This window comes from Cynocephalus volans, chromosome X (genome assembly GCF_027409185.1).
Source record: "Cynocephalus volans isolate mCynVol1 chromosome X, mCynVol1.pri, whole genome shotgun sequence".
Taxonomy (NCBI): Eukaryota; Metazoa; Chordata; class Mammalia; order Dermoptera; family Cynocephalidae; genus Cynocephalus; species Cynocephalus volans.
In genome coordinates, this window is record NC_084478.1 from 50,793,495 (window position 1) to 50,865,583 (window position 72,089).

Below are 72,089 nucleotides of genomic sequence, written 5' to 3' on the forward strand. Positions count from 1 at the left end.
TGAAACCCCCTGCCACAGTGAATAAACATCAAAAAAAAGATACCAGAAATACAAAAAATCAAGAAAAGTTAATACACCACCAAAAGTTAATAAATCTCAAACTCTAGATCCTATAGAACAAGAAGCCCTTGAAATGACTGACAAGGAATTTCGAGTGAGAATTCTAAGGAAACTGAATGAGATACAAGAAAACTCAGCTAGACATCATGATGAACTGAGGAAAAGTATACAGGATCTGAAAGACGAAATGTACAAGGAAATCAATGCCCTGAAAAAAAATGTAGCAGAACTTGCTGAACTGAAGAAGTTATTCAGCGAAATAAAAAACACAACGGAGAGTTTAACCAGCAGGCTTGTCGAAGTTGAAGAGAGAACCTCTGAACTTGAAGATGGGCTGTTTGAAATAACACAAGCAGACAAAAAGAAAGAAAAAAAATCAAAGGCATTGAAGAAAATCTGAGAGAGATATCAGACAACCTTAAGCTCTCAAATATCTGAGTCATGGGTATTCCAGAAGGGGTGGAAAATGGAGATTCCATTGAAAGCAAATTCAACAAAATAGTGGCAGAAAACTTCCCAGGTATAGGACAAATCACAGATCTTCAGATCCAGGAAGCTCAACCATCTCCAAACGTATTCAACCCAAAAAGGCCTTCTCCAAGACATGTTATAGTCAAATTGGCAAAACTCAGAGACAAAGAGAGAATCTTTAAAGCTGCAAGAGAGAAGCGTCAAATCACCTATAAGGGAGCCCCAATCAGACTAACATCAGACTTTTCATCACAAACCCTAAAAGCTACAAACAATGGGATGATATTTTCAAAATACTAAAAGACAAAGATTGCCATCCAAGAATACTCTACCCTGCAAGGCGATCCTTCTGAAATGAAGGGCAAATAGTATATTTCTCAGACAAACAAAAACTGCGGGAGTTCACTACCACACGACCACCCTTACAAGAAATCCTCAAGGGAGTACTGGGTTTGGTTCCTGGAAAATAACTACCACTGCCATTAAAACCCAAGAAAAATCAAAACCCACTCGTATAATAAAAATGGCATTCACGAAGAGAAAACAAGCAAACAAAAACGCTATCTACAACCTAAGGAACCAACAAACACAGAAACCAAACAGTAAATCAGAAAGCAAGGAACAAAAGCCACCTAAGACAACCAAACAACCAATAAATTGCTAGGAATAAATCAACACCTTTCAATAACAACTCTTAATGTAAAAGGCTTAAATTCCCCAATCAAAAGACACAGACTGGCTGACTGGATCAAAAAGGAGGACCCAATTATATGCTGCCTACAAGAGACCCACCTCACCCATAAAGATTCACACAGACTAAGAGTGAAAGGATGGAAAAAGATTTACCATGCAAACAGAAAAGAAAAACGAGCTGGAGTAGTTATTCTTATATCTGACAAAATAAACTTTAAACTAAAAACCATAAAAAGAGACAATGAGGGACACTACTTAATGATAAAAAGACTGATCCATCAAGCAGACATAACAATCATAAATATGTATGCACCCAATGTTGGAGCAGCCAGATTTATAAAACAAACTCTATTAGACCTAAAGAAGGAAATAGACACTAATACCATAATTGCAGGGGACCTGAACACCCCACTGTCAATATTAGACAGATCATCTAGGCAAAGAATCAGCAGAGAAACACAAGATCTAAACAATACTCTAGACTAATTGGAATTGGCAGATATCTACAGAACATTCCATCCAACAACCTCAGAATATTCATTCTTCTCATCAGCACATGGATCATTCTCCATGATAGATCACATATTAGGTCACAAATCAAGTCTCAATAAATTCAAAAAACTGGAATTATCCCATGTATTTTCTCAGACTACAACGGATTAAAACTAGAAATTAATAACAAACGAAACTATGGAAACTATACAAACATATGGAAATTAAACAGCATTCTACTTAATGACATATGGGTCCAAGAAGAAATCAAGCAGGAAATCAAAAAGTTTATTGAAACTAATGAAAACAATGATACATCATACCAAAACCTGTGGGATACTGCAAAAGCAGTATTGAGGGGAAAATTTATTGCATTAAATGCTCACTTCAGAAGAATGGAAAGATGGCAAGTGAACAACCTAACACTTCACCTTAAAGAACTAGAAAAACAAGAACAATCCAAACCTAAAGTTAGCAGACGGAAAGAAATCATTAAGATCAGAGCAGAACTGAATGAAATTGAAAACCAAAAAACAATTCAAAAGATCAACGAATCAAAAAGTTGGTTTTTTGAAAAGATAAATAAAATTGACAAACCATTAGCATGGCTAACAAAAAAAAGAAGAGAGAAGACTCAAATAACAAAAATTAGAAATGAAAAAGGAGATATTACAACTGATTCATCTGAAATACAAGGAATCATTCGAGACTACTATAAACAACTATACGCCAACAAATTTGAAAATCTGGAGGAAATGGATAAATTTCTGGACACACACAAGCTCCCAAAACTGAACCGTGAAGACGTAGAAAATTTGAACAGACCAATAACAATAAAGGAGATTGAAGCTGTTATCAGAAGGCTCCCAACAAAGAAAAGCCCAGGACCAGATGGATTCACAGCAGAATTTTACCAAACATTCAAACAGGAATTGACACCCATTCTTTACAAACTATTCCAAAAGATTGAAACGGACGCAAATCTCCCAAACTCATTCTATGAAGCAAACATCATCCTGATACCAAAACCAGGTAAAGATATAACCAAAAAAGAAAACTACAGGCCGATATCCTTGATGAATATAGATGCAAAAATCCTCACTAAAATACTAGCAAACAGAATACAGCAACACATACGAAAAATTATTCATCACGATCAAGTGGGATTCATCCCAGGGATGCAAGGTTGGTTCAACATACGCAAATCAATAAATGTGATACACCATATTAATAAACTCAAACACAAGGACCATATGATCATACCTATAGATGCTGAAAAAGCATTTGATAAAGTTCAGCACTCATTCATGACAAAGACCCTCTATAAGTTAGGTATAGAGGGAAAGTATCTCAACATAATTAAAGCCATATATGACAAACCCACTGCCAATATCATCCTGAATGGGGAAAAGCTGAAAGCTTTTCCTTTAAGAACAGGCACTAGACAAGGATGCCCACTCTCACCACTCCTATTCAACATAGTGTTGGAAGTACTAGCCAGAGCAATCAGAGAAGAGAAGGAAATAAAGGGCATTCAGATTGGAAAAGATGAAGTCAAACTGTCCCTGTTTGCAGATGACATGATCCTATATATCGAACAGCCTAAAACCTCTACAAAAAAACTGTTGGAATTGATAAATGATTTCAGCACAGTAGCAGGATACAAAATCAACACACAAAAATCAGTAGCATTTCTTTTCTCCAATAGTGAACATGCAGAACGAGAAATGAAGAAAGCCTGCCCATTTACAATAGCCACCAAAAAAAATAAAATACTTAGGAATTGAGTTAACCAAGGAGGTGAAAAATCTCTATAATGAGAACTACAAACCACTGCTGAGAGAAATTAGAGAGGATACAAGAAGATGGAAAGATATTCCATGCTCTTGGATTGGAAGAATCAACATAGTGAAAATGTCCATACTACCCAAAGTGATATGCAAATTCAATGCAATTCCCATCAAAATTCCAAAGACATTTTTCTCAGAAATGGAAAAAACTATTCAGACATTTATATGGAACAATAAAAGACCACGAATAGCCAAAGCAATGCTCAGCAAAAAAAATAAAGCTGGAGGCATAACACTACCTGACTTTAAGCTATACTACAAAGCTATAATAACCAAAACAGTATGGTACTGGCATAAAAACAGACACACTGACCAATGGAATAGAATAGAGAATCCAGAAATCAACCCACACACTTACTGCCATCTGATCTTTGACAAAGGCACCAAGCCTATTCACTGGGGAAGGGACTGCCTCTTCAGCAAGTGGTGTTGGGATAACTGGATATCGATATGCAGGAGAATGAAACTAGATCCATACCTCTCACCGTATACTAAAATCAACTCAAAATGGATTAAGGATTTAAATATACACCCTGAGACAATAAAACTTCTTAAAGAAAACATAGGGGAAACACTTCAGGAAATAGGACTGGGCACAGACTTCATGAATACGACCCCAAAAGCACGGGCAACCAAAGCAAAAATAAACAAATGGGATTATATCAAACTAAAAAGCTTCTGCACAGCAAAAGAAACAATTAAAAGAGTTAAAAGACAACCAACAGAGTGAGAGAAAATATTTGCAAAATATACATCTGACAAAGGATTAATATCCAGAATATATAAGGAACTCAAACAACTTTACAAGAAGAAAACAAGCAACCCAATTAAAAAATGGGCAAAAGAGCTAAGTAGGCATTTCTCTAAGGAAGATATCCAAATGGCCAACAGACATATGAAAAAATGCTCAACATCACTCAGCATCCGGGAAATGCAAATCAAAACCACATTGAGATACCATCTAACCCCAGTTAGGATGGCTAAAATCCAAAAGACTATGAACGATAAATGCTGGCGAGGCTGCGGAGAAAAAGGAACTCTCATACATTGTTGGTGGGACTGCAAAATGGTGCAGCCTCTATGGAAAATGGTATGGAGGTTCCTTAAACAATTGCAAATAGATCTACCATACAACCCAGCCATCCCACTGTTGGGAATATACCCAGAGGAATGGAAATCATCAAGTCGAAGGTATACCTGTTCCCCAATGTTCATCGCAGCACTCTTTACAATAGCCAAGAGTTGGAACCAGCCCAAATGCCCATCATCAGATGAGTGGATACGGAAAATGTGGTACATCTACACAATGGAATACTACTCAGCTATAAAAACGAATGAAATACTGCCATTTGCAACAACATGGATGGACCTTGAGAGAATTATATTAAGTGAAACAAGTCAGGCACAGAAAGAGAAATACCACATGTTCTCACTTATTGGAGGGAGCTAAACATTAATATATAAATTCACACACACACATACACACACACACACACAAATCGGGGGGGGGAGGGAAGAAGATATAACAACCACAATTATTTGAAGTTGATACAACAAGCAAACAGAAAGGACATTGTTGGGGGGAGGGGGGGAGGGAGAAGGGAGGGAGGTTTTGGTGATGGGGAGCATTAATCAGCTACAATGTATATCGACAAAATAAAATTAAAAAAATAAAAAAATAAAAAAAAAATAAATAAAATAAAATGCATAGAAAATTAAAAAAAAAAAAAAAAAACAAAAGATCAATGAATCCAAAAGTTGGTTTTCTGAAAAGATAAATGAAATTGACAAACCATAAGCATGGCTAACAAAAAAAAGAAGAGAGAAGACTCAAATAACAAAAAATAGAAATGAAAAAGGCGATATTACAAATGATTCATCTGAAATACAAGGAATCATTTGAGACTACTATAAACAACTATACGCCAACAAGTTTGAAAATCTGGAGTAAATGGATAAATTATGGGAGACACACAAGCTCCCAATATCACCCTGAATGGGGAAAAGATGAAAGCTTTTCCCTTAAGAACAGGAACTAGACAAGGATGCCCACTCTCACCACTCCTATTCAACATAGTGTTGGAAGTACTAGCCAGAGCAAAGAGAAGAGAAGGAAATAAAGGGCTTCCAGATTGGAAAAGATGAAGTCAAACTGTCCCTGTTTGCAGATGACATGATCCTATATATCGAACAGCCTAAAACCTCTACAAAAAAACTCTTGGAATTGATACATGATTTCAGCACAGTAGCAGGATACAAAATCAACACACAAAATTCAGTAGCATTTCTTTTCTCCAATAGGGAACATGCAGAACAAGAAATCAAGTAAGCCTGCCCCTTTACAATAGCCACCAAAAAAATAGAATACTTAGGAATTGAGTTAACCAAGGAGGTGAAAAATCTCTATAATGAGAACTACAAACCACTGCTGAGAGAAATTAGAGCGGATACAAGAAGATGGAAAGATATCCCATGCTCTTGGATTGGAAGAATCAACATAGTGAAAATGTCCGTACTACCAAAAGTGATATACAAATTCAATGCAATCCCCATCAAAATTCCAAAGATATTTTTCTCAGAAATGGAGAAAACTATCCATATATTTATATGGAATAATAAAAGTCCACGCATAGCCAAAGCAATGGTGAGGAAAAAAAATAAACCTGGAGGTATAACACTACCTGACTTTAAGCTATACTACAAAGCTATAATAACCAAAACAGTATGGTACTGGCATATAAACAGACACACTGACCAATGGAATAGAATAGAGAATCCAGAAATCAACCCACACACTTACTGCCATCTGATCTTTGACAAAGGCACCAAGCCTATTCACTGGGGAAGGGACTGCCTCTTCAGTAAATGGTGCTGGGATATCTGGATATCCATATGCAGGAGAATGATACTAGATCCATACCTCTCACCATATACTAAAATTAACTCAAAATGGATTAAGGATTTATATATACACCCTGAAACAATAAATCTTCTTAAAGAACACGTAGGAGAAACACTTCAGGAAATAGGACTGGACACAGACTTCATGAATATGATCCCAAAAGCACGGGCAACCAAAGGAAAAATAATCAAATGGGATTATATCAAACTAAAAAGCTTCTGCACAGCAAAAGAAACAATTAATAGAGTTAAAAGACAACCAACAGAGTGGGAGTAAATATTTGCCAAATATACTTCTGACAAAGGATTAATATCCAGAATATATAAGGAACTCAAACAACTTTACCAGAAAAACCAAGCAACCCAATTAAAAAATGGGCAAAAGAGCTATTAGGCATTTCTCTAAGGAAAATATACAAATGAGGAACAGAAATATGAAAAAATGCTCAACATCACTCAGCATCCGGGAAATGCAAATCAAAACCACACTGAGATACCATCTCACCACAGTTAGGATGGCTAAAATCCAAAAGACTCTGAACGATAAATGCTGGCGAGGTTGCGGAGAAAAAGGATTTCTCATACATTGTTGGTGGGACTGCAAAATGGTGCAGCCTCTATGGAAAATGGTATGGAGGTGTCTCAAACAATTGCAGATAGATCTACCATCCGACCCAGCTATCCCACTGTTGGGAATATACCCAGAGGAATGGAAATCATCAAGTCGAAGGTATACCTGTTCCCCAATGTTCATCGCAGCACTCTTTACAATAGCCAAGAGTTGGAACCAGCCCAAATGTCCATCATCAGATGAGTGGATACGGAAAATGTGGTACATCTACACAATGGAATACTTCTCAGCTATAAAAACGAATGAAATACTGCCATTTGCAACAATATGGATGGACCTTGAGAGAATTATATTAAGTGAAACAAGTCAGGCACAGAAAGAGAAATACCACATGTTCTCACTTATTGGTGGGAGCTAAAAATTAATATATAAATTCACACACACACACACACACACACACACACACACACAAATTAAAAAACCGTGGGGGGGGGAAGAAGATATATCAACCACAATTACTTGAAGTTGATACGATAAGCAAACAGAAAGGACATTGTTGGGGGGGTGGGGGGAGGGAGGAAGGAGGGTGGTTTTGGTGATGGGGAGCAATAATCAGCCACAATGTATATCGACAAAATAAAATTAAAAAAAAAAAAGCCTAAAAAAAAAAAAAAAGTGAAACTTTGGGGAAACACTCTAGGAAGTAGTACTGGGTAAAGACTTTATGAATAAGACCTCCAAAGCACAAGCAACAAAAGAAAAAATTAACAAATGGGATGATATCAAAGTAAAAATCTTCTGCACAGCAAAGAAAGCAATCAACAGAGCAGAAAGACACCCCACATAATGGAAGAAGATATTTGCAAACTACACATTTGATCAGGGATTCATATCCAGGATATGAAAAGAACTCAAACAACTGCACAGTAAAAAAATAAAAATGAAAAAAATAAAAAAATAGTAATAATAATAATGTAATTAAAAATGGGAAAAGGAATTGAATAGACAGTTTTCAAAGGAAGACATACAAATGGCCAATAGGTACATGAAGAAAAGGTTCAGCATCACTAAACATCAAAGAAATGCAAATCAAAACCACACTGAGATATCATCTCACCCCTGTTAGACTGACCATTATTAAAAAGACGGAATAACAAATGCCTTCAAGGATGTAGAGAAAGGTGAACTCTTCTACTCTGTTAGTGGGACTGTAAATTAGCACAGCCTTTATTGAAAACAGTATGGAGGTTTCTCAAACAACTACATATAGAACTACCATTTGATCCAACAATCCCACTACTGAGTATATATCCAAAGGAATGGAAATCACCATGTCAAAAGGATACCTGCACTCTCATGTTCACTTCAGCTCTATTTACAATAGCCAAATTATGGAACCGACCTAAGTGTCCATCAGAAGATGACTGGGTAAGGAAAACGTGTATATACACACAATGGAATACTACTGAGCCATAAAAAAGAATGAAATCTGTCATTTGCAAAACATGGATGAGTCTGGGGAAAATTACATTAAGTGAAATAAGTCTAACAAGGGAAGAAAAATACCACATATTCTCACTCGTACGTGGTTGCTAGGAAAGAAGGAAGAAAAAGGAAGGTAGGAAGGAAGGAAGGAAGGAAGGTAGGAAGGAAGGAAGGAAGGAAGGAAGGAAGGAAGGAAGGAAGGAAGGAAGGAAGGAAGGAAGGAAGGAAGGAAGGAAGGGAGGACCACAATAATACATTGAGATTTCAGAAGAAGAGAGCAAACCTAAGGATACTAAAGATAGTGGGAGCAAGGGAGGTGGTTTGGGGAGTAATAAATTGGGTAAAGGGCATAAAGAAAATCACAATTTGTAAAAAATGAATATGTCAATAATAAATAAATAATAACAATTTAAAATAACAAATCGTCTTTTTTTTATCTGAATTAAAAAAAAGAAAATTTTCCAAAAAAAAAAAAAGAAACACAGGTAACATCACACCTAAAGGTAAAGTGATAAATGCTTTCTTCCTAAGATCAGGAAAAAGGAATAGATTTTCATTCTCAACACTCTTATTCAACATAGTACAAAAATTTCTGGCCACCACATTTACGCATGGTAAAGAAATAAAAGGCATACAGATTGGAAAGAAAGAAATAAAACTTCCCCTAAACAAAAATACATTTTAGAGCTAATAAGTGAGTTCAGTAAGGTTGCAGGATAAAGGATGAACATGCGAAAATCAATTCAATTCCTATACACTAACAATGGACATGTGAAAACCAATATTAAAACACAAAACCTCTTACAATCACTCCAAAGAAAATTAAATATTTAGGAATAAGCTTAATAAGCATGTATAGTATTTGTGTGCTAAACATTGCAGAATGTTGATCAAATAATTTAAAGAATATCTAAATAAATGATGACCCATGCCATGTTCATGGATACAAAGACTCAATAGAATAAACATGTACATTCTCTTCAAATTGATCTATAAGTAACTGCAATGAATTCCTATCAAAATCCCAGGAAGATTTGCCATTTATGTTCATTTGTTCTAAGTTTTTCTATATGATAGGTATAGAAGAGCTCATTCAAAAAATTATATGAAAAATTACAGATACTAGAATAACTAAACAATCTTGAAAACATAAGATAAAATGAGAGGAATTACTCTACTAAGTATTAAGTCTTCATATATAAACCATAGAGATAGACACATAAATAATAAAAACAAAACAGAAGGGTGAACCCAGAAATAAATAAATCCATGCCAATATGCTCAACTGATTTTTGACAAACATTAAAAACTATTCAATAAAATATATATTTTTCTAGAAATGATGCTGTCATCATGCATCATCCAGAGACAAAAAATTAACACAAATTTAAACTTACACATTACATAAAAATTAGTTGAAAAGTAATGGATTTAATTGTAAAACTTAAAACTATAAAGCTTTCATGAAAAAAAGAAAACACAGGAATAAATATTCAGAGTCAGGTCTAATGTACAGTTGTTAAACTTGATATCCAAAGCACAACCCATAAAAGGAAAAAATAATAAGTTAAGCCTCAACAAAAAGAAAAATCAAAAGCTTTTTCTCTGCAAAGAGATCCCATGAAGAGCCTGAAAGACAAGCTTAAATTTAATTGAATCTGTTATTGGAAAATAACTCTTTTTGTGTACAATAACAGTGCTTGTCCTTAAAAAAGAAAAAGAAAAAATACCCAGAAAATATTTCTAAAACACATATTTAACATAATGGCATAATTAATGGTAGTGCCTAGAATTTTAAATAACTTTCAAAACCCAACAGAAACAACCAAGAAAAAATCCAATTAGAATATCAGGATAATACATGGACAGACATTTAACCAAACAGGATATGCAGGTTGCAAAGAAGCACATAAAACATGTTTGACATAGTTAACCTTTAAGGAACTGAAAATTAACACCAGATTGAGCCATCGCTACACAACTACAAGAATGCTTAAAATCTACAAAAAAAAAAAAAAATATATATATATATATAGTGACAACACCAAATGTTGACAAGGATGAGGACACACTGGGACATTTAAACATTACTAGTGGAGTGTAAAACAGTACACCTACTCTGAGCAGCAACTTGGCAGTTTCTTATAAACTAAATATACAACTGCCATATGAGCTAGCAACTGCACTCTTGGGAATTCATAACAGAGAAATGAAAATTTATGTTCACACAAAAATCTGTACACAAAGTTCATAACAGCTTTATTTGTAATAACTGAAAATGAAAACAACGCTACACCTAGTAAATGGTTAAACAAACTGTGATACTTTCATACTATGATCACTTCTCTCCAATAAAAAGGAATGATATATTGATATAGGCAAAAAGCTGGATGACTCTCCAGAGAATTAGGTGAAGTAAAAGCATCGATTTCAAAAGATTACATACCGTGCAATTCTATTTATATTACACTCTGGAAATGACAAAATTGTAAATTGGGAGAACCTATTAGTGGTTGCCAGAGGTTAGTGAAGTGCGTAGTTTCTATTTGGGGGGTGAGAGTGATGGAACAGTTCTGTCTGTTCTGTACTTCACTGTAATGTTGGATATATAAACCAATCAGTAATAATACTGCATAGAACTAAACACACACACACACACACACACACACACACACACACACACACACACACACACACACACACACACACACACACAAAAGAGGACAAGTAACTCTGAAGAAATCAGGAAGTGGGGAAAGACAGGACAATGTTTTGAGAGACTAACCTTTTATAACCTTGGTCCTTACTACTCAGAGGGTGAACCTGGATAAACTGAGAACTTGTGAGAAAAACAGAATTATTGGCCTCACCCCAGAACTACTGAATCAAAATCTGCCAGATCTCCAGGTGGTCCCTACGCATACTAAAGTTTGAGAAGCACAGGCCCATACTTTGTAGCAACAGCAAGAACCAGAGCTCTAAGTCAATGCGTTCGCTGTGAGGATGTGTGCTATGTCTGTTCTGCATTACTATGTCCCTTGCCTAGCGCAGTGCCTGGCACATAGCTGCTGTTCAATACGCAGCTGTTGAATGAATAGATGGATTATCTTTTCCCCCGTTCCCATGCTTCTTCTCACATTTTCCTGGGTCTGGAGAAGGGCCTCTGTTCTTAGTGGCAGGATGTGGTGTCCTTGAAAGAAAGAGTTTCACATTTGTATTCATTACACCTTTTTAACTCAATATTTCTAATGCTGATTACATGCCAGATACTATGCATGCTGTGGGGGACACAGATTTAATGTATGCTCATTAAGAAAATTGTCATCTAATAGGAAAGGAAGATATGAAAAGAATATTAATATTTGCTCTTTGCGCTAGTAGAGTTTATCATCTTCATCTCCTTTAGCAAGAACTTCCAGCTACCTCTTCCTTCCAGAACTCTACTCTGTACTTGCAAATGAAGGCACCGGTATGGAAGAAGACATACTGGAGAGAAAACAACAAGGGTCTACTACAGACTTGGACATTTGGCCTTAGGCGAGTTATTTTACCTTGTGACCTTCACTATTTTCATCTGCAAAACAGGAATGAAATTATCTCCACGGTACTATTGAAATTACATATTTGGAAATACTGTGTCAGCTGAAAAGGGAAAGACCTCTAAAAACTTAAGTGATTTTTGTTATAAGAATATTTTGAGATGAAATTCACAGTACTCACAAGTTGAAATAGCATTGCTGTTTCTATGAAACTGATATAATATGATGGAATCCTCTTTTCAGTCTATTTTATGCTATTTTTTTCCTCATAGATAGAATGGACATGCATGTTACTTTAGTGATTATAATTTTTAAATATTTCTAAACACATATTTGCTGTAATAGAGTTTACCATCATCATCTTCTCTGGAAAGAGCTTTCAGGTACCTTTTCCCTCCAGAACTCTATTCAGTGTTTTCAAATTAAGACACCAGGATATGTGATATATAAATAATATCTCAAACAATTTACCTCCACAAAGGGATCTCTTAAATGTTTGGGATGCATACGTCTTTGGGTATGAACAGCCTTTAATAGTCTGGTGCAGACCACATGCAGTTTAAGTGACTTCATTGTCAGTCATGCCTGTTGCTGGTTGTGTCAATAATGAGTTAAATTTTTTCTTTTATTTCATCTCGAACTCGATGTTCTCTTGGGATATTTTGGACAAAGTCTGATACTCTTGTGTGTGGGTAATTTTCACCTAGGTGTGAGCTTTCAACTCACAGGGAATTTGCCTACAGAAATCAATTGCAGAAGCAGCAGAAGAAAAAATGAAGTTTAAAATATTTATTCACAAGGTGTTTCCAAAGGTCTGTGGATTTAATGTAATTTGAGGCTGCTTGTCTCTAACAACTTCAGCAAGTGAGTAAAAGTCTTCAAATAGTGTTCAATTCAGTACTTACTGACTTTGGTGATTATGACTAGAGATTGCTGGATCAAAAGTCATAATTATATTAAAAAAGACAAGAATGTATATTGATCATAGTTCAGACTTAGGAAAACATCTTTGCTTACCTTAAAGTGCAGCAGGGGAGGCTGGGATAAAATTATAGACCTACCTCTGGAGTAAATGAAAAGTTCCAGAGAAAATGAACATGATCTTTGTATGTGGGAAAAGCCACGAACATTCACTGGCCGGAAAGTATTACGAGAAACTTACAGCAAGATCTTCCTGTGTTCTTTTAGGGTGCAAAATAGGAGTCAATTGTTCAAGTTGCTGAGGAATCAAATTCTCAATCAGTGTACAGGTAGCATTTAGTAAAACTTTCATGCTCAACAAATTTATTGAGCACCTTCTAAGTACCCAGACTCCCTGAATGACTGGGATCTATTAGTGAGCCAAACACAATCCCTGTCACATGTGGCTTTTATGTGGTCATTCAAACCTAGACAGTAAGTAATAAAGATAATAACTAAACTACATAGTGTGCTGGGGAGTACTAAGTACAATTGAATTAAATAACAGTAAAAAGAGCACAGCGACGACACACGTAAGTGTCAGGAGAGGAAAGTCAGTTGCAACTTCAGAGGGGATGCTCAATGTAGGCCTGGTAGTAAAGGTAACCTTTGCAGAAAGATATGCAGGAGATAAAAATTGAGAGTTATGTAGATGGCTGGGATGAAGAATGCTCCAAACTGAAGAAACCCTTGAACAAAGGTTTCAAGGCAGGAGAGTGCCTGTGCATTCCAAAAACAACACAGAATCCAGGGCAGCTGAAGTGAAGTGAGAAAGAGGAAGGAGGAGAAGATGGTAGAGCTGTAACAGAGGGGCCAGACAGTGTAAGGACTTCTCAGAGTGGACTAGGGACACACTGGAAAAGTTGAGCCAAGTGATATGACCTCAGATAGGTTTTAAAAGAGTGTACCTGGCTATTTTGTTGGAAATCAACCACAGGAGCCCAAACAAGACCAAAAACAGAAAGACAAATTAAGAGGCCATTTTTATAACCCAGACAACAAATAATAACAATGACTCCGACCAGTATAGCAGCAAAGATGGAGAAAAGTGAGCATATAGTGCTTGTATTATGAAGGTAGAGTTAAAAGAAATTCCTGGTGGTTTAGATGAGGTGTTTGAAAGAAAGAGAGAAGTCAAGAGTAACTCTAAGTTTTTTGGCCTGAAAAACTGGAATAATACCTTCCCTCTCTGGAGGTTATGAATGGAGCAGACTTATTGTCTCCTATTCCATAGGTTGCCCTTTCACTCTGTTGATTGCTTCCTTTTCCGTGCAGAAGCTTTTTAGTTTGATATAATCCCATTTGTCTATTTTTGCTTTTGTTGCATGTACTTTTCAGGTCATATCCAATAAATCATTGCCCAGACACGTGTCCATAAACGTTTTTACTATGTTTTCTCATAGTTGTTTCAGGTCTTACTTAGTTGCACACCTTAAATATATACATGGTTTCAGCCTTTAATCCATTTTGTGTTGACTTTTGTGTATGGTGAGAGAGAAGAGTAGAATGTTATTCTTCTTCATGTGAATATCCAGTTTTCTCAACACCATTTATAGAAATGACTATTCTTTCCCCATTGTGTGTTCTTGGCACCCTTGTCAAAGTTCATTTTACTGTAAACGTGTGAATATTTCTGGGCTTTTTATTCTGTTTCATTAACTGGATCTTGAAGAGATGTCTGCATTCCTAAGTTCACTGAAGTATTATTCAAAAAAGCCAAGATATGGAAACAACCTAAATGCCCATCAATGGATGAATGGACAAAGAAAATTTATACAATAGGATGATATTCAGCCTTCGGATAGAAGGAAATCTTGCCGTTTGTGTCAACATGGATGAACCTGGAGAACATTATACTAAGTGAAATAAACCAGACACAGAAAGATGAATAATGCATGATCTCACTTTTATGTGGAATCTAAAACTGTCAGACTCACAGAAGCAGAGAGTAGTTTTTTCTCCACTCAGTAGAGTCTTCAGGGGTGTCCTACATAAGGATCTGAATAGATGGTGCATAAACTCAGGACAGTTTTTTTTTTTCAAGCTCTGTTGAGGTATATCTGAAAAAATTATAATTGTGTATAAGGTGTACAATAGGCTGTATACACACACACATACACACATACATAGTGATATGAAGACCACAATCAAATTAATTAAAATATCCATTAAGTCACATAGTTAACCATTTTTGTGTGTGTATATGGTGAGAACATTTAAGACCAACTCTCTTACAAATTTCAAGTATATGATACAGTATTATTAACTATAATCACCATGCTGTACGTTAGGTCTCCAGAACATATTCATGCAGCATAACTGAAACATTGTGAACTTTTACCATCATCTTCCCATTTCCTTCACCACCCATGTGCCAAGCACCTATTCTACCCTCTGCTTCCATGACATTTTTAGATTGCATAAATGAGACCATGCAGTATTTATCTTTTTATGCCTAGTCTATTTCACTTAGCATAATGTCCTTCAACTTCATCCATGCTGTCAAATGTCACAGGATTTTCTTCTTTTTTGAGGCTGGATAATATTCCATTGTTTATAACTCACATTTTCTTTATCTATTAATCGGTCAATGGACACTTAAGTTGATTCCATATCTTGGCTATTGTGAATAATGCTGCAATAAACATGGGAGTGCAGACATCTTGAGATAGTTTTTGTTTCTTTTGGATATATTCCCAGAAGTAGGATTGCTGGACTATACGGTGTTGGCTCTATTTATAATTTCTTAAGGAAGTTACATACTATTTTCCACAATGTCTATACTGATTTACATCCTCGCCAACTGTGTATACAGGTTCCCTTTCCTTTACATCCTTGTCAACACCGGCTATCTTTTGTATTTTTGATAATTGCCATTCTAACAGGTCTGAGGTAATATCTCATTGTGGTTTTGACTTGCATCTCTCTGATGATCAGTGATATTGACCATTTTTTCATATGTCTGTTGGCATATTTGTATGTCTTTTTTTTTCCAAAAATATCTGTTGAGATCTTTTGCCCACTTTTTACCTGTTATTTGCTTTCTTTCTGTTGCGTTATATGAATCCTTTATATGCTTTGGAAATTGACACCTTCTCAGATGTGTGGTTTGCAAATAGTGTCTCCCATTTCGTAGACTGATTTTATTGTGTTGATTGCTTCTGATGATGTGCAGAAGCTTTTTAGTTTAATGTAATCTCTTTTGTTTATTTGTTATTTTGTTGCCTGTGCTTTTCAGGTCATATTCAGTAAATCATTGCCCAGACCAATATCAAGAAACTTTTTCCTATATTTTCTTCTACTCATTTTATGGTTTCAGGTCTTATATTTAAGTCTATTGTTCATTTTTAGTTGATTTCTGTTGTGGTGTGAGACAAGAATGCAATTTCATTCTTCTGCATATGGATATCCAGTTTTTTCAAGAGCATTTATTGAAGAGACCTTTCTTTCTCCCTTGTCAAAACTCAATTTACTGTAAATGTACGGATTTATTTCTGGTTTTTCTATTCTGTTACATTGGTTTATGTCTGTTTTTATTCCAATACCATACTACTATTATTACTTTAGCTATGTCGTATATTTTGAAATTTGATAGTGTGATGCCTCCAACTTTGCTCTTCTTGCTCAATATTGCTTTAGTAAGTTGGTGTCTTTTATGGTTGTTTCTGAATTTTTTTTTATTTTTGTGAAAAATGCCATTGAAATTCTGATAGGGATTGCATTGAATCTGTAGATCTTTTGTGTAATATAAATATTTTTAAATATTAATTCTTCCAATTCATGAACAAAGGGTATCTTTCCATTTGTTTGTGTCACCTTCAATATATTTCATCTGTGTTTCATAGTTTTCATTATACAGATTATTAACCTCCTTGGTTAAATTTACTTCTAAATATTTTTCTTTTGTGCTGTTGTAAATGAAATTGACACATGAATATCCTATTCTGTGAAATGCTCACTCATATCTTTTACTCATTTCTAATTGGATTGTTGTGTTTTTTTGTATGTGTGTTGTATTCTGGGAGTTCTAAATATTCTAGGTATTAGTACTTTGTCAGATATATAGTTAGCAAATATTTTTCCCACTCTGTACCTTGACATTCCATCCTCTTGACAGTGTCTCTCAAAGAACAAATGCTTTTAATTTCAATGAGATCAATTTTTTTTTCTTTATGGATTGTGATTTTGGTATCAAATCTAAGAACTCTTTTCTCAGCTCTTGAGCAAGAGTTTTTTCTCTTAAATCTTTTCCAGTTTTACATTTTACATTTAAGTCTGATTTGTGTTGAGTGAATAAAGTGTGAAGATTAGCTTAAGAAAAGTTTTTGTTTGTTTGTTTGGCTTTTGTCTATGGATGTCCAATTTCTTCAGAAACACTTATTGAAATAGTCTCAATGTATTTATATGAAAATAGTGAGACATTAGTTTAACAGTTAGCATTTATGCTGATTAATTGGAGAATATTCATCACATTGTAAATACTCAGTAAATGCTAGCTTAATCTAGCTCTTTTGCAACACTTTTTATAGTGTTGAAAGACTGGTTATTCATATTGCTATCTTTTCAATAGCTTGTGAGCATCCAGAATTCCTATGGATGCCAACTGCTTCTTTCAGAATTTACTCTTAGAACTATCCTAATGCCAAGTGTTCAGGAGAATGTCAATAAATGGTTTTTGAATATAGCATGTTAGATGTATATCATGGATTTTTATTACAGCCAGAATGCCAAATTCACATACGTAGGACCCATAATGAAAACAATAGTTGGGCCGAGCTGTGGCGCACTCTGGAGAGTGCGGCACTGGGAGTGCAGCGACGCTCTCGCCGCGGGTTCGGATCCTATATAGGACTGGCCGGTACACTCACTGGCTGAGTGCCGGTCACGAAAAAGACAAAAAAAAAAACAAAAAAAACAAAAAAAAAACAATACTTGCCGCATTTTTTCATCCCTACTTCCCAGTCATGTTCACATTAATACCACTACTAGTACCAAGTACTAGTTACGTCAAGTACTAGTTACGTCAAGTAACCAAATGTGGAACCCCAAATCCTCTTTGATTATGTTTGTTTACATAGAAAACTCCTTCAGATCACTCTCTTTAGATAGGTTTTCATTTTATCATCAGGAAGTATTATTACATAATATGAGATGGAGTGTCAGGTCTTGATGTGTAAAATGTTAATATGCCCATCATCAGGGAAGAATACTTGTTTTTCTCTCCACAATTCCCTTGTCAAAGCACTAATAGGCATATGTGATTGGTGGAGGAAGAAGAATATAACATTTGTTTGAAGTGAACTACAGCACTTAGTTCATAGAACAATAGTGTTGGGACTGTAGCATGATCTGTGGCATTGCTTCTTAATAAGCTTTTTCATTTGTGGTGAGAGTTTAGAGGCACATGAGAAACACTCCCATGTTTCCTGTAAAAAGTAAATACAGTGTAGGCCTCCAAGTCTTGGAACTAGACATCTAAAGAGACTTTCTATGACAACTTCTGCCATGTTTTAAGGGATCACCTGTGCCCCATGGAGAGTCAGGAAGCACCTGGGCCTAATCAGAAGCTCCCCTTCATACTTTGGACATTGTGACCTCTCAGAGAAGTTGAAACCAGTTAGATTTCCTCTCAAGATAATTAAGAAAGTCCCCAAGTGTGATTCTCCAAGCCATTAATGTTACTCTCTTCCATTTCTATAATTTTGCTTCCCCTATGAAATCAGCCCTATCAGACTAGGACTCTGGAGACCCAGTACCCTCCAACACAGTTTGACTTTCATTGTGATCCACTCCTCACATAGCCATCTGAGATATTCTCAGTGGCAGGAAAGAACGGCTCCCCTCCTGTGCACACTGTACTCTGGGCAAGCGGGCCATCTGAGGCCCTGAGACTAAAGGACAGACCCAGTCAGATATTTACAGAAAATTATCTAATTCCAGGATCCAAGACTTTGAGTCATCAAGACTTCTGCTTTCTAATGTCACAGTTGCCAAGTTCCTTAATATTCAGCCCCTGGAGACTGTGATATCCCCAGTGAACCCTTCAAACCATACTCTCATTTTAATAAATTCTTTGTGTTAAAGACTGTTTTTCCATAACATAATCAAAAGAATCTTTACAGTCATGGGAGTTAAAATGGGAAGCACCCATGAATTAGTCTGTTTGCTGCCTCAAAAAGATAAAAATGGAACTCTACTATTTATAATATTTCAAGTAACTTTTGGAATAAAATAATGTTTGCTTTGAAATAGTCCACTACTCATTAAAAATATTCCCCAGCTATGGAAAAGTCTGACTCTTCTCATTCCCACAGTACATCTCAACTTTTCTTTCTAAAAGTTTGGGAATCAAATTGTTTTTAAAAGAGTTAAGTTCCTATAGAAAGAAAGACATATAAATAAGATAGTAAATAGATTTATTCTTGCTTTTATGAAGCCATGTATTCACCTTCATCCTTTCAAACTATGGAGATAACTTCAGCAAGTGCTGTGGACCAGGGCTTTCCAAACTGCAATGTCCACAGACATCCCCTGGGTATCTTATTAACATGCAGATTCTGATTCAGTGGGTCTTGGGTGGAGATTCTGCATTTCTAACAAGCTCCCATGTGATGCTAGACCATGGATCACACTTTGAGTAGCAAATGCAAGATACCCTGAATGGGCAAATTTATTCTGGCTGAAGTACTGGCAAGAATAAGCTATCTCAACCCTTATTTCTTTGCATTTTGTGCTTAGCTTAGAATGAGCAAAAGTGACCCACTTTAGAATGAAAATCTGAAGTTCAACTATAGCTTTAGGTGTTCTGAAGCAGAACCAAGTATAATCAGTTTTGGTGAGCTTTGCAGAGAGATTGGACCATCTCTATCTACAGTCTAAAATTACCATATTTAGCTTTTTGCAGGTAGCTTTCTTTGAACTAGTCCACACCAATGCACTTTCTGCCTCCTCCCTTTCCTGCTCCCAGACTCGCAAATAACTCAAATATCTGCATCCAGCAGCCAGGCTATACATTCTTTTGAAAATCCTACATGCTCAAAAAGAGAAGCAAACTGTGAAATGTATTTGAGGCCTGTCATCTGCCTTCTTCTCATCTCAGTTTAATTTCTTTAGACACTTGCACAGGGAAGCCCGGGCTTTTTTGATTGCTGTATTCCAAAAGTTATTATAACTGTAGAACTTGGCAACTGCCTCTGCAAATGGTACTTCACTCTAACCAGGGTCTTTCTACAGCATCTTGTGGTTTGCAATGCTGTGTGCTGGTGAGCATGACAGTGTTACGATTCATTGTAGCAAAGAAAATGATGAACAAGGGGAGAAGTTTTACATCAGGAAAGCTGCTAAGACATTTTCCTCAGAACTACAGTAAGAGAGGCCATTTCATAAAAACTTAGTTTATTGGCCTTATAAAGCTTTTCATCAGAGGCCACACTGGTAGCTAATAGTACTCAGTTCCTTCAGTATAGTGTGTCTCCTAAAGGGACCAGCAGCGTATGTGATTTCAGGAAGACATGAGGAGGAGAAAGGGGGGGGGGGCATCATCAACAAAGGCTCCTACTAGAAAGGTCCTAGTTAATTAAGCAATGGTATCTGACTGTCCTTCTCTGTGTACCCAGCAAGGGATGCCAGGAGGAATGGCACTTTGAGGTGACATAATCCACAGGATGTACAGTGTCCACAGCACTCAACTGCTGTTAGGAAACAGCATTCACAAATAAAATTAAAGGAAAATGCCAGAGCATTTCCTGAGCATTATTAGTGTGAGCCTGACAATTATCGACAACCAGTCAGAACACTGTTTGTGTTCTTTGCTCTCTCAGAATTTCCTAATTATGAATAGTAATCCCAATAATCATGCACCTGAAACAAGTAAATTATCCTGCAGAACATCATAATCACTTGTATCACAGAACCGTCTAGGAAGCCCCATACAGCTTTGCTTTTAGCTTCCCCATTTGCAGCTCTCTCCCCAGGTCCCTTCCGGAATCAGGAATGAATGGTTTGGCTCCTTGCACAGAAGGCACCCATCAGTGGCTGCTTTGCAAGTGAAGCCACATCTTGTGAAAGAACTTCTTGTTCACTTATTTAGTTTAATTTTGGCCTTCTGACTTGCCACACCTACCCTGTGGGTGACCACCAGGGGATGCTACAGACTGGCAATGAGCATTTGCTCGCAAAGGACAGGACTTTTCTTGGCAGTTGCTAAGGGTTCCTGACATTCATGATTCATCCCAGCCCCCAGCTGGGCCTTCCTGGTGTATTTAGATGTCCTGATCCTGGAAGCAAGCTTCTCACAATCATACAATTATGCTCAGTTTACTGACAAGATAAAAGTTATTATTAAATCTGTGCAGAAGAGCCTCCCAACCCTCATATTATTGTGAACAATTACTTTCCACCTTCCTCCTCCTGTCCCCCCTCCCTCTCTCCCTTCTTTCCTTCTTTTTTCCCAAGTTTTTGTTGACAAATGAATGTTGGCTCCCTCAGTCTGTCATACATCTCACTCCCAGCCATTCCTGTGGTGTGCTCTGGAAAACAGGTTATCTTTCTGAAAATGTCACTAGAGAGGCAATGGTTGTTCAGTCCATTGTGAAAATGTAGGATTTCTTCTTCTCAGTATGGTTTTATTTGTGTTATTCCTTAACATTAAGAATTTTATTCCTTCGTAGACAAAATGTCTTAACTTCAAAACCAGGATTAGAACCACCAGCAACAGCATGTGAAACAATGGCTGTTTATATTGACATAAAGTGAGGGAAAGAAATCATTTTGTAATCAGTCATTCTATTAAACACAATATTTACTGTGATCCTCCTAGGCAGTAGGTGCTCTGCTAGGCTCTATATTATTTTCTGCAGGTTAGAAGGGATTGGGAGTTATAAATAAGAATCAAAGCTAATTCCCTCTGTCACAGAGTCCATACTACATATGATCGACAGGAAGCTGAGATGTGACACAGAATCTAGTCAAGTGACACAATGACTCCAGCTCCATGTGTGCTAAATTGGCTCTTCTGAAGAGATGGGTAACCAAATGTTATTGGGCTGTATAGAAGTGGCTGATGAATATCTAATGATTCTATACAAAACACTTATCGAGCTTGTAATATTAATAGAAAAGTTGGGGATGAAGAAATTGAATGCATGATCAGTTATGAGAGCCAGAGATTTGCACAGCTTAGATCTCCTTTCAAGAAAGAACTTGCTGTTCAGCTGCCAGGGGTGCAGTTGCCTGTCAGCTGCCAGCTGCATCACCTTCAGAATCCACCTCAGCTTTCCAGCTGATGCCACACTCTTTCTGGACAAACCCTGGTCGATGAATATGCAATGTGGAGTTACTACATCCTTCCCATTTCTGCCCAGTTCTGGGGTCCACTGATAAGCAATCTTAGCTCCCCAGCTCTCTTCTGGGTTGGCTGAGACTTTGTCAGATCTGCATCACAGACTTAGGCTCTCTGCTTAATCTTGCTCTTTTCCGCTTTTATCTTTCTCAGGCATTGTCCCACAATAAACTTCCTGTGCTTGTAACTCTATCTCCCTGTCCTCTTTCCAGAGGACCCGACTGACTCCAGTACAGCAGTAACTAATTTAAATAAAAATAGAAATGATTAAAATCAAGGCTAGAGATTGTAAAATGTCCACAAAATTCTCTATCCCTCATACATTTTTTTTTTCGCTAGGAAAAGAAATTATCTTTCATTGGTCAAATCACTAAGCCAGTGTAAATGTCCTACTCTGATTTGGTCTAATTCTGTCTGTTGTTACTGTATGTCAGTGATGTCAGTGATGTTCAATGTGAGGATCAGCTTTACCATGAATGGCTTCATCACTGAGGATCCCTGAAGAGCAGGGATGCGGTATCTCCCTTCTGGCCCCCTGCTCTCATTCCATATCCCTAATCTTTTCCCTGCATTGAGTGTCCCAGTGCTTATCTAGTCAGTGGCCTGAGAGACTCTGGAGCTTCTCTTGCAGCCATGGGGACTAATCCTGTCCTCTTCTCCAAAGACTTTGTGAAATTTGGATAGGTGAAGTTACCTTCATATTTTTTTCTAGCCCTACTACACCATGATCATTTGAAGTCTTGCTGGCCTCGACCACTGCAGCAGGACTCCTACCTTCAGAAATCTCTGGATCAGAGGAAAGACTGCAAGGCCCAGGGTCTTAAGGAGGAGCTGAGAGCATTCCCCCTCCCCATCCAGAAGCAGGCAAGAGCACAAGTCGAAAACACCACTTCCATGCAGAAGGCCCACCACAGCAACCAACACAACCATGGCTGCCACAAAAGCTGCTTGACACCACAGCAGTAGCCACAGCCACCATGTCGGCAGTGTACCAGAGGCTTGATTGCATTGACACAAGGAGAGACAACAGCAGAAGCCAGAAAAAGATGAAGTCTCTCTCCTCAAAGTTCACCACAGAATAATAGAAGAAGCAACTCCTCTACCAGATGATCAGACATCAATGTAGATATACTAGAAATATGAAAATCCTAGAAAATATGGCACCATAAAATAATACAGTAATTCTCAAATACCAGACTCTATAGAGCAGGAAACCCTTGAAATGACTGCGGAAGAATTCTGAGGAACAGTTTTAAGGAAACTCACTGAGACAGAAGACACAGTTAGACCACATAATGAAATGAGAAAAAACATCCAGGATATGAAGAGGGAATTTACAAAAAAGATTAATACCTTAAAAAAGAATGTAGTAGAACTCACAGAACTGAAAGATTCACTCAGTGAAATAAGAAACACAACCAATAACTTACGGAGCAGGCTACAACAAGCAGAAGAAAGAATTTCTGATCTGGTGATTGTCTTTTCAAAAACCCAGACAGACAAAAAAAAAAAAAAAAAAAAAGGAAAAAAGAACTTAAAAAATGAAGAAAATCTAAGAGAGCTAACAGACAACTTTAAGTTCATAAACATTAGAATCATTGATGTTCCAGAAAGGGAGAAGAAAGGAAAGGGCATGGAAAATCTATTCAGTGAAATAATAACGGAAAGCTTCCTGGGTATAGGGAAAGACACAGACCTTCAAATCTAGGAGGCTCAATGATTAGATCCCCAAATAGATTCAACCTAAAAAGATCCTCTCCAAGTCATACTATAGTCAAACTGGCAAAGCTCAAAGACAAAGAGAGAATCATAAAAGAAACAAGAGAAAAGCATCGGGTCACCTATAAGGGAGCCCCTGTCAGACTAACAGCAGATTTCTTAACATTAACTCTACAGGCCAGAAGAAAATGGGTTGATATATTCAAAATACTAAAAGAAAAATAATAACCAGCCAAGAATACTATACCCAGCCAGGTTAACCTTCAGAAATGAGAGAAAAATAGCATATTTTCCAGAGAAACCAAAACCCCTGGAGTTCACCACCATATGACCAGCCCTACAGGAAACCATCAGAAAAATCCTGCATCTGGAATCTGAAAAATGATAATAACTACCACAAATACAGAGGAAAGGCAAAACACACCGGTAGAACAAAAATGCTAACAAAAGAAAGCAACTAACACTCCCTCACCAAAAAACCATAATGACAATGTCATAATGCCCCTGTTTTATTTCTGATCTTAGTAATTTTGATCTTCTCTACTTTTTTCTTGGTCAGTCTAGATAAAGATTTGCAAATTTTGTTGGTCTTTTTAAAGAATCAACTTTTGGTTTTGTTGATTTTCTTAATTTTTTAAAATTCTCTATTTCATATGTTTCTGTTGTAATCTTTGTTATTCCCTACTTATATTTGCTTTTGCTTTAGTTTGCTCTGCATTTTCTATTTTCTTAAGGTGGAAATTTACATTACTGATTTGTTAATTTTCTTGCTTTTAATATAGATATTTACAAGTGTAAATTTTCCTCTAAGCACTGCATGAGTCCTATATCTTATAAATTTTGATATCTTGTGCTTTAATTTTTATCTCAAAAAAAGAAATCTCTTGGTCAGAATTAGCATTAGTGTTTCTATACAGTATAACACCAATCTCCAGAGCATGTCTGTCTAACTACCCCCAAAACTTTTCAACAACTCCCCTTAGGCTGTAGCATCATGACATCCAGATGAAGGAAAAGAGACACCAGTATGTCCTTCTTGTAAACTCAAACGAAATGTATGAATTACTATCACTGCCACCACTTGAATTTAGGAGTAACTTGAAAAGGGAAGGAAGAAGCCTTTCTTTGGGCACCGTAGATGCTCCAAAAGCTGTCAAGTAAGACACTACTTTCTTTTGTCCTTAGATCTCTGCCAATTCTGGGAAGGGAAGGTACACAATGGCAGTACAGCTGATTCTGTTTCCCCTAAACTCCTTCCAGAAGATTGTGTTCATACAAAAGTACAAAAGCCTTCTTGAGATTAAGTAAATTAATTAAGGTCTGTTTATTTTTTCACAAACTGTTTTTCTTTATAGCCAGGCCTGGACTAACGGAAAATTCCACTCAACATCCCATTAGTTCAGTTTCTGACATGTAAAGTGAGGAATTAGACAAAAATAATCTCTAAAATTTTATTTCAGTTCTGATAATGCATGAGTCAGATATTTCTTACCAAAATCTTGTTTAATCCATCCCCCTGAAACATTTATTTACTCGCCACACACAAGTGTCCTGACAGGGGCTCTACAACATATCACTACATTATTTGTTTACATATGTCTTTTCCTATATTATACCATGAGTCCCTCAATGGCAACAGAACTGTATTTTATTCTTTTTATGTCCCTATCATGTAATGGATCCTCAATAAATCTTGTTTGGAGGAAGATGTTTTTAATGCAAATTATAGGTAACTATCAGCCTTGGCTTGTGAATATAAAAATATCAATGAATAAACCAATGTCTGTTATTCCCTTTCTATGATTCTAGCACCATTGCATGATTATACAAGACAGAGGGCAAATAGAAGACACAGCTCCTGAGTTCATGAAGCACAAACTCTAACTGGGAAAACAAAATGAAACTAAAAAGATAGAGTTGTATCTTAGCACACAAGCTGGAGAAGATTTCCCAAAAAAACATGTAAGCAAGAGATCAAAAGCAAAATGTACTTCCAGCTACAACTGCCAGGATAGTTGTAACTGCTCTTACAACTACCAGGATAGAATGTGAAATAATTTTCTCTTCACTGGGGATGAAACCATTCATAGCTGATTATCTCCACATCAGAATCATTTATTTCACACCCATAAATAGTTGGTATAGCTTGGTGAGACAATAGAAAACTGCAATTAGGTCCATAGTCTCCAGAGCCAGCACACACCTTGTTACCTTGGGAAAGTTAATAATCCTCTCTGTGCCTCAGCTTCCTCACATAAAATGGGAATAATAGTAGAATTTCCCTCATAGGTTGCTGTGAACATCAAATAAGTAAATACAAGTAAAGAATATGGCTTGGCAGTCAATTACCACAGTATCATTATCTGCTGTCCTTATTATTATCAAATATATCACATTGCTGAGGTTGTAGAAACACTAATGCAGAATTTTTGATAATCTTAAACAACTAAAAATGAGAATATTTAGCAGAAGTCATACACACACATGTTCACACACACACAAGTACACACAAACACAGCTTATAAAATGAAAATTTATCACAGATGATCTTGAGGTGTATGATACTTCTGGGAATGACACTATGGATAAGTCTGAGTGGACATCAAGTACTTCTGGCATTTTTAATAACCAAGGTTTCCTGGAAAGAATATTCAAGATGAATCGGTATAAATAAATCCTACTTTTTATTTCCTGGAACTATAATAAGTCCACAGATTATGTCTCTTTCAAGCTACAGTCATATGTAGACATAATACAGATATTCCAAGTTCTAGTCCTAGACCAACTATACAAAATGATGCAATATAACTCTTTTTCCAGGTCATATGCCCAGGTCATATGTTCTTAGGGAACAAGTGTGTATTCAGGTATACTGACCTGAGGCAGATTTCACAGGAAGCAAATAATGATTCAGCATTATCAAGATCCATCAATTGCATGGGCCTTTGGGAATGTTGGGAGTTTGTGGGAGTTGGAGAGTGTTCTAGGCGTGGAGAGAAAGTCAGGCTGCAAGAAGAAAACACGTCTATATAAGAATTACTTGCAAATTTTCTAAAGATTATAAGAGAAAGAAATCTGAATTTCCAAGACTACAGAAATTTATTGTCATTTATTTTTTCATTTTAAATATATATTCAATTTTCTGTCTAATTTTGAATTTATAATCTTGTATTATTTTCCATAATGAGGAACCCCCAAATTGTGTAAATTTCAAATCCCACAAAATCTGGACGTGCCTTTGCTACTGACCTCTTAGCTTTTGGGCTAACTTCTACTATTTGTTGTCAGAGACTTTCTCCATCCCGCCCATATGGGTTAATATTTGTTGTTCTCCTCAATTTCAATTAGTGGGAGAAAGTAAATATCCCCATATTATTTTAAATCTTTGAGAGTTGATGCAAATTAGGATTACAGATTTTATTTTAAATGTCAAAGAAAGGAAGAGACATTGGTCTATGTTTACAACTGCATCATATTCAAGTTGGTGTTTACTATGGTTTGAATGTGTCCTCCAAAGTTCATCTGTTGGAGATTTATTCCCAATTGCAACAGTATTGAGAGGTGGGATGTAACTGGTGATCAGCTCATGAGGGCAGATAATTGATGCCATTATCTCAAGAGTGGATTAGTTATCATGGGAGAGTAGGTTCCTGATAAAAGGGTGAGGCCAGCTCCCTTCTGCTCTCTCTCTCTAAAGGATACTCTTTTGCCCTTTTGCCTTCAGCCATGAAATGACACAGCAAGAAGGTCCTCACCAGATGCCAGCATCTTGATATTGGACTTCCCAGTCTCCAGAACTGTGAGAAATAAACCTCCATTTTTTATAATTTATGCAGTTTGTGGTATTCTGTTTTAGTAGCACAAAACCGACTAAGACAGTGCAAAGGTACTTTAAAAAGTTCACGGAAAAATAGAGCTAAAAGATACTACAAGTCTTTCCATGAACTTTTTGAAGTATCCTTGTGTGTGTATATATACATATATACACACATACAAGTAATCTAGGTCTCCAAGGCTATACAATTCAGTAAGGATCAATAACAGTCTTTTCTACTGATTTCAGGATTATTCTATAAACTATTTTTAACCACACAATCCTCATTGTTTCATTTTTGAAGAGTTAAGTTTCTCTTTGCACCTTTGTACTAGTAATTATATGAACTTTTTGACGATTGCAAGGTAACATTTATGCACCCACAGAAGACACACAATGGAGAGGTAAGCATGTTGATGCCGAGTACAAAGTTAAATACATGACATTACATACCGTGTGGTCAGAGACCTGTAGAATAAATTCAGGTTGTTATTCATTTCCTAGATTTTCCAAATCAGTCTTAGAATCATGACTGCTCCTTTACTGAGTTAAGAAAATTAGCTTTTGAGTAGAGGAAGTTAAACTTTTCTAGACTGGCGTCAGAGAACTGGTAGAAGAAATAAGAACCAGACACATAAGGGCCCCCAGTATGAATGGTACAGTGCAATTAGGGTTTGTCGACTTGCACTTTCAGGGAAAAGTCAGTACCCAACAATGCAGTGTAGGCAAAAATTGGGTCATCAAATTTCTTCCTTTTACTGAAAGTGTTCCAGAAGAAAATTTATTTTCTTTTTCTTTTTTTTTTTTAATTTTATTTTGTCAGTATACATTGTGGCTGATTATTGCTCCCCATCACCAAAACCTCCCTCCCTCCTCCCTTCCCCCCTCCCCCCCAACAATGTCCTTTCTGTTTGCTTGTCATATCAACTTCAAGTAATTGTGGTTGTTATATCTTCTCCCCCCCCCCCCCCCCCCGGTTTGTGTGTGTGTGTGTGTGTGTGTGTGTGTGTGTGTGTGTGTGTGTCTGTATGTGTGAATTTATATATTAATTTTTAGCTCCCACCAATAAGTGAGAACATGTGGTATTTCTCTTTCTGTGCCTGACTTGTTTCACTTAATATAATTCTCTCGAGGTCCATCCATGTTGTTGCAAATGGCAGTATTTCATTCATTTTTATAGCTGAGTAGTATTCCATTGTGTAGATGTACCACATTTTCCATATCCACTCATCTGATGATGGACATTTGGGCTGGTTCCAACTCTTGGCTATTGTAAAGAGTGCTGCGATGAACATTGGGGAACAGGTATACCTTCGACTTGATGATTTCCATTCCTCTGGGTATATTCCCAACAGTGGGATAGCTGGGTCGTATGGTAGATCTATCTGCAATTGTTTGAGGAACTTCCATACCATTTTCCATAGAGGCTGCACCATTTTGCAGTCCCACCAACAATGTATGAGAGTTCCTTTTTCTCCGCAACCTCGCCAGCATTTATCGTTCAGGGTAACAGAGTTAAAAGACAACCAACAGAGTGGGAGAAAATTTATTTTCAAACTGTAATCCCGATTCTTCAGTTTCTAACCAGACTCAGCTGAAATTGTTTAAGGAAGGAACAGTAAACATTTTCATTTATATTTCGTAGCCTAGCACCTAGACAACAAATGTCCAGGTATACATTCACACATACACAGAAACACACACGTATTTGTGCATTCTATTTTGCTTATGCAGGCATTAAAAGTATTCTCATTTTTTTATCCTCAGAACACTGACCCAAGAGTACCACAAATCTCTTTATTAACATCATTGTTTTTAACTCTACCTTCTTAAATCACAATGAGCTAAAATAGTTCCATCTAGTTGGTAGATGATTTTCACTCCTAAACTCAGAGTCTGTGCTGGCATAACCATAGTCACTTTCATCTTTTCCTTGATGGAGACTAGCACACAGAAGTAGAGCATTTCCCTTTACTTTTTTTGACTACACAGCTGTTGACCTTCATGGACTGAAATGCCTAAATGCCTCACATTCTATGCACTGGTGAAGGAATATGGAAATTTTTGCAGTTGAAACATATAAGAATGTTTGCTTTTGTTACTGTATTATTGTTATCATTATTATCACCATTATCATGATACATTATTTATATAAAATAGCACATAAATCATATGTAACACACTTAAAGAATAATAAAGTGAACGATACAGTTGCTAGCCAATACAATGCCTTTGTGTGATTAGAAAAAGTTCTGCTTCAGATTGTGATTAAAGAAAGCTCTGCTGCAGGCTGTGAATCAAATTCACACCTTCCCATGTGATAGAGTTTGGATGTGTTGTCCTTCCAAAACTCGTGGAAATCTGATCTCCAATGTGTCAGTGTTGGGATCTGTTTGGTTCATGAGGGCGATCTCATGAACAGATTAATGCTCTCCCTGGCAGAGGGTGGATAGTGAGTTCTTGCTCTATTAGTTCCCACAAGGGCTAGTAGTTTTAAAGGACCCTGGAACCTCCTCTCTCTTACTTCCTCTCGCCATGTGATCTGCTTGTACCTGTCAGCTGCCTGCCGCTTTCCTCTGTGAGTAGAAACAGCCTGAGGCCTGCACCAGATGCAGCTGTACCAGAATCATGAGCCAAATAAACCTCTTTTCTTTTTAAATTACCCAGTTTCAGGTACTCTGTTATAGCAATACAAAAATGGACTAATACACCATGTGTCTCATTCAAGGACACAGACTGAAGGGGCCATGGCTACTTAGGGATTCTTCTTATGGCAGAAATCTAAATTTTCCTGATGGGTGGGTAGTCTTAATAATTCCTGTTAAAACCTGGGTTTAGAACTGGCAAACTGTCACTTCCACCCATTTTCTGTTGGGCAAAGCAAGCCACATGACCAAGTCCAGAATCAATAGGATGAGGATACACGTGTATAATCTTCTCAAGAAAACGAGAATGGCAGATAAATATTTGCTAAACAATAATGTAATTTATCATAGCCATACTTTTCATTCTTCTTTCATTTCTTTAAAAATATTAAACACACGTGTTTGATAATGCCAATATCCTATGTAAATCTGATACTGTAGTTTAATATTTATGTCAACATTCATTCAGGATACTTTGTTTCTGTGGGTGTGCTATTGTCATATTACACATCACAGAACTCTAAGTGGGGTAATTTTTGGAGCTTCAAGTACAATCTTTCGGAGAGAATTCCCTTTACTTCTGCCAAGTAATTGGTGATGTATTCAGCTGCAAAGTTTTTATGAATTCCAGCTCCCATACTTTTTGGAGAAAGCGGCAGTTTGTCAGGAAAGACATATCAGAGAGATTAACAAAGGTGTCAAATATTCTCCTGAGAAGATTTATATAGTATCTGACCCCTTTTCCTCTTTGGATTCCACATTCTTATAAAACCTTTGAAAAATGAACTGGGTCAGAGAGCAACAGGAAGTAATTTGGAGTGGTACCTAAGGCCTAAGTCAGGCTTTAAATTAACAGGATGTATTAGGCTAGAAAGATAAACTGCTATAACTACCAACCCTCAAATCTTTTTATTTTTTACCTTCTTTATCTTATTTTTTTAATTGACATATAACAATTGTACATATTTGTGAGGTATAATGTTGTTTCAATACATGTATACACTGTGTGATAATCAGACAGGCTAGTTAGCATATCCATCACTGCAAACACTTATTTTCTTGTGATGAGACCATTTGAACTCCTCTCTTCTAGTGATTTGAAAATATACAATAAATTATTGTTAATTTTTGACACCTTTCACATTATTGAATACTAGAACTTATTCTTCCTGTCTAGCTGTAATTCTGTATGTTTTTTTATTGGTTATGAATATTCATGGGTTACAAAACAATTTGTCACCACTCATGCCTAAGATGTGATGGCCAGATCCATACTGGCAGCATACCCATTACCACAAATTGTGATTATACCCCATGTCCCCCACCCAATTATCCCCCCAATTATCCCTGATCTCCTTCCCCATCCCCCTTTCCCCACTCCACTTTGCATCCCTAGGTATGTTCTTTCCCTCTGCAAGTCCAACACACCACTGTCCAACCCTCAAATCTTAGTGGCTTAATATAAACAAATTTAGTGCTGGCCCGTGAAATAATTCAATGTAGGTGTTTGTTAGATGGCCTCCCTCAGCTAGATGCAGGGTCCAGATTCCTCCTGCTCATAGCACTACTTCCTTATAGAACCTCAGGATCTTCTGCTGAGTTTTCATCTTCTAGCTGCTAGAAGAAAGTAGAGGATGTGTTGCTTTACCTCCCACAGATTTGTCACCCCTTTTCCCCTGAGTGACGGAGCCTCAAAGGATTACTCAAAGCCCATCTCTTCTGAGCAGTGAGAAGCCCTGAAGTGGTTAATCTCCCAGAACCCTCAAGAGTGAGGCATTCCTTCCATTTGGGAAATTAACCATGAATTGGGGTTCTCTTCCCACATTTATCCTCCAGACCAGGAAGTTATAGGAAGAGAACATAGGTGGGGTTATATTTGAACAATATAGGCTGGTAACATTCAGTAAAACAAGCAAAGTGACATTCTATAAGGCAATTCAAGTGATCCACCAACAAAAGCTTGATCTTAGCAAACATTCCTTCTCCCTACACAGCTTCTCAGTATCTTTACACATCAATCAGTAACTTGTCTGTCTTTGAACCAGCAGCCTTGCTGTGTTACAATTCTTTATCTTACAACAGAGACTATAGCCTGGGGAAAATTTCTTGTTTTTTGCAAGGTCAACATTTTATATGTACTTTTAAGAAGTTAGACTAAACCTGAAAGTACAAGAAACTAGGCCCTGTGAAATATATTTGCTTTATAGTATGCTCCACAATGATGCAGGGGCACAGGTCTCCAAATGATCTTGACTGACCCAGTTCTCCTCACTCTTGCTTGCAGTTCTTCAGTAGGATGTATCTAGAATGTAGCATGCTGACATAAGGAGCAACTGTCTGGAGCAACCCAGTCTTTGTCCTCGTCTCCTGGAACAAGTTGTCCCGTATCACTTGACTCAGCAATCCAAGTTGCCTCCAGGAAAGACATAACAGAGAGGTTAACAAAGGTGTCAAATATAAAATTCAGGGTAAAAAATTCAGAGTGGAATGCCTTCTGGGTCCCTCAGTTGCAGCACAAATTGGGGCACACACAGGCAAGACTCCATCTGCCCTGGGCAGCTTTCTTGAGCCTTAGAGGAATGGCTCACCATGGATCCTAGGCTACTGTTTATCCTTGCTGACTATTTGTGAGTAATAAATCTTCTTTCTTTACTTGTTGTGTAAGTGTTCTGTTTCACTGGACTCATATTCTGGCAGTTGAGTTTATGAAAAACCTCCTGTCAGACCTAGGAACTTGCCAGATCTAGGAATCATTGCAGAAATTGGTGAGTTTAAAATCCTCACCTGGCAATGAAAACTGGTGAATGATGTTTTCCTCCCAGAGACTGATACCTCTTGCACAGAGGATAGTGCAAGAGATATTTTAATGAGTTAGACCTGAAGTGATGTATATCACGTCCATCCTTATCCCATTTGCTGCAAGGATGGTTTCTGCCTAAGAAGTAAAGGAAATGGGTTTGGTAAATAACCAGCCAGTGTCTGTGATTCATGGAGTTCCAAGAAAAACAGGCTAAACTTGAAAACTTCCTGTGACTAAACACTCAAAGTCACGGGATGGCTTTGGGATTTAATGGCCCTATGTAAATAGTAAAATAATGTGTTATAATGTTAGGAGGTTTGACCTCTACGGTGGTGTGTGGTAGCCACACAGCTGACAGTAGCATTGGGAGGAGAGGTTATTAAATCTCCATACTCTCTCATTCCCTCTCCACCTTTTACCCACCAAATAACCATCACAAAAACAGAAATAAAAAGAAAACCCAAACAAACAAAAGACACTGACCAGAAGAGGTATTACTGTATCAGTAAAAGGAGAAATGACATGTGGCTGTTAAAACCACCTGTTTTTAACAGTGGCACTGTGAGGTTGGAGCAGCATGGAGTCAAAATTGGCCCCGTGTGTTCTGATGAATCACCTTGACGGGGCAATAGAGGTTTGGGAACAGTCTTCCCAGATTGTTGTGCATGGGTGTTAGTCTTTGACTTCACTTTGATCTACCTGGCCTCTGCTTATGGGGGTGGATGCATGATTCCTCAGTTTCTAGTGGGGTTTTACCTTTAAACGTGAGGTAGTTCCCACAGTATACAATATTCAAGTAGGTGTTCTCTCACCCACATACAGGGAGTGGGGTGATCCTGATGATGTGCCTATGAGGGGAAGGGTGGATAGTCTTGCAGTGCTAACAAGGGAACTCATAGAAATGCTGAATTAATTATTAAAGCCACCGTGACCCTACTGCACCCCTAGCCTGTGAAAAGGGCTTTTTCTGTTACAGTTAGTTATATTGCTGCCTATTATGGAGAGAACAAAACTTATCATCACAAAGTATGCCCAAATTTTATTACGAGTGATATAGTTGAGCTGTTTTACAGTTTGCATGTCTGCTTGGCAGAGTTGTGATTCCCTTATAACTTATGAGTCCTTTGAAGCAGGATATAGATGTCTGCAGGGACTGACTTTTCTTCATTCAGAGAGAAATTGACCTTGAACATCAGCGAGCAAAGTAACAATCCCATATCCTGTCAAAACAATTTACCTGTTTGTTCCAAAAACATGTCTGCTGTAGATAAGAAAAATAAAGGGTAAAAAATGCCCCAAACCAAGAAGACTTGACTACACATAGCATAGTTTGTACCCTGCACAATGGGCACATTGTTTCACGCCAGCCTTCCTTGTTTTGATTGTCCTATGCATTAGTCAGGGTTCTCCAGAGAGACAGAACCAATATGTTATGTATATAATATATGAGAGGGAATTTATTAGGCTTACACAATTATGAAGGCTAAAATGCCCTACTTTTGGCTGTCTGCAAACTGGATATGGTAGCATGGCTCAGTCCAAGTCCAGAAGCCTCAGAACCAGGGAAGCCAATGGTGTGGTTCTCAGTCCAAGCCAAAGGTCTGAAAGCCAGGGCACCTTTGGTGTAAGCTGAACCCAAAGGCTGAAGAGTCTCAAATCCTGATGTCTACAGACAGGAGAGAAGAGTGTATCTCAGCTCCAGCAGATGGAGCAAGAGATTTGCCTTTTCCTCTAGTTTTGTTCTCTCCAGGACCCCAGTAGATTGAATGGTGCCCACCCATATGCAGGGTGGATATTTTCTACCCAGTTCATTCAGGCTCACAGGATAATCTCTTCTGGAAACACCCTTATAGCACCCCCCAAAATAATGTTTTGATGCTTTACCAGGTTTCTAGGTATTCCTTAATCTAGTCAACTTGACACCTAAAATTAACCATCACACCTTACAAGGTTGTCAGGGCCACGTGGTAGAACATGGTGAGCCAATGGCCTCCTGGGAAAAACCTGGCCAAAGTCAGCTTTCATTTGTGTGTCTTGCTTTTCCTTTTCCTTGAATTTCCTGCTTGCATTTTTCAAAGAAATTACAGAATGCCTTTTGTTCTCAGTGTAGAGAAGAACTTTTGCTCTCAGTGAAGAAGAACTTGACTGACAGCAATTCCTTCAACTCTGATATTTATATCTTGGGTTGCACATTCTGTAATCTAGATCAGGTTGTAATTCCTTAACTCTTGGGTATGAGGACCTCTAACCCCCTTAGCACCAAACCATTGCTCACAAGGCCATATATGCTTGAGACTTGACTGAGTTATCATAATGAATCATTCCTTAATTTTAGCCTGGTCTAGAAATTGGGTTTTAGAATTTGAGTTCTAGACATTCTGCATTGCATTTTGAAAGTATTCCTAGAGCAGAAAACAGATCTAGGTGGGTTCTTAATCAAGTAAGGGTAATTAAAATCTCTAATTTTCAGGATGAGATGTCAATTCATGCTACATACAAATAACAAAGAGGATTGTTCCCCTTACCCTGAGCTCTAAGCCCTCGTAGGTAAAATAAACTGCTTTTAAGATTGGAAAAAAGTTTTCTTCAAAAATCCAATCAAATCTCAAAATTCAAGAAAAAGTGACACTGGAGCTCTCTCCTGTGAAAAAGTCACCAAGATTTACTCTGTAAATAATTCTAGTTTGTTGTAAACAAGAAAGTAGTGATTGTACTTCAGGTTCTCTCTTCTCTACATATGACAGGGAGATGAGGCTCAGCAACCTGTGAGCACCTCTTGAATAAGTACCTAGTGAAGGTCCAGTGAGACAGAGTCCTACCCAGGATTCCTGAGAAGAAAGTCAGGATGAGTCCTTTGTATGTGCATTAAGGGAATGAGTCTCAGATGAGGCCAAGGGAAAGGGAATCCTACACAGGGTTCTCAAGAGAAAGGTGAAGGGGCCCCCATCCATGCACACAGGGAATCTCCCCCCAGAGATGGCCAAGTGAAAAGAAACCCTATGCTGGATTCCTAAGAGGAGTGCACAGGAAGTGGCCAGCTCCTGTGCACTAAAGGAATCATGCACTAGAGAAGGCTGGTGAAGGGGCATTTAATGCAGGGTTCCTGAGATTAAGGGCATATAGAGGCCTGCATGTCTGCAATCAGGAAGCAGCCCAGACAGTAAGCCATGTGAAAGGGATCCAACGCTGAATTCCTAAGCAGAAATGACAAGAAGGGTCTTTCCCTGAGAGGACATGTGAAAAGGAGCTCTATACAAATTCTAAAATCCAAAATGCACATTACAATAGAAAGATATTTAGATATTTGACAGCTTAAATTAAAAAGTTAATTAATTTTAAAAAATTAGTTTTTAATAAAACAAATTAAATAAAAAAGCAGAATTCTTGGAGGAAAACGGTGATGATTCATGAATAATTTGTAATTCTTTATATAGCATTCAGAATGTATGCTTTATGTATGGGTTCCTATGAAACAGAACTCAAGGTCTTTTAATGCAGCCATTAGAAATCTTAACATCACCTATACTGTTCTCTCTCTTACTCTCTTTCTCCTTCAGCTAGAGCAGCATCTAAATAGACTTTTATCATTTAATTTTTATCAAATAAGTCAATGACACTGAAACATGACTCTCAAAACTTTCCTTATAATGAAGGAAATGACAGTGATGGGCCAAAATACTTTTGACAGGAGAAATGAAAAATGGTTTTGCAATAATAGATTATGTATTTTTATTAATTATTCTGACTTGTGCAAAGCCACACTTAACATGCTCGTATGGAGCTGGAAGAAGAATGAGATAAGATTGTCTGCAAAGATATTTGTTTAGTAACTTCCCTTGAGCTCTTAGCTTTTGACGTTTATTGTAAGACTGGGATTAAAGGGCTTTAAAATGAGAATAAATGAACTCAAGTTGCTTTAGGTTTACTTGGCCATATGACCACCAACACGACCCCATTCTTGAGGTGTTTAAGGACTTTTATACTCACACTAATATTCTCTTCAGCTAGCAGTTGTCATGGTAACCATCTAAATTCACTCCAAGCACATATGACACATGATGTGCATGATCTCTTCCTCGAAATGTGCACCTTCTTAATGGAGTCAAGCCTTTTAGTGAAGCCATGCGTTATAGACTAATAAATGTCCTCCCCTCCCACATTTGTTACATTTGGGAAACTGAGACTGTAACAGTTGGTGAAAATGTAATTTTCTCACTTCTTAAAAGGAGCAAGTATTGAGACCTGATTTTAGATTGCATCTCTGGCTGATGGTGGGATACCTTTCCTTTGAGATTTAATTTCCTTTTCAAATAGAATACAAAGCATGATTTTTTTTACTCTGTTCTCTACAAAACATCATTTCCCCTATTTTGTATGGAACAAAGGATGATTTCTTGCACTGAGTCTGAGCAAGGAGAACAAATGGCTCCATGGCACTGCTTTGTCCACCAACAGTGCTCCCTATTGCTTTCAAAACATATTGACAAGCCATTCCAATTCTCAGTGTCTATTACAATGAAAGCTGAGCAAGGCATGTGAGGGCTGGAATCACCATTTATAAAGTGAGTCAATTGAAAGTGGGAATTGTGCTAAGACCCAGAAATAACAAAAAAAAAAGAGTGTGAAAGTCAGGAAGTTTAGGAGAGGAGCTGTGTCTCTTTTGCCAGATCATTCCTAGTTAATTGTACTTCATTTTATTTATTTTTCGGTTTCCACTAACATCCTGACTGCCTCCATCAGTGACCAGCAGCTGTTCCTTATTCTTTGATTCATCTGCCCACCAAAACCCAGATGCACAGGTTTGGCCTTTGACACACTGCTTTCTTTCTTCCTTGATCCTGCATATGAACCCACTGCTTAACTGTCCGTCAGACTTCTGGCTCTTCCTTTCTCCTCTTTCTGGTTCACATGTGCATCTGGACAACAGAAGTTCCACCTTTTATTTCTAACTGCCCTGCAGTGAGTCAGGTCCTAACTTCTCACCTCGGGCTGTTCCTAGTAAGGCTCGGGGCAAACACAGCTACTCTTGCTATTCTCATCTTTTCTAATCTTTTCCTCCCTCATTTTATCCTAATCTTCCTAATCTTCAGCCACATGTTTATAGAGGATTAAAAAAAAGAGTAAAACAAATCACAAAATAAAAACCTGCATCCCTAGAATATGACTATTTAGATGGTTAATTTTATGTGTCAACTTGACTGGGCCACAGATGCCTCCATAGACGGTTAAACATTATTTCTGGGTGTGTCTGTGAGGTTGTTTCTGGAAGGCATTAGCATTTAAATTGGCAGACAGAGTAAAAGAGATTGCCATCCTAATATGGGCAGGTATTATCCAATCCACCGAGGGCTTGAGTAGAACAAAAAGATGAGGGAAGGTTGAATTAACTCTGCCCGACTGAGCTGAGACACTGATCTTCTCCTGCCCTATGTCCTGATTTTCAGGTCTTCAAACCTAGACTGGAATCTATACCATTGGCTCTTCAGCTCCAGGTCTTTGTACTACACCACTAGCGTTCCTAGATCTCCAGCTTGCAGATGGCAGATCATAGGACTTAGTCTCCATAATCATGAGTCAGTACCTTATAATAAATCTCTCTCTCTCTCTCTCTCTCTCTCTCTCTCTCTCTCTCTCTCTCTCTATATATATATATATATATATATATAGACATCTCTCTCTCTAGGCATATCTCAGAGATACTGCAGGTTTGGTTCCAGACCACAACCAACATAATTTTTTTTTTTTTTTTTTTGAGCTCAGGTCAAGTGTAGAAATCTTCATAATTACAAATGTCAGTAGTAAAAACTTTTCATCATTGCTCAGAAATGATTAGCATTTCATACACACACACACACACCCTCCCCAAGCTCATTCATCCCTCAGGCAGGTCCTCTGTTCTTCATTGTCATCTTCATAAACATGCACGCATGCACGCACGCACGCACGCACGCACACACACACTCAGCAGACATAAGCCTTTTGTTCTACATTATTTATAGTTTTGCTTCTCAGAACTATAGAGATCATGCATCAGGTAGACTATAGGGTCTTCTGATGCTCAGATTTGGCTATTTTCATCATTGATACAACCAACATAATAAAGCAGATGTTCTAATAAAGCAAGTCACCCAAATTTTTGGTTTTCCAGTGCATATAAAAGTTATGTTTGCAAGAGAGTATTGTATTAAGTGTGCAATACCATTGTGGTTTTTTTTTAAATGAACTTACCTTAATTTAAAAATACTTTATAGCTAAGAAACGTTACCAACCATCTGAGTCTTCAGTGAGCCATAATTTTTTTGCTGGTGGAGGGTCTTGCCTCAATGTTGGTGGCTTCTGACTGATCAGGGTAGTGGTTACTAAAGCTTTGTGTGGCTGTAGCAATTTCCTAAAGTGAAACAACAGTGGATTTTGCTGCATTGATCGACTCTTCATTTCACAAAAAATTTCTCTGCAGCATGTAGTGCTGTTTGATAATATTTTACCCAGAACTTCTTTCAAAATTGGAGTCAATCCTCTCAAATCCTTCAACCACTTTATAAACTAGGCTTATGTAATATTTTAAATCCTTTGCTGTTATTTCAACAATGCTCACAGCATCTTCACCAGAAGTAGATTCTATCTCAAGAAACCACTTTCTTTGCTCATCCATAAGAACTCCTCATTAATTAAAATTTTATCATTAAATTGCAGAAATTCAGTCACATATTTTGGCTCTACTTTTACTTCTCTTGCTGTTTCCATCACATCTGTATTTACTTACTCCACTGAAGACTTGAACCCCTGAAAGTCATCCATAAGGGTTGGAATCAACCTCTTCCAAACTCCTGTTAATGCTGATATTGTGACCTTCTTTCATGAATCACAAATGTTCTTAATGGCATCTAGAATGGTGAATCCTTTCCAGAAGATTTTCCATCAGAGGAATCATTATCTATGGAAGTTATAGGGTTACAAAATGTATTTCTTAAATAATAACACTTGAAATTTAAAGTTACTCCTTGAACCATGGGCTGCAGGTGGATGTTGTGTTAGCAGGCACGAAAACAACAATAATCTCCTTGTATAACATTCTCTCAGAGCTCTTGGGGGACTAAATGATTGTCAATGAGCAGTAGTATTTGGAAAGGAATCTTTTTTTCTGAGCAATAGGTCTCAACATTGTGCTTAAAATATTCAGTAAATCATGCTGTAAACACATGTGCTGTCATCCAGGCTTTGTTGTTTCATTTGTAGGGTAGAGGCAAAGTAGATTCGCATAATTCTTAAGAGCTCTAGGATTTTCAGAATGGTGAATGAACATTGGTTTCAACTTCAAGTCACCAGTTGCATTAGCTCTTGACATTAGCCTGTCCTTCGAAGCTTTGAAACCAGGCATTGAGTTTCTCTCTAGCTATGAAAGACCTAGATGGCATCTTCTTCCAGTATAAGGCTGTTTTACCTATACTGAAAATCTGTTGTTTAATGTAGACATCTTCATCAATTATCTTAACTAGGTCTTTTGAATAAGTTGCTGTAGCTTCTACATCAGCACTTGCTGCTTCACCTTGCACTTTTTTTTAAAAAAAAAGCTTTACTTTTAAATATTTGTGGGGTAGAGTGTGTTGTTTTAATACATACATATACTGTGCAATGATTCACTTAAGGTAAAAAGCATAGTACTCGTTTGTCCATCACTTCTCCTCCCCCCTGCCAGCCTCCTTCCCCTCCCAGCCTCTGGTAACCATTATCCTACTCTCTACTTCTATGAAAACCACTTTTTAAATTTTTATTTTAGATTCCATATATGAGTGAGATCATACAGTATTTTTTTTTCTGTGCCTGACTTACTTTGCTTAACGTGCTGGTTTCCAGTTCCATCCATGTTGCTGAAAATGGCAGCATATCATTTCCTTCTGTAGACAAATAGTATTCCACTGTGTATATACATCATGGTTTTTGTTTGTTTGTTTGTTTGTTTGTTTTGTTTTGTTTAGCCATTTATCTGTTGTTGAGCATTTTGGTTGATTCCATGTCTTAGCTATTGTGAATAGCATTGTGATGAACAGGAGAGTACAGCTATCTTTTTGATATTATTGATTTCATTTCCTTGGATGGCTGGGTCACAAAGCAGACCTACTTTTAGTTCTCTGATGAACCTCCATCCAATTTTGCACAATGACTGTACCAATTTAAATTCCCATCAGTTTCAAGATGGTGGTGGCTGCGGCGGTTGGCACAGAGTAGCTGAGGTGGAAAAGGTGGCCACTGGGCCTCAGGCAGCTGGGAAACTTGTGGACCTTCCTCTTGCCATCTCTTAAGGGAGGACCGCAGCTGCTGGCTAGCCGTGGGGGCTGACTGCCACTTTGCCCTCGGCAGGAGAGACTGCCTCATTTACAGGCAACAGCTTTGAAGTGTGGAGCAGGAAAAGAACTGTTTCATAGCTGCAAAAGTGAGTCTCAAAACAGGGAACACAGCGCCAGGGCTGCTGTGGATGCAGACAGGATACCTGAGGCCGGGGCCGTGCTGAAGGCGGCCAGCTGCCCTATTCAGGATTCGAGGTTTCAGGCCAGCATTAAAGAAGATTCCTGGGAGCGCCCGAGCCGTGCCGAGACTGAACAGCCCAAGGCGGCAGTGGCTGAGAACGGGGAAGGTGACAAACCAGAGGCAGAGAGTGAGCGCCCGACCTGGCACAGCCCTGTGAGTGACCCCTGGCCCAGCCCTGTTTGGGGGGCTGATGCCCACCCGGCTCCCGCCTGCATCACCGGTTCACTCACCGCCCCGGGGCTGCCTTCATTTTCCCAGGTGCTGGCAGCTCCGCCCGACTCGGCCATCACTGAGCCTTCCCACTTGCTTGGCCCAGTGTGGGGCTTTCCGGAGCCTGTGGGCTGGCCTCCCCTCCCACGCCCTCCGCGGTTCACTGGCGGGGCTGGTGGCATGGGACATCCCTGGCCAGTGTCAGGAGGGCAAGGAAGTACGGTCGGGCAAACTGTCACTCCACCACACCCTGGACTCCGCCCCCCAGTAAACTTCCTCTTACTGGGAGGCAGATACCATCTCTGCGGCCACCAGTTCGGAAAAACGCCTAACCAATTTCTGGTTGGGAATAGTGTGGTAGGAGAGTTCCCAGGTCCACTTGAAACTGCCGGTGAGCTGGCTGCAGGTGGGCGCTAGATTTGGTCTATGCCGGGGGGATACAAAGGTGAACAAGTCCTGAAAAAGATCTACACAGTGCTACAAAGGCACCCAGAGCGACCGGTCGTCTGTGCCTACCAGACACCTGGTAGACTTCCTGGGTGAGGCGGTGCCGAGCAGGGTCTTGAAGGCCCAGCTGATAGACGAGGGTTGCAGAAGACACGCCACAGCCCAGCACAGTGCACACAGAGTGGAGAGACGTGCGGCCAGGGAGGCGGAGACTCGACAGAAACCACACACCCTGTGGGGTAGCCACTGCATGATCCAACAGCCTGGGCCAGAGTACACGGAACAGGGAGAAGTCTTGCACAGGAAGTGAAAGCTCAACAGAGATCACACACCCTGTGGTACGTGATCCACCAGCCCAGCAGAGTCCAAGCTGACCAGAAAGGTGGCTCCCTGGAGAAGCCCAAGACCCGAGGCAACCACACACACAAGGCACTAGAGGCCAACTGAGCAGTCACGGAGGTAGCCATACCAAATTGGCAACCACAGCAACATCCTAGTTAGTCATTAGTCTCAAACCAGTGGACTATGAAACCCCCTGCCACAATGAATAAACATCAAAAAAAAGATACCAGAAATACAAAAATCAAGAAAAGTTAATACACCACCAAAAGTTAATAAATCTCAAACTCTAGATCCTATAGAACAAGAAGCCCTTGAAATGACTGACAAGGAATTTCGAGTGAGAATTCTAAGGAAACTGAATGAGATACAAGAAAACTCAGCTAGACATCATGATGAACTGAGGAAAAGTATACAGGATCTGAAAGACGAAATGTACAAGGAAATCAATGTCCTGAAAAAAAATGTAGCAGAACTTGCTGAACTGAAGAAGTTATTCAGCGAAATAAAAAACACAACGGAGAGTTTAACCAGCAGGCTTGTCGAAGTTGAAGAGAGAACCTCTGAACTTGAAGATGGGCTGTTTAAAATAACACAAGCAGACAAAAAGAAAGAAAAAAGAATCAAATGCATTGAAGAAAATCTGAGAGAGATATCAGACAACCTTAAGCGCTCAAATATCCGAGTCATGGGTATTCCAGAAGGGGAGGAAAACGGAGATTGCATTGAAAACATATTCAACAAAATAGTGGCAGAAAACTTCCAAGGTATAGGAAAAATCACAGATCTTCAGATCCAGGAAGCTCAATGATCTACAAACGTATTTAACCCAAAAAGGCCTTCTCCAAGACATGTCATAGTCAAATTGGCAAAACTCAGAGACAAAGAGAGAATCTTAAAAGCTACAAGAGAGAAGTGTCAAATCACCTATAAGGGAGCCCCAATCAGGCTAACATCAGACTTTTCATCACAAACCCTAAAAGCTAGAAAGGAATGGGATGATATTTTCAAAATACTAAAAGACAAAGATTGCCAGCCAAGAATACTCTACCCTGCAAGGCTATCCTTCCGAAATGAAGGGTAAATAGTATATTTCTCAGACAAACAAAAACTGCGGGAGTTCACTACCACACGACCACCCTTACAAGAAATCCTCAAGGGAGTACTGGGTTTGGTTCCTGAAAAATAACTACCACTGCCATAAAAACTCAAGAAAAATCAAAACACACTAGTAAAATAAAAATGGCATTCATGAAGAGAAAACAAGCAAACAAAAACGCTACCTACAACCTAAGGAACCAACAAACCCAGAAACCAAACAGTAAATTAGAAAGCAAGGAACAAAAGACACCTAAGACGACCAAACAACCAATAAAATGCTAGGAATAAATCAACACTTTTCAATAACAACTCTTAATGTAAAAGGCTTAAATTCCCCAATCAAAAGACACAGACTGGCTGACTGGATCGAAAAGGAGGACCCAACTATATGCTGCCTACAAGAGACCCACCTCACCCATAAATATTCGCACAGACCAAGAGTGAAAGGATGGAAAAAGATTTACCATGCAAACAGAAAAGAAAAATGAGCTGGAGTAGCTATTCTTATATCTGACAAAATAGACTTTAAACTAAAAACCATAAAAAGAGACAATGAGGGACACTACTTAATGATTAAAGGACTGATCCATCAAAAATTCATAACAATCATAAACATGTACGCACCCAATGTGGGAGCAGCCAGATTTATAAAACAAACTCTACTAGACCTAAAGAAGCAAATAGACACTAATACCATAATAGGAGGGGACCTGAACACCCCACTGTCAATATTAGACAGATCATCTAGGCAAAGAATAAGTAGAGAAACACAAGATCTAAACAAGATTCTAGACCAATTGGAATTGGCAGATAGCTACAGAACATTCCACCCAACAACCTCAGAATATTCATTCTTCTCATCAGCACATGGATCATCCTCCAGGATAGATCACATATTAGGTCACAAATCAAGTCTCAATAAATTCAAAAAAATTGGAATTATCCCATGTATCTTCTCAGACCACAATGGATTAAAACTAGAAATTAATAACAGATGAAGCTCTGGAAACTATACAAACACATGGAAATTAAACAGCATTCTACTTAATGACATATGGGTCCAAGTAGAAATCAAGCAGGAAATCAAAAAATTTATTGAAACTAATGAAAACAATGATACATCATACCAAAACCCGTGGGATACTGCAAAAGCAGTATTGAGGGGGAAATTTATTGCATTAAACGCTCACTTCAGAAGAATGGAAAGATGGCAAGTGAACAACCTAACACTCCACCTAAAAGAACTAGAAAAACAGGAAAAATCCAAACCTAAAGTTAGCAGACGGAAAGAAATCATTAAGAACAGAGCAGAACTGAATGAAATTGAAACCCAAAAAACAATTCAAAAGATCAATGAATCAAAAAGTTGGTCTTTTGAAAAGATAAATAAATTTGACAAACCATTAGCATGGCTAACAAAAAAAAGAAGAGAGAAGACTCAAAGAACAAAAATTAGAAATGAAATAGGCGATATTACAACTGATTCATCTGAAATACAAGGAATCATTCGAGACTACTATAAACAACTATACGCCAACAAATTTGAAAATCTGGAGGAAATGGATAAATTTCTGGACACACACAAGCTCCCAAAACTGAACCATGAAGACGTAGAAAATTTGAACAGACCAATAACAATAAAGGAGATTGAAGCTGTTATCAGAAGGTTCCCAACAAAGAAAAGTCCAGGACCAGATGGATTCACAGCAGAATTTTACCAAACATTCAAAGAGGAATTGACACCGATTCTTTACAAACTATTCCAAAAGATTGAAACGGACACAAATCTCCCAAACTCATTCTATGAAGCAAACATCATCCTGATACCAAAACCAGGTGAAGATATAACTAAAAAAGAAAACTACAGGCTGATATCCTTGATGAATATAGATGCAAAAATCCTCACTAAAATACTAGCAAACAGAATACAGCAACACATGCATAAAATTATTCATCACGGTCAAGTGGGATTCATCCCAGGGATGCTAGGTTGGTTCAACATACACAAATCAATAAATGTGATACACCATATTAATAAACTCAAACACAAGGACCATATGATCATCTCTATAGATGCTGAAAAAGCATTTGATAAAGTTCAGCACTCATTCATGACAAAGACCCTCTATAAGTTAGGTATAGAGGGAAAGTATCTCAACATAATTAAAGCCATATATGCCAAACCCACCGCAAAGATCATCCTGATTGGGTAAAAGCAGAAAGCTTTTTCTTTAAGAACAGGAACTAGACAAGGATGCCAACTCTCACCACTCCTATTCAACATAGTGTTGGAAGTACTAGCCAGAGCAATCAGAGAAGAGAAGGAAATACAGGGCATCCAGATTGGAAAAGATGACGTCAAACAGTCCCTGTTTGCAGACGACATGATCCTATATATCGAACAGCCTAAAACCTCTACAAAAAAACTCTTGGAATTGATAAATGATTTCAGCACAGTAGCAGGATACAAAATCAACACACAAAAATCAGTAGCATTTCTTTTCTCCAATAGTGAACATGCAGAATTAGAAATCAAGAAAGCCTGCCCATTTACAATAGCCACCAAAGAAATAAAATACTTAGGAATTGAGTTAACCAAGGAGGTGAAAAATCTCTATAATGAGAACTACAAACCACTGCTGAGAGAAATTAGAGGATACAAGAAGATGGAAAGATATCCCATGCTCTTGGATTGGAAGAATCAACATAGTGAAAATGTCCATACTACCCAAAGTGATATACAAATTCAAAGCAATCCCCATCAAAATTCCAAAGACATTTTTCTCAGAAATGGAAAAAACTATCCAGACATTTATATGGAATAATAAAAGACCACGCATAGCCAAAGCAATGCTGAGCAAAAAAAATAAAGCTGGAGGCATAACACTACCTGACTTTAAGCTATACTACAAAGCTATAATGACCTAAACAGTATGGTACTGGCATAAAAACAGACACACTGACCAATGGAATAGAATAGAGAATCCAGAAATCAACCCACACACTTACTGCCATCTGATCTTTGACAAAGGCACCAAGCCTATTCACTGGGGAAGAGACTGCCTCTTCAGCAAATGGTGCTGGGATAACTGGATATCCATATGCAGTAGAATGAATCTAGATCCATACCTCTCACCGTATACTAAAATCAACTCAAAATGGATTAAGGATTTAAATATACACCCTGAAACAATAAAACTTCTTAAAGAAAACATAGGAGAAACACTTCAGGAAATAGGACTGGACACAGACTTCATGAATATGACCCCAAAAGCACGGGCAACCAAAGGAAAAATAAACAAATGGGATTATATCAAACTAAAAAGCTTCTGCACAGCAAAAGAAACAATTAACAGAGTTAAAAGACAACCAACAGAGTGGGAGAAAATATTTGCAAAATATACATCTGACAAAGGATTAATATCCAGAATATATAAGGAACTCAAACAACTTTACAAGAAGAAAACAAGCAACCCAATTAAAAAATGGGCAAAAGAGCTAAGTAGGCATTTCTCTAAGGAAGATATCCAAATGGCCAGCAGATATATGAAAAAATGCTCAACATCACTCAGCATCCGGGAAATGCAAATCAAAACCACATTGAGATACCATCTAACCCCAGTTAGGATGGCTAAAATCCAAAAGACTATGAACGATAAATGCTGGCGAGGCTGCGGAGAAAAAGGAACTCTCATACATTGTTGGTGGGACTGCAAAATGGTGCAGCCTCTATGGAAAATGGTATGGAGGTTCCTTAAACAATTGCAGATAGATCTACCATACGACCCAGCCATCCCACTGTTGGGAATATACCCAGAGGAATGGAAATCATCAAGTCGAAGGTATACCTGTTCCCCAATGTTTATCGCAGCACTCTTTACAATAGCCAAGAGTTGGAACCAGCCCAAATGCCCATCATCAGATGAGTGGATACGGAAAATGTGGTACATCTACACAATGGAATACTACTCAGCTATAAAAACGAATGAAATACTGCCATTTGCAACAACATGGATGGACCTCGAGAGAATTATATTAAGTGAAACAAGTCAGGCACAGAAAGAGAAATACCACATGTTCTCACTTATTGGTGGGAGCTAAAAATTAATATATAAATTCACACACACACATACACACATACACACAGAAACTGGGGGGGGGGAAGAAGATATAACAACCACAATTATTTGAAGTTGATACAACAAACAAACAGAAAGGACATGGTTGGGGGGAGGGGGGGAGGCAGAAGGGAGGGAGGTTTTGGTGATGGGGAGCATTAATCAGCTACAATGTATATCGACAAAATAAAATTAAAAAAAAAAAAATAAAAAATAAATTAGGTTGGACTTAGAAAGAAAAAAAAAAAAAAAAAAAAAAAAAACCACATTGAGATACCATCTAACCCCAGTTAGGATGGCTAAAATCCAAAAGACTCTGAACGATAAATGCTGGTGAGGTTGTGGAGAAAAAGGAACTCTCATACATTGTTGGTGGGACTGCAAAACGGTGCAGCCTCTATGGAAAATGGTATGGAGGTTCCTCAAACAATTGCAGATAGATCTACCATACGATCCAGCTATCCCACTGTTGGGAATATACCCCGAGGAATGGAAATCATCAAGTCGAAGGTATACCTGTTCTCCAATGTTCATCGCAGCACTCTTTACAATAGCCAAGAGTTGGAAGCAGCCCAAATGTCCATCATCAGATGAGTGGATACGGAAAATGTGGTACATCTACACAATGGAATACTACTCAGCTATAAAAACGAATGAAATACTGCCATTTGCAACAACATGGATGGACCTTGAGAGAATTATATTAAGTGAAACAAGTCAGGCACAGAAAGAGAAACACCACATATTCTCACTTACTGGTGGGAGCTAAAAATTAATATATAAATTCACACACACACGCGTGCACGCACACACACACACACACACACACACAAAAAAAAAAACTGGTGGGGGGGAAGAAGATATAACAACCACAATTACTTGAAGTTGATACGACAAGCAAACAGAAAGGACATTGTTGGGGGGGAGGGGGGAGTGAGAAGGGAGGGAGGTTTTGGTGATGGGGAGCAATAATCAGCCACAATGTATAATGACAAAATAATATTTAAAAAAAAGTAAAATAAAAAATAAATTCCCATCAACAATGTAGGTGGGTTCTCTTTTCTCTGCATCCTCATCAGCATTTGTTATTTTCTTTCTCATTAATAATAGCCATTCTGGCTGGAGTGAGATGTTATCTCATTGTGATTTTAATTTGCATTTCCCTGATGATTAGTGATTTTCAGCATTTTTTCATGTGCTTTTTGGCCATTTGTATGTCTTCTTTTGAGAAATACCTGTTCAGTTCCTTTGCTCATTTTTTAATTGTGTTGTATTTTTGCTGTTGAATTGTTTAAGCTCCTCATAAATTTTGGATATTGGCCCCTTGTCTGATGTGTCGTTTGCAAGCACTTTCTCATATTCTGTAGGTTATCTCTTCACTATGTTGATTATATCCTCTGCTGTGCAGAAGCTTTTTAGTCTGAAGTAGTCTTATTTGCCTATTTTTGCTTTAGTAACCTGTGCTTTTGTAGCCTCATTCAAAAAAATGCTGTCCACTCCTATTTTGTGTAGCATTTCTCCTATATTTTCTTCTGGTAGTTTCATAGTTTGGGTTCTTAAATTTATGTCTTTAATCCACTTTGAGTTTATTTTTGTGTATGGTGGACAATAGGAGTCTGGTTTCATTCTTCTTCATGTGGATATCCAGTTTTCCCAGCACCATTTGTTGAAGAGGCCATCCTATCTTCACTGTATAATCTTATCACTTTTGTCCAAAATCAGTTACCTTTACGTGTGTGGGTTTATTTCTGGGCTCTCTGTTCTCTTCTGTTAATATATTTGTCTCTTTTTATGCCTGTACCATGCTGTTTTGGTTACTATAACTTTATAGTATATTTTGAAGTCAGGAAGTATTATGCTTCCAACCTTGTTCTGGTTGTTCAAGATTGCTTTAGCTATATGGGGTCTTTGTGGTTCCATGCAAATTTTAAGATTGTTTTTCTATTTCTGTGAAGAGTGTTATTAGTATTTTGATAGGGATTGCATTGAATATGTAGATTGCTTTGGGTAATATGGGCATTTTAATGATGTTAATTCTTCCAACCCAAGAATATGGGATATCTTCCATTTATTTGTGTCCTCTTCATTGTTTTTCACCACTATTTTACAGTTTTCATTGTAGAGGTCTTTTACTTCCTTGGTTAAGTTTACTCTTCGGTATTTATTTTCTTTCTTTCTTTTTTTTTTCTGATAGATATTGTGAATGAGATTACTTTCTTGATTTCTTCTTCAGCTATTTCATTATTGGCATATTGGAAAGCTATTGATTTTTGTGTGTTGATTTTGTATACTGCCTCTATATTGAATTCTTTTATTAGTTCTAGTAATTTTTTGGTGAAGTGTTTAGGGATTTCTATGTATATGATCATGCCATCTGCAAATAGGGATAGTTTTACTTTCTTCTTTTTTATTTGGATGCCCTTTTTTGCTTTCTCTTGCCTTATTGCACAGGATAGATCTCTCAGTACTGTGTTGAATAAGAGTGAGGAAAGTGCATCTTGTCTTGTTCCAGATATTAGAGGGAAAGCCTCCAACTTTTGTCCATTCAATATAATATTAGCTGCATATTTGTCATATATGGCCTTTATCGTGTTGAGGTACATCCCTTCTATAACTAATTTGTTGGGCACTTTTATGATGAAGTGGTGTTGGATTTTATCAAATGCTTTTTCTTCACCTATTAAAATGATTGCATGGCTTTTTTCTTCATTCTGTTGATGTAATATATCATGTTTATTGATTTGCTTATGTTGAACCATTCTTGCATCCTTGGGATGAATCCCACTTGATCATTGTGAATGATTTTTTAAATGTGCTGTTGGATTCTGTCTGCTACTATTTTATTGAGAATCTTCATATCTGTGTTCATTAGGAATATTGATCTGTGATTTTCTTTTCTTGTTGTCTTTTACTGGTTTCAGTGAAAGGGTGATGCTGGTCTCATAGAACAAGTTTGGAAGTATTCCCCCCTCCTCCTTTTTTTTGGAAGAGTTTGAGAAGAATTGGTATTAGTTCTTCTTTAAATGTTTGTAGCATTAGGCACTAAGGCCATCTGATCCCGGGGTTTTCTTTGTTGGGAGACTTTTTATTACTGCTTCAATCTCATTAGTTGTTATTGGTCTGTTTAGTTTTTTAGTTCTTCATGATTCCACCATAGCAACTTGTATGTGGCCATGAATTTATCCATTTCTTCTAGGTTTTCCAGTTTTTTTACATGTAGTTGTTCATACTAGTCTCTTATGATCCTTTGTATTTCTGTGGTATCAGTTGTAATTTTTCCTTTTTTATTTCTGATTTCATTTATTTAAGTCTTCTCCCTTTTTTTCTTCATTAGTCTAGCTAAAGGTTTGTTGATTTTTTTTATCTTTTCAAAAAACGATTTTGGTATCATGGAGATGATCTCTTTTTTTAAACCATATGAACCAACCACTGCTAGCTTCAAACTTTTCTTCTGCAGCTTCTTCACCTCTCTCACTCTTCATAGAGTTGAAAAGAGTTAGGGCCTTGCTCTGGAGCAAGCTTTGGCTTAAGGAAATGTGGTATCTGGTTTGACCTTCTATCTAGAACACTAAAACTTTCCCCATATCAGCAAAAAGTCTATTTTACTTTCTTGTTATTTCTTTGTTCACTGGAGTAGCACTTTTAATTTCCTTCAAAAACCTTTTCTTTGCCTTCACAACTTGGCTAACTGGTACAAAAGGACCAGCTTTTGGCTCATCTCAGCTGTTGACATGCCTTCCTCAACAAGCTTAATTATTTCTAGCTTTTAATTTAAAGTGAGAGACATGCAACACTTCCTTTCACTTGAACACATAGAGGCCATTGTATACTGATTAATTGGCCTAATTTCAATATTGTTGTGTCTCAGGGAATAGAAAGACTCAAGGAGAAGGAAAGACAGGTGAAGCAGACAGTTAGTGGAGCAGTCAGAACACAGAAAATATTTATTGATTAAGTTTTCCATCTTATATGTGTATGGGTTCATGGCATCCCAAAACAATTATAATAGTAACATCAAAGATCACTGATCATAAATCACCATAATATTTATAATAATGAAAATGTTTGAAATATTGTGAGAATTGCCAAAATGTGACACTGACACAAAGTGAGCACATGCTATTGGAAAAATGATGCCAATAAACTTGCTTTGAAAATGATGCAGGATGGCCACAAACCTTCAATTTGTAAAAAGCACAATATCTGTGAAGTGCAATAAAGTGAAGTTCAGCAAAACAAGGTATGTTGATATATATTTCTCTGGAAAACCCTAGTACAGCTATGAATGCCTATAAATAGGAAGAAACTTTTGATACCTAAAGATAGGGTATTGGGGAAGGCTTAGGAGCTGATTAAATGCATATATCTTAAAATAATTTTAGGTGAAACTTACCAATAACAGCTTGCTATATAATAAATCGTGAAGATTGTCAAATACTAGGTAAACGACCTTTCTCACAGAAATTATTTATGTGCATCATAGGAGATCAAGAAAGAATTGAGACAAACTTAGGCATACAAGTAAAAATCAGGAGATATTTTAGTAAAATGTTGCAGGCAAGTTATCTATGTGTTTTCAATCTCTGTTCTTTGTTCCTTCTTTGGGAATGTTGGCATGAAAAGTAGAAACAAAATAATATGCTGGTATTTAAAATAATTACTTTGGAGCCCAGCCAATTGTGCGCTGACCAGAGAGGTGCCCCCCTGGACAGGCACGAGTCCTGTGGAGACCTTGCACCCTGTGGTGCCAGTGTGAAACCTAGCAGGAAGGCCTCACTACCACTGGACCCCATCCCCAGCCTGGCCAAGTGTGTGCTGACCAGAGAGGTGCCCCACCAGAGAGGCCCAAGTCCTGTGGAGACCACACACGCCATAGCACCAGCACACGACATAGCAGGAAGGTCTCACAGCCACCAGACCCCATCCCCAGCCCAACTAAGTGCATGCCAACCAGAGAGGCACCTCCCCAGCGAGGCCCAAGACCAGTGGCAAACACATACCCAAGGCACCAGCAGGCAACCGAGCTGACACTGAGGCAGCTGTGCCAAAATGGCAGCACCGGCAGGGTCTTCGCCAGACAATAGTGTCGAACCAGTGAACCGTGAAATCCCTTGCCACAATGACTAAACATCAAAGGAAAGATACCAAAAATATGAAAAATCAAGAAAGTACACCACAAAAGGGTAATAACTGTCAAGTTCTAGATCTTATAGAACAAGAAGCCCTTGAAATGACTGACAAGGAATTTTGAGTTATAATTCTAAGGAAACTAAACAAGATACAATAAAACTCCGCTACACAACATGATGAAAAGAGGAAAAGTATACAGGACCTGAAAGACGAAATGTACAGGGAAATCAATGCCCTGAAAAAGAATGTAGCAGAGCTTGCCGAGCTGAAAAATTCGTTCAAAGAAATAAAAAACACAACAGAGAGTTTAACCAACAGGCTTGCAGAAATAGAAGAGAGAACTTCTGACCTTGAAGATTGGCTGTTTAAATAACACAGGCAGACAAAAAAATAAGAAAAAAGAATTAAAAACATTGAAGAAAATCTAAGACAGATATCAGACAACCTAGGGCACTCAAACATCTGAGTCATGGGAATTCCAGAAGGGGAGGAAAAAGCAGATTGCATTTAAAACACATTAAACAAAATAGTGGCAGAAAACTACCCAGGTATAGGAAAAGACACAGATCTTCAGATTCAGGAAGCTCAAAGATTCCCAAATGAAATCAACCAAAAAAGGCCTTTTCCAAGACATATTAAAGTCAAAATGGCAAAGTTCAAAGACAAAGAGAGAATCTTAAAAGCTGCAAGAGAGAAGTGCCAAATCACCTATAAGGGAGCCCCAATCAGACTAACAGACTTTTCATCGCAAACCCTAAAAGCCAGAAAGGAATGGGATGATATATTCAAAATATTAAAAGACACAAATTGCCAGCCAAGAATACTCTACCCTGCAAGGCTATCCTTCCAAAATGAGGGCAAATAGTGTATTTCTCAGACAAACAAAAACTACAGGTGTTCACCACAACATGACCACCCTTACAAGAAATTCTCAAGGGAGTACTGGGTTTGGTACCTGAAAAACAACTACCACTACTATAAGAACTCAAGAAAAATCAAAACCCACTAGGAAAGTAAAAATGCCAACAATGAAGAGAAAAAAAAGTTTATCTACAAACCAAGGAACCAACAAATAACACAAACAGTAAATCAGAAAGAAAGTAACAAAAAACACTTAAGACATCCAAACAAAAATCAGTAAAATGCTAGGAGTAAATCAGCACTTTTCCATAACAACTCTTAGTGCAAAAAGATTAAATTCCCCAATCAAAAGACACAGACTGGCTGGCTAGATTAAAAAAGAGGACCCAACTGTACTCTGCCTTAAAGAACTCACCTGACCTATAAAGTCCCACATAGACTAAGAGAGAAAGATTGAAAAAGATTTACCATGCAAACAGAAATGAAAAATGAGATGGAGTAGCTAGTTCTATATCTGATAAAGTAGACTTTGAACTAAAAATGATAAAAAGAGATAAAGAGGGCCACTACATAACGATAAAAGGATTGATCGATTAAGAAGACATAACAATCATAAATATATATGCACCCAATGTTGGAGCAGCCAGATTTATAAAGCAAACACTATTAGACCTAAAGAATGAGATAGACACTAATACCATAATAGCAGGGGACCTGAACACCCTACTCTCAGTATTGGATAGAACATCTAGGCAAGAATCAACAGAGAAACACAAGATCTAAACAACACGTTACACCAATTGGACTTGGCAGATATCTAAAGAACATTCCATCCAACAACTTCAAAATATTCATTCTCATCAGCACATGAAACATTCTTCAGGATAGATCATGTTATGTCACAAATAGAGTCTCAACAAATTCAAAAAAATTGGAATTATCCTACGTATTTTTTCATACCAAAATGGATTAAAATTAGAAAACAATAACAAATGAAATTCTGGAAAATGTATGAACACGTGGAAATTAAACAGCATTCTAATTAATAACATATGGGTCTAAGAAGAAAACAAACAAGAAATCAAAAAATGTATTGAAACTAATGAAAACAATGATACATCATACCAAAACCTGTGGGATACTGCAAAAGCAGTACTAAGGGGGAAATTTATCACATTAAATGCTTATTACAGAAGAATGGAAAGATGACAAATGAACAACTTAATACTTCACCTTAAAGAGCTGGAAAAACAAGAACAATCCAAACCCAAAGTTAGCAGATGGAATGAAATCATTAAGGTCAGAGCAGAACTTAATGAAATTGAAACCCAAAAAACAATACAAAAGATCAATGAATCAAAAAGTTGGTTTTCTGAAAAGATAAATAAAATTGACAAGCAATTAGCATGGGTAACTAAAAAGGAAGAGAGAAGACCCAAATAAAATAATTAGAAATGAAAAAGGTGATATTACAACTGAAACAACTAAAATACAAGAAATTATCAGAGACTACTATAAACAACTGTATGCCAACAAGTTTGAAAATCTGGAGGAAATGTATAAATTTATGGACACACAAAAACTACCAAAACTGAGCCAAGAAGATATAGAAAATCTGAACAGACCAATAACAATAAAAGAGATTGAAGCTGTTATCAGAAGGCTCCCAACAAAGACAATCCCAGAACCAGATGGATTCACAGCAGAATTCTATGAAACATTCAAGAAGGAATTGACACCAATTCTCTAAAAACTATTCCAAAAGATTGAAACAGAGGCAATCCTCCAAAACTCATTCTATGAAGCAAACATCACCCTGATACCCAAACAAGACAACAACAAAAAAAGAAAACTACAGGCCAATATCCTATACGAATATAGACGCAAAAATCCTCAAGGAAATACTAGCTAACAGAGTACAGCAACACATACACAAAAGTATACACCATGATCAAGTGGAATTCATTCCACATATGAAAGGTTGGTTCCACATATGCAAATCAATAAATGTCATACACCATGTCAATAAAATCAAACACAAGGAACTTATGACCATCTCTATAGATTCCACAAAAATATTTGATAAAATTCAACACTCATTCATGATAAAGACTCTCTACAAGTTAGGAATAGATTGAAAGTAGGTCAACATAATTAAAGCCATATATGATAAACCTACTGCCATAAAAGCTTTCAGCTTTTCCCTTAAGAACAGAACTAGACAAGGATGCCCACTCTCACCACTCCTATTCAGCATAGTATTGGAACTACTAGCCAGAGCAATGAGAGAAGAGAAGGAAATAAATGCATCCACATTGGAAAAGATAAAGTCAACTGGTCCCTGTTTGCAGATGACATGATCCTATATATTGAACAGCCTCAAGCCTCTACAAAAAAACTCTTGGAGTTGATAAATGATTTCAGCAAAGTTGCAGGATACAAAATCAGCACACAAAAATCAGTGGCATTTCTATTCTCCATTAGTGAACATTCAGAAAGACAAATCAAGAAAGCTTGCACATTTACAATTGCCATAAAAAAAATTAGGAATACAGTTAACCAAGGATGTGAAAAATCTCTATAATGAGAATGACAAACCAACGCTGAGAGATATTGAAGAGGACACCAGAAGATGGAAAGATATCCCATGCTCTTGGATTCGAAGAATCAACATTGTGAAAATGTCCATACCACCCAAATGATATACGAATTCAATGCAATCCCCATCAAAATTCCAATGTCATTTTTCTCAAAAATGGAAAAAGCCATCCAGACATATGTATGGAATAACAAACCAACATGCATAGACAAAGCAATTCTGAGCAAAAAAATAAGGATGGAGACATAACACTACCTGACTTTATACTACTAAGCTATAATAACCAAAACAGCATGGTACTGGCATAAAAACAAATGCACTGAACAATGGAATAGAACAGAGAATCCAGAAATCAACCCATACATCTACAGCCATCTGATCTTTGACAAAGGCACCAAGCTTATACACTGGGGAAGAGACTGCCTCTTCAGCAAATGGTGCTGGGATAACTGGATATCAATACTCAGGAGAATGGATCTAGACCCATACCTCTCACCATATACTAAAATCAACTCAAAATGGATTAAAGAATTAAATATACACCCTGAAACAGTAAAACTTCTTAAAGAAAATAGAGGAGAAACACTTCAGGAAGTAGGACTGGGCAGAGGCTTCATGAATATGACCGCAAAAGCAAGGACAACCAAAGGAAAAATAAACAAATGGGATTATATCAAACTAAAAAGCTTCTGCACAGCAAAAGAAACAGTTAACAGAGTTAAGAGACAACCAACAGAGTGGGAGAAATTATTTGCAAAATATATATCTGACAAAGGATTAATATCCAGAATATACAAGGAAGTGAAAAACCTTAACAAGAAAAAAACAAGTAACCCAATTAAAAATGGGCAAAAGAACTAAACAGGCATTTCTCAAAGTAAGATGTATGAATGGCCTACAGACACTTGAAATAATGCTCAACAACACTCAGCATTTGGGAAATGCAAATCAAAACCACACTGAGGTACCATCTAACCCCAGTTATGATGGCTAAAATCCAAAAGACTCTGAACGATAAATGCTGGCGAGGTTGCGGAGAAAAAGGAACTCTCCTACATTGTTGGTGGGACTGCAAAATGGTGCAGCCTCTATGGAAAATGGTATGGAGGTTTATCAAACAATTTCAGATAGATCTACCATATGACCCAGCTATCCCACTGTTGGGAATATACCCAGAGGAATGGAAATCATCAAGTAGAAGGTATACCTGTTTTCCAATGTTCATTGCAGCACTACTTACAATAGCTAAGAGTTGGAACTATCCAAAATGTCCATCATCAGATGAGTGGATATGGAAAATGTTGTATATCTACACAAGGGAATACTATTCTGCTATAAAAAATAATGAAATACTGCCATTTGCCACAACATGAATGGACCTTGAGAGAATTATATTAAGTGAAACAAGTCAGGCACAGAAAGAGAAATATCACATGTTCTCACTCATTTGTGGGAGCTAAAAATAAATAAATAAATACACAAATAAACTTGTGCGGGGGGGGGGAGAAAATACAACAATTGCAATTCCTTGAAGTTGATATGACAAGCGAACAAATATAAGGTTGTTGGGAGGGAGTGGGAAGAAGGAGGAGGGAGGGAGATTTCAGTAATGGGCCACAATAATCAACCACATTTTATATTGACAAAATAAAATAAAATTAAAAAGAAATGTTGGCATGTAAATAATGTAAAAAAAAGAAGAAAATAAATAAATAAATAAATAAATAAAATAATTACTTTTAAAACAAATTGTAGGCATGATACATTGTAGACATATTTACCACCCCACACCCCAAATTTTAGACATTTACTCTGAAAAGTTATGCAGATAAAAGACATAAATACATTCAAGCACAGTTTAAATTGTTAATCATAGATTCTTAATGGAAAATGTTGGGTTTGCACATGTCATTTATTTGTGAGAATAATATTATAGACAGGACTCTCATGCTTTTAAATTATATCACTTGCTACCAAAAAACACTAGGGCCAGATGGACCACAGGCAAAATTTAGTATAGTGGTGTTTTTATGGTATTTTTGTTTTTTTGTTTAATTTCATTTTTTACTGTTAGCATATATGTTATTACAAATCATACTTATTCTTTATTCCCCTTATCCAATTTCTCCCCACCCCCCCTCCCTCCCAACTCCCCACTCTGATAACCATAGATTTCTTCTCTCCTTATGAAAGAGTAATGGTTACTCTGTTGATTTACTGCCTTGATGATCTGTCCAGTGCTGTGAGAGTTGTGTTCAGGTCTCCAACTATTATCATAGAGTAGATGATTCTTCTATCACTCTGGAATGGGCTTTATGGAGAGAGACATCCTCTTCCTTTCTGTGGTCTCTGCTGGTGACTCTCCTTATGTCAATGCACTCAAATGGCTGGTGGGCCATCTGAATGGTAGTTGTGGTGTCTAGCTGCTTTTGCAGCAGCCGTGGCTATTGTGGTGGCTGTGGTGGGCCACCCACATGGAAGTGGTCTTTTTTGGCATGCTCCTTGACTAGTTTTGGGAGGAGGGGTTGTTTCCCACTCCAAGCCTCAGGACCCCGGGTGGGCCCTGTGGCAGCAGCATTGTGCCTGATTGTGGGAGGATGGGTTGATTCCCCGCTCCAAGTTTCAGGACCCCAGATGGCCCTGTTACCATGGCCGTATGCCTGGATGCAGGAGCAGGGGTCAGTCCCTGGCATCCTGCCTCAGGACCCAGGGCATGCCCCATGGTGGCAGCAGCGGGCCTGGATATATGAGGAGGGGTCAGTCCCCGGCTCCATCTGTTTTTACATTCTAAGATGTTGTTTCAGAGCAGTTGGGTGGGAGGTGGAGGGGAATGGGATGTGGTAAAGGCCTGTGGCATCCCCCTCATACTTGCAGGGGAGAACATGAAAGAATTTCTTTATCATGAAAGAATGTTGAACTATGTCATATGCTTTCTCAGCATGTATAGAGCTGATCGTAAGGTTTTTATCTTTAATTGCATTGATATGGTGTATCACATTTATTGATTTTCATATGTTGAACTGACCTTGCATCACTGGGATGAATCCCACTTGATCACTGTGTATAATTTTATGTGTTGTTATATTCTATTAGCTAGTATTTTTTTGAGGATTTTTGCATCTGTATTTATCAAGGATATTGGCCTGTAGTTTTGTACTTTCGTTATAGCTTTTCCTGGCTTTGGTTGTCCGTGCTTTTGGGGTCATATTCATGAAGCCTCTGCCCAGTCCTACTTCCTGAAGTATTTCTCCTCTATTTTCTTTAAGAAGTTTTACTGTTTCAGGGTGTATATTTAATTCTTTAATCCATTTTGAGTTGATTTTAGTATATGGTGAGAGGTATGGGTCTAGATCCATTCTCCTGAGTATTGATATCCAGTTATCCCAGCACCATTTGCTGAAGAGGCAGTCTCTTCCCCAGTGTATAGGCTTGGTGCCTTTGTCAAAGATCAAATGGCTGTAGGTGTGTGGGTTGATTTCTGGATTCTCTGTTCTATTCCATTGTTCAGTGCATTTGTTTTTATGCCAGTACCATGCTGTTTTGGTTATTATAGCTTTGTAGTATAAAGTCAGGTAGTGTTATGTCTCCATCCTTATTTTTTTGCTCAGAATTGCTTTGTCTATGCATGTTGTTTTGTTATTCCATACATATGTCTGGATAGCTTTTTCCATTTTTGAGAATGAAAAAACCTACATCTACTATCCTAAGAAACCAACACAGAAAACAAACAGCAAATCAGAAAGAAAGGAACAAAATATTTTTAAAACTTCCAAACAAAAATCAGTATAATGTCAGGAGTAAATCAACACTTTCAATAATAACTCTTCATGTAAAGGATTAAATTCCACATTCAAAAGACACAGACTGACTGACTTGGCAGATATCTAAAGAACATTTGATCCAACAACCTCAGATTATTCATCAGCACATAGAACATTCTCTTTACTGTTAGCCTTTTCTTTTTACTGCTGGGATTTGTTCTATCTTGGGTATTCATGGTAGTGATGGTTGTTTTTCAGGTAAGTGACTCAGTACTCCCTTGAGAATTTCTTGTAAGGCTGGTCATATGGTAGTGAACTCCTGCAGTTTTTGTTTTCTGAGAAATAAACTATTTGTCTTTCATTTTGGAAGGATAGCTTTGCTTGGAAAAGCATCCTTGGCTGGCAATTTTTGTCTTTTAGTATTTTGAATATACCATCCTATTCTCTTCTGGGTTTTAGGGTTTCCAATGAAAACTCTGATTTTAGGCTGACAGGGGCTCCTTTATTGGTGACTTGATGCTTTTTTCTTGCAGCTTTTAAGATTCTCTCTTTGTCTATGAGTTTTGACAATTTGAATATAACATGTCTTAGAGAAGACCTTTTTGGGTTGAATATGTTTGGGGATCTTCGAGCCTCCTGAATCTGTCATTGGAATTTTGATGGGGATTGCATTGAATTCATATATCACTTTGGGTGGTATGGACATTTTCACAATGAATCTGAACATCTGTGTCTTTCTTTCCATCTCAGAAGTTTTCTGCTTATTTCATTGAGTATGTTTCCAATGCCATTTCCTTTTTCCTCCTCTTCTGGAATACCCTTGATTCAGATATTTGAGCACTTAAGGTTGCCTGTTCCATCTCTTAGATTTTCTTCAATTTTTTAAATTCTTTTTTGTTTATCCTTTTTTTTCTTTGTCTGCCTGTGTTTTTTCATACAGGCCATCTTCAAGGTCAGAAATTTTCTCTTCTGCTTGTTCTAGCCTGCTGGTTAAACACTGTTGTGTTTTTCTTTCTTTCTTTGTTTGTTTTGTTTTGTTTTTATTTTCTTGAGTGAATCCTTCAGTTCGACAAGCTCTGCTACATTCTTTTTCAGGGCATTGCTTTCTTTGTACGTTTCTGCTTTCGGGTCCTGTACACTTTTTCTCATTTTCTTGTGTTTTCTAACAGAGTCTTCTTGTATCTCATTGTCATTCCTTAGAATTGTTGCTCAAAATTCCTCGTCAGTCATTTCAAGGACTTTGTGTTCTATAGGATCTAGAAATTGAGTTTTATTATATTCTTTTGGTGGTGTCCTACTTTCTTGGTTTTTCATATTTCTGATATCTCTCTGATGGTGTTTAATCTTTGTGGCAGGGCGTTTCACAGTCCATTCGTTCCACCCTGGTGTCTGACCTGAATCCTGCAGGGGCTACTGATTCAGTGCTGCTGCCTTGAGGCTTGGGGGTCAGCAAGTTGGTCCTCTCAGGGGCGGGGACTCACCTGGGCTGGGTCCCATGGCATGGCAGCAGTGGCAGCCCTGCTGGTTCAGCGCTGCTGCCTCCCTGTGGGCCTGGGGTTCTGCAGGTCCTCATTATTTATTTTCTAATGCTGGTTTTTGGTTTACTTTGCTCCACTTTTTCTAGTTTCTTTTGGTGTAAAGTTAGTTATTAACTTGAGATTTCTCTTTGGTTATGATGTGTTTGCAGGTACAAATTTCCCTCTACTGCCTTGATTTTATCCTGTATGTGTTTGAATATTGTGTTTTTATTTTCATTTGTCTCAAGGTATTTTCTAATTTCTCTTGTTATTCCTTTTGAATCCATTGGTTATTTAAGAGTATGGTGTTTAATTTCCACATATTTGTGAATTTTCCAGTTTTCCTTTGACTGTTGATTTCTAGTTTTATTTCATCATGATCAGAAAATATATTTTAATATTTTTAGTTTATTAAGGCTAGTTTTGTGGCCTAACAGATGGTCTTCCCAGGAGAATGTTTCATGTGTATTTGGGAAAAATGTACATTCTGCTGTTTGGGGCAGAGTGGTCTGTATATGTCAGTAATAATATTTTAAACACTTAGAATGTCAAATATTACCTCTCATTACTATTTTTCTCTTGGGGACACTCTTCTACCTCCTCTGCACACTAAATTCATATAAGATGGTTGTTCTGAGCTATATTAAACACGTAGGAAGTATCTTAATCTAATTTGATGTTAGAGCACGTCTCCCAATGCCGAACTGATAAAATGAAGTTTGTGTTGAAAAATTTAATGATATCTGGTGGAAATACTTTACAGCAGATGTAAATGTTCCCTTAGGGTTTTCATCATTGCTGAATTACTTTTGCATGGTGTGTTACTCATTTCTCAACATCCTGGATGCTGGAGGTTTTCTCTGACAGCAACTGAGTGTTACAATGAAAACACACATCCTCAGAGAAATTGACAAAACGAGCTCTCTCCCATGATGGTTTTTAAGATTCTGAGGGAAAATATGAGCCCACAGTTGAGGTGCAATTCAAAAACAACAGAATGGTTTTCCCAGCTATGTAGTTGAAGCAGAAGGCTTGTTGCTGTCAGAGCCATGGCTGGCATTCCTGAAGTCAGTAACAGCTTGGCGTTTCCCAGGTGCATGGATGATGTGGTCTGCAGTGCCCTGGCATCTGATAAAGAAAGGACTCCGTGAGGAAATGTGAATATTATGACCCTCTGCGTTACAGAAGCAGATGTGTTTCATACGCTGTTTATAATATTGGAGTCCACTAAATTATATGTCATAAAACACAGGTGCAAGTTACTTCAGCCTTTGTAAACAAAGGAATTATGGTCTTTCTATCAACAGCAGATACCTAACAAAGTATCATAATAAAGGAAGAATTCTCCAAATGGCTCTGTTTATGTTCTTTTGGATGACTTTTTAATATGGTACTTTTGCTCCATACATAGAATTGAACCAAACACAGCTGTTCTTTTCAGTTGGCCCATATTTTCTCGGCCTTAGTACAATCAAGCTCTTATTCTACTTAGACGGATGTGCAAAATGTACTGGAGTATAAAAATTAATAGGCATACAATAGGCTTGAAACATGAGAGAAAAATCACATATTTGTGAATTAGTCTGCTCATTTTAGCTATCTGATTTTGGCAAATTCTTCAGTCTTAGTAAATTTTAGGTCCTCCTCTTTAAAATACCAGTTGTAAATTGAACTACAGAATTGTTACCAAATTTATATTAGGAAAATATACAAAAAGCATATAACGTGGTCTCAAAAATATGCATTTAATATTCACTCAGGAAATTTTTTTAATGGCAATTTATTGTTCTCACCTCCAGGATGACTGGGATGTAGCCCAGGGATCTGCATTTAAAAAGCTTCCTGTGCAAATCTTGTTTTAGATCATAAGTAAGACATGCCACTCAAAGGAGAAAAAAGTGAACAACAATAATAGTACCTTTTAAAAGTGCAGATAAATCAAACATGAGAAGATATCATTTCAGTGTCTTGGAAAAGCCCACCTAAGAGAAGTCACGTGGCTGTAAATAAGTGTAAACATAACTGGACTTTCTCACATATCTTTTCTTATAATCAGCAGAGATGCTTCACAAATAAAGGAAAATATACAAACTGTGCTTTTCTAGAAGTAGATTCTATCCTGAGATCCTCTTAGAGAATCGGATTTAGGGAGAACCATATAAAATCACCCATACTTGAATGATTTTGACCTGCAGAAATGGCACTTTCTTTGTTGGATCTAATACCATTTCATCTGTCCTCAAAAAGAAATTTAAATTATTTTAGCTCCAGTGTCTCTAGTGTTCCTTATTATACTGACTGCTTTAAAAGTGCAATAAAATGGGCTATGGTAGAGCTGTGATATCCAAAACTGAAAAAAAAAGAATTAGAATATTTATAGGCCTGTGAGAATTGAGAGTGTGAATCATCGAATAACATAGTGTGCTTTTAAAATAAATTTCTAGAATTCCACTTGGACAATTTTATATTGCTTTGTATCATCTGGTCCTCAAATACTATTTAAACATATGCATTTTAACAGTTAGAAAACTAGCAAGATTGAATAAGAAACAACCTAACCAACTAAATGGCATTTTTAAAATTATACAAAGGTTGTATTCAGTCATGGATTTCCTTCTAACTCTGTAAATCATGATGTAATTTCTATCCATTTCTTTCTCATACCCAGTCCTTTTCTCACATACAAGTGGATTCCTTAAGGTAGTTTCTGTCCTTTTTTCCTACACAGGTACATGTGCACAATCCATTCCCCTCCAATTCTCAGGTATTTTACTTTGAATGTCTACAGAAGTACACACTAACTGACTTCACATGGGCTCAGATAAACACAGCTTTCTTCTAGGAGCTAAGGGTCTCTCTACACTGTATAGTTCCATCAAGTCATGGTTTCTTGATGACAGAATTTTGTGAATTCCCATCCCCTGATTTCAGCTGTTGATAAACTTCAGGTCCACTTCTGGTAGTGACATTGATGTGCCCCCTCCCCTCCACACTAACACATAGACATTTACTCAGCCATCATTCAGCACAACGGCTGTGTCTGTAGGTATCATCTATTCCTTGGATAGTTCAAAATGTCCACCTCTCTCTCCCCAACTAGCTCAGCCCTTTTGTGTAGAGGTTAGGTTGGAGACTTTTAAGCTTATGATCATGAGAACAAATTTAACTTACAAGGGGAAAAGAATGGGAAATAGATTCAGTGAGAACTTGATTATTCATTAATTTTCACTAAATACAAAGTGAGGATAAGGATCTAACTCAAACCCATCTGCTGCTACATATTCTACTCTCCATCTATACTTTGTTAATTTTTACATCAACACTATGAGACTGCTGCAAGCATAACAATTTTACAGAGAAGAATCTGGGGCTTAGACTGTTAAGTAACCAAGGGGCATGTAAAAACATTTTTTAGATGATTGATGCTTTCATTATCTGATAATGAACTTTACAGTCCATTAATGAACTGATAATGTCTTTACAGATATACCCATGTGCCAAAGTCTATCAAACTGTATGTTTTAAACACACGCAGTTTATTTTACGTTAATTATACCTTATTACAGCTGTAAAAAACAAAAGGAATGCTACATAATTAGTTAAAGGTAGCACAGACAGAAACAATGCTTCTACCTTCTCACCTCTAAAACGTATGTTCTTTCCCACCAGGCCATGCAGCAAAGGACTACGGAAAGAAGTCCTGGTTGGAATGAAAGGAGGTGGAATGAAAGGCAAGATACATATGCAATTTTGTTTTCCTTAGGATGTTAGCACCTCCTCTGATATGCAAACCAACTTAAGGAGAAAATAAAACCCAAACTGAGTTATTTTGACTCCAAGTTGCTCAGGATAGTTTATTCTGTCATTTGTTTGTGGGGACGGGGATGCTGGTAACGTTGACAGGTTCACCCCCAATGAGATCTCTTCTCAAAGAGAAAATTCCATGTCACAGCCACAGATTACATCTCTGCTTAGGAGGCAGCTTTTAGCCCAAGAAGATTGGAATGACTATCAGCCTTGGAAGAGTAAAGAAATATTGCAAACTCAAAACCACTAAGCTGTAACCTTTGTTACAACAAACCTTTGTTTCTTACAGCCCAGGTTGTGTCTTATTATGATTCTACCCCTACAGAACATGTAGCATGCAGTAGTGCTCAAAATATTTTTGGATTAAATGATTAAATGAATGGCCAGGTCTAAAAAATTAAATTCAAATGTATTTTATACGGTTAGATTTATATTCAAAGGTCAGAATACTAGAGATATGGAACAAAATTTTTTGGAGGGAGGTAGAGATGTATATCTAAAATAAAGTGTAAAATTGATCTAAAGATTTTGATTACATATGCTTCCTCCGTGAGCTAAGATCACATAATCTACATTACAGACAACTTTTCTTTTTGCTTCTCTTAGATTGTTAGCACCTCTTTCTGGTGTGCAAACCAACTTAAAGAATAAAATTAATCCCTAACTGATTGAATTTGATTCATGTAGCCCAGATTGATTTGTTCTGTGGGACTTCCTTAAGAATAAAGATACTGGCAGCACTGGCAGTTTCACCTGCAATGAGATCTCAAAGAGAAAATTCTGTGCCACAAACACAGACCACACCTCTATTTAAGAGACAACGATTGGCCAAAGGAGATTAGGATGACTATTGGCCTTTGAAGAACAGAGAAATAATGCAAACTCAAAACCATTAAGCTGTATGTAACCTCTGTTGTGGCTCAGATTGTGAATGTCTTATTCACAATTCTACGCACATGGCACAAGTAAAATTTAGTAGATGCTCAATAAATATTTTCTTGTAATAAATGATTAAATAAATCATTGTCTAAAAATGAAATCTAAGTGAATTTTCTAACATTAGATTTATATACAAAAGTTAGAACACTATAAATATGACATACTATTTATACCATAGAGATAAATAGATAAAATAAGTGTGGAGATAATCTAAAGATTTTAATTACCTCTGCTCCCCCTGTGAGCTAATAGCATGTCAATTACATTACAAACAACTATTCTTTGCCACTGCTGTTTCTGTAAACCCCTGGCTTTTATCAAGGGCAGGCTTACCTACATCAACAAAATAACATCACATTAACTAGTTTGCTCTGCTCATTTTCAGACAAAACACTGCTCATCAGAGTATCTCAAAGGAAACATTCACTTCACTGTTTGTACTTATGTTTTTGTATTTATTGAGGGATAATTAGAAGGTAGGAATAAGGTAAATTATGAGATATTCCAATATCATTTCAAAAATGTTAAGAAAATTTTATTTTCTACTATCCCACTCAAAAACTATTGTCTTAAATAAAAAAGAATTTTATTCCTTAGTAATAAAGTCTATCTATAGAAATTGCAATGTTACTTATTTTCAGCAATTGGCTCAAGTGTTTTCCTTGTCAATTCAGCAGGCCACATCATGTTTTTTGATAAATAATATGAATTCATTGGAACGGGAGCTCTGAGGCTGTTAACTTTCAAAACCTCTCTTAGCAGACAAGTTCAATCAGTATAAAAAGCACAATGAGGTACGAAATTGTTATGTTCCATTATGCAGCAGTATAATTTATTCCTCAAAACACCTAAAATTGAACAAATACATTTCTGAGCACAAGAACATGTATTCTATAATGTAATCTAAGATTAATTCAGCATGACCAGTAAAGTTTCAAACTCATATTGGGGAAGAATGTCTGTTTGAATTACTTTGCTGTGAAGCTTATGATGCTATGAAAGAATAGAGAATACTATCTAGAAGGTAGCAAAAATGGACAGAAGTCAAGGATGAAAGAGATGAGAGTTAAACTGTCACTGTGAACACCATGAAAATGGGGGAGAAGGTGTTGGATCTGGGGCAGAAATTGCACCATTTTATGCGGAGGAAGCGATAAACTCCCCTTGTATTTTCCTGATAAAAAACAATTACTGTGAAATTATTGATCCCTTTTTCTATTTTGTCTAGAGCAGTGAGATTTTACCATTCAATGAGGCCTTTTTTTTTTAAAGGTACACTCATGATACAGTTTAAACTTTTGATTGTCAAAAAATAAAAACCAATTGGATTGAATAAATCAATCAAGTTAGCTGTATGATTCTTCTGAAAAAAAAGTGCAAACTCTGTTTTATTCATTGGGTTAATGTGTCAAATAATAACAATATTAGTCTTTTTTTCCTTTGCCATCTTAGTACTGCGGGATTCTTTCTCACTATTATTATCTCATCTGCAGTTAGTGGTGCTCAATGGCATCCTGATATTCTCTCTCTCTCTTCCCCTTCCTTGCTCCCTCTCTAAGCAAAGCAATGTGATTAGCATTTTGTGTTTAATAATTCATTTATCTAAAATATGGGGTGTGGAAGAATTTGGTTTATTGTTCTTCCACCTAGTTTCCCTACACCACTCCCCTGACCCCTTAACAAAATTAAGAACAGTGGGCAAAAATAATTCACTTTTGGTACTGAAGGGGCCAGAACGTGTATTGTATTGTGGAATACAGTTTTAAGTCTTAAGTGGACCATTTTTTCATAGATGAAGCTCATTGATATGAGGAGCAGGGAGGGAGAGAAATGGTGATGAGGGGTACCCATTTCAGAAAGCATTGACAATGATCTCTGGTGTTCCGAGTGTTTATACAGCATCCTAGGTATCGGAGTCACCAAAAGGCAAATGGAGGATGTGTAGTATGAAGCAGGAGATGAACACTGTATGTGATGCTGAGTTGAGGACAAGCTAAAAAAGAGGTTATTATAGCTGAGGATGATTAGTAGACAACAACAATTTAGAATGTGCAAATGCAAAGACAGCATGCCAAGTCAGCTTCTCCATAAGATGTGGCAGAGACTCAGGGGACTTGTCCCAACTCAAGCTTTTGAGGCATGTCTTGAAGATTAATCTTAGACCCAAACAAGTTGTTACAGTTCTGTCTCTTCCTGTGGAATTACTTCCACAGCATTAAAACACAATCACCCTTGATATTGTGTTGAGATTAAACCAGCATTCTAGCCTGTTGCTAGACAGATGACTTTATTTCTCACACACTTATTTGAATTGGAAGGTCCAACAAACAACTGAGTTAAAGAGGCCTACCTGTGAAATTCATGAGGGAGCCTTCTGGGATTTGTTCCTTTACCTTTCAATATCAAAGCAAACATGTCTGTCTAGATTGAAGAGCACCACACAAAATTTCCTAAGAGACTGCATCTGCCACAGTGTGAAAGAATTACAAAGAATTTTCATGTTATGGAGAAATGATCTCTATTTAGGGAATCAAAATATGTGAAGGGAAGGGTTTGTGTACTGCCCCAGGAAGAATTGTCACGGTTACATCAGATCACCTCATACCCTTGTGTTTTTATTTAACCCAACTGTCATGAGAATGAGGGCTCTTTTGCAAACCAGAGTCATCTCTTTTGCTCTTACCAAATATTTTTCACAACATTTTTATAGATTCATTTTTAATCATGTGTTTGGTTAGCATACTAGCTTAGCAATTCTTAGCATCATTAATGTTTAAAACTCTAACATGGGTCTCTTTAAGATTCTAAATGATTTTCTCTGCAATAAACATTGGAGTACAGGTATCCCTTTGGCATGGTCATTTCCATTCCTCTGGTTATATTCCCAGCAGTGGAATAGCTGGGTCACAAGGTATATCTATCTGTATTGTTTGAGGAACCTCCATAAGATTTTCCATAAAGGCTGCAACATTTTTCAGTCCCACCAACAGTATGTGAGAGTTCCGTTTTCTCCACAACCTCGCTGGCACTTATCTTTCTCAGTCTTTTGAATATTAGTCAACCTGATTGGAGTGAGATAATATCTCAAAGTAGTCTTGATTTGCATTTCCTGGATGCTGAGTGAGGTTGAACATATTTTCATGTAGCCAAGAGTTGGAACCAGCGCAAATGTCCATCATCTGATGAGTGGATAAGGAAACTGTGGTATAGCTACACAATGTAATACTACCCTCCTATAAGGAAGAATGAAACTCTACCATTCACAACAACATGGATGGACTTAGAGAAAATTATATTAAGTGAAACAAGTCAAGCACAGAAAGAGAAGTACCACATGTTCTCACTTATTTGTGGGAGCTAAAAATATAAAAATAAATAAACACACAACAAACAAAGGGGGTGAGGGGAAGAAGACACAACAGTCATAACGATTTCTTGAACTTGTTAAGAGAAGTGAACAGATATGATGTGGGGGGGAGGGAGAGAGGAAGGGGGAAGAGGAAAGGGTAAAGGATCATGAAAATCAACTACAATGAATATTGAGAAGTTAAAATTTAAAAAAAAATAAATAAATGATTTTCTTTGATTTTTACTCCATAGCAAAAAATAACGAAACCTGTTAAAAATGAAAATTACACTAAGCATAAAAATGCTAAAGTTATATGTATGAGATAGAAAGTATGCATATATATAATATATAGATATATTTAGTATATATGTGAATGCACATACAATACATACATATGAAATATCCACTATGTAAAAAGCCCTTTGCTAGGTGTCCTCGATAAAATTAAAACATATGATAAAGGACACCTCTTTCTTGGAGGAGTTTAAAACTTATCTCAAAATGTACATAAACACTTAAACTGAAAATTATGTGACAGGATGGTATGAATTATATAGTAATTATTATTAGAATAGTGTACCTTTTATCTTTACAAATGGCTTTCGCTTATTCATACAGCCATGGAAATATTGGTAACAGACTATCTCTTAGAGGAGTGCAATGGCAATGAATATCTAGTGAGTCACTTCTCATTTTATATAATGAGAATGAAAAAAGCATAACAAAATAAAGGCATCCTATGGCCCTTACAAACTTATGTAAAACCTCTTCAGTGAGCCCATCATTTGAGTAAACACAGGCTATCTGCTCCTTTGTCCTAACTACTAGGACAAGTTTCCATCTTTATTTTTAAATCTCAAAAAACACAAAGGACCCTAAGAAGAGAGGGTCTTTACATTCTATGGGATGATTTAGTGTGTAGATTTCCACAAGCTCTCATAGAAGGCAGTGTGAATGAGGGGAGAGAAGCATTCCTCAATGTAGTATGTTAACTCTAAGAAAAGCCAAAAATCAAAATGATTGGGTACACAGGCTTAGAAGAAAGGAGCTATCAATAAGAGAACAAATCGTCAAGATTGTTCTTATTACTTGGGTTGCTCTGAGACTGTGCATCCAATTGGGCAGTCAGGTGAAAGGCAGCTTGTTCACTCATTGGGATCCTGATCTGTGGTGCACTGATGTGAAGAAGCATAGATGGAGCATCAAGAGCTTCTATTGTAACCCTTATGTTACATGAAGAGCAGGTGAAGTTTCTCAAAGGAAAATATGGTATTATCAAAGAAGGGATTAAAAGAGAGAGAGAGAGAGAGAAAAAAAACTAAATGTAATGATATTTCCCAATATTTATATAGTTCACAACATGTAGCTGGTTTAGGAAGCCATTTTTTTCCTAAATGAAAAGTTATTCTAAGAGCCATCAAACTTACAAAACCAGAGTCTTCAAGATTTTTTTTCCAGAAGAAACTTTAGTTTTCACTTTACTACAAGGGAAAAATTTCCTAGTAAGTGAGAAAGGAGATGTAATGGCTATACATAAACTAGGATAGCATTTAGAGAAGGTGGTCACAGTTGACACTGTTCTGAGTCAACTTGCTATGAGAAAGGCCAAGGACCAGGGAGAGAGATATGAGAATGGCTGTGGTCATGTCTCCTGGAATAACCTGATCTGCCTTAAAGAAGGAAGAAGTGGTCAGAAGTAACCATCGGGGCTGACCCCGTGGCGCACTCGGGAGAGTGCGGTGCTGGGAGCGCAGCCGTGCTTCAGCCGCGGGTTCGGATCCTATATAAGGATGGCCGGTGCGCTCACTGGCTGAGCGCGGTGCTGGTGCGGCTGGTCACAAAAAAGATAAAAAAAAAAAAAAAAAAAAGAAGTAACCATCGGAAGGACACATTGTAAAGTGAGTTTAGGATGGACCTTAATACAATGCTACTGGTGTCCTTAGAAAAAGGGAAAATTGTAGATAGCCATGTATGCCAGTAGAAAGCCATGCAAAGATAAAGGCAAAGATCAAGGCAATGCTTCTTTATGCCAATGAATGCCAAAG

General features: G+C 37.4%; 2 non-coding genes across 2 annotated transcripts; both read right to left on the reverse strand.

Moving 5' to 3' along the window:
• Window positions 1-39,091: 39,091 nt before the first annotated feature.
• On the reverse strand, window positions 39,092-39,161 carry LOC134368820 (small nucleolar RNA U2-30). Its single transcript, XR_010022519.1, has one exon. It is a non-coding gene; the product is annotated as a small nucleolar RNA U2-30 (small nucleolar RNA).
• Window positions 39,162-39,346: 185 nt separating this feature from the next.
• Window positions 39,347-39,426, reverse strand: LOC134368821 (small nucleolar RNA U2-19). The gene has a single exon (XR_010022520.1). It is a non-coding gene; the product is annotated as a small nucleolar RNA U2-19 (small nucleolar RNA).
• Window positions 39,427-72,089: the final 32,663 nt, after the last annotated feature.